The following is a 72089-nucleotide window of genomic DNA, read 5'->3' on the forward strand; positions in this document are numbered from 1 at the left end:
TAACATTTTCTAAACTATTCCAATCTGTTACTTAGACTTATTCTACCCGATACTGAAATGGTCGTTCCAGTTTAGACGTTTAATTTAGTCTTCCCAACCCTGGCCGTCATTCTGAAGCAAGTTGCAGTTGAATAAAAATGTCAAATGTTGAATATCCCCAATCTAGATGGATTTCAAAAGGCATAATGTGATTTACAGGCCTGATGACATCTGTAAAACATGAGCTTCAGGTTACTGTATTAGGGTAAAACTAGGCCCTCAACAGAATATCTTGGGAAATTGTATTGTTTTATATAGTACCATTTTATCACAACATATTCACCCAAGGCCTCACTTGGTGAAAGCCACAGGACTGAAAATGAATGAACGCAACAAGAACATCTCTGTCACGAGCAAGCACAGTCATGGGTGATACTGGTAACTCTGGAATTCACTTGGAAGGCACTCTGGGAAATATGGAAATAAGGCTTAAACCCTACATAAGGGCTATTCATTTCCTATCTTGGAGGGCTGAAACATTTCTGGTTTTGATTTTGTTTTGATTTTTTAAAGAACCATCCCATCTATGATTCTTCAGAGGCCATAAAGTGGTTATTTTATGGCATTGCTCTAAAAAAAAATGCTTATTTGATTACAATTTGCTCTTTGATTTTTAAAAGAAGGGTAATTACCACCTTCCCACTTGGTTATGAATGCAGCATGAATACTTATGTCTCGATGATATTTAGTAACATTTACCAGTGTTGGAATTGCTTATGGCGAGGCTGGTCAGAGCCTGTATATTGGCAGGAATGCCTGATTAGTCTGAATCCTTTTTTTATTTTGAAATTCCGTGTTTTTTGATGGTATTGTCGGTCTTTTTGAAAATGTCTCTACATATTTCTGCCAACCTTAATTTATGAACATAGTTTGCATCATAACTAGATGTAATCAGTCTGCAGCTTTTCAATGAAGGATAGTAGAAGGGGCTAGAAATGCAGACACTGGTGTCGCCTACAGTAGGAATGTTCGTTGTATTGCTGTGCTTATTGCGGCTGTCGAGTACCCAAATCCTCTCTCCCCTTGGTCCCTTCCACTCTTCAGACTCTTGCAGCTCGGTCATAACAATAATCTGGAGAGACGAGATGCTTCATATGTTATTGCTTTCCGGGATCCTTGGGATGTCCATGCCCGAAAACCCTAACCTCAATTGTTACCTTAATTTAACCGTATTGAATTTGAATTGCAATGTAGTGACGTCAGAGTGTGGACACCCGAAGGATCCCGCAAAGATCCTTGCTTGATAGTCACTAAACGCCCGCGCTGTACAACCAGTGTTTGATAGAGTGCCATTCAAAATAACGCAGTTGTGAATTCATTATAATGTGCCTGTATAAACTCGTATACCTTACCTTATTGAGACAAAACTGAGTTAATTTTGTATTACTAGAATGGATGTGGAATGTTCATGAAGAGCGCGCAAAGAAGTCGCTTTCGGATCTTGAACGTGAGTAACAGCAATTTAATTTGGCCACTCGTTATTACCAGCATGTGTAGGCAACATTTGACCGTTGTTGCCCGATATGCAAACCAAACAAAGTTTGTGGTCTTACTTTGGCTTAGTAATGAGAGCATTCTCTCGTAGAGTACTGCTATTCCACCTAGAAATATTTACCCTATTCACAGGGCTTGTAGTATATTATAGCCTTCACTCCAACTTGTGATGACATTTATGAACAAAATAAATAATGGAACCGGCAATGTACTTCTTTCTGATAACCAACTTCAACATTTTGCAGAAAATTAAGTTTAGGAAATTAGCCTATCCTGAATAAATTTCAAGTCCCATGCCAATATTTTAGCGACAGTGACCATTTTTTTGTGAGTTTGTGAGTCAACATTTTAATGTTCTCATCTTGGAATCAAACTAGAGTTTCAACAAACAAAGAGTAGCCAATTAGTTTAATGCTTTGTGGCTATGTACTCCTACAATAGATTGCATTAGAAGACGTACAAACTGCTGCCCTCAGGTTGAACTAAAAGTGTACCCATTAATTGAAGATTACATCCACTAACACATTATATCTAACACATTATTGGGGCCAAATTGAATGTCAAATTGCATTTCCACATGCCACTGGGCATAAACTGGTGTAATCAACATTGTTTCCACTTCATTTCAACCGAAAAACTAAATGTGATCGAGGTGGAAAACTGGTTGGATTTGCAAAAAGTCATCAATGTAAGGGAACTTCGTCTTTTTTTTCACTCAACTTTGATCCTAAATCCAATGACATGGTGAAATGTTTTGTTGATTTCACATTGAATCCACAGTCGTTGACAACTCAACCGAATGTAAATCAAAACTAAACTTCTGTGTTGAGTGGAATATATTATAGAGGTGCTTGCTCAGATAGGAGCTGTGTCAGAATGCTCTTTTTCTGAGGCAGACTTATTTTTCCTCAGTGAACTGCTGTAGAATGTCTGTGTCATTCCTGGGGGTCGATTCCTCTTCTAGTCCACCAGAGACTAAACCAGAAAAGGCTTTTCCATGAGGTGGAATTAACAAATGAATTTCTCGGCATATCAGAAATGTAGTATCTTCTCTCACAATTTAATTGTTTCATTACTTTACATCTGACCACACACACACACACACACACACACACACACACACACACACACACACACACACACACACACGCAGGATGGCAATACCATATTGTATGAATCATCCACTGGCATCCAGAGGTGTTTGATGTCTGAATCAGTGGTACAATCTGTCGATCTGCCAGAGGTCAGAGTGCCCACTGTTTCCTTCTGACGTTTTCTCTCCCCCTCCTGTCTAGGCTATTGCTCAGTGCTCTGACATGAGGCCATGGTAGGTAGACAGATGACCTTTGCATAAACCTGTCTCTGTGGACTCATGTTGACTTACGCTTAAAGTGCCTTTGAGCAAGCGGTGGGTCGGGGTTAGGGAGAGGTGGGTGGTTGAGGTTGAAGGACCTTTTCTTAACTCGGTCTCCCCAGTTACTGTTTTTCCAAGTTTGTGCCCTATCCTGGAGGCTGACTCACTGGACTAGAGGTTTTGTGGTCACCAATAGGCTGAGCAAAAGTCTGGAGCTTTTGAGACACCAAGGCTGTGTTTCTCTTGGCACTATGTTGTACACTTTGGTCATGTTGAAAGCATGAAAAGAGAGATTGCTATGGGGAAGCTTACCGTGCCGCCAAGGCCAAATTGGGGGAAAAAATACTTTGTCATTTTAGGAATACATTTTGTGTGTGCGTGCGTGCATGCACAATCCAGGATCCACGCTCAGAACCACAACAGTGGTGATGACAGTCTGTGTGTCTAAGCAGTTTCACAGTAAGACCAGCCAACCACACTGCTGACACTAGTCCAGGGAGAAGGAGATGACAGGTGAAATGATAGATAGACTTCCTGATGGAAGCTTCAACATCACTGTTACTTTATATCTTCAGTGTGACTGACGCCTTGCCTCTAAACAGTGCCAGCTTCATAGAGTGCTGTAGTACAGTAGACCTCCTTGGAGAGCTTCTGCTCGTTTCTATCCATATACTGTAGCTACATCCTTGGATTGATGGGCTCAGTGGAGGAGTAGGCATATTAGCCTGACGCCTTGACTTGTTTTTGAGTCATGAAGATCGTTATCTGTTGTTTTATGGGTAATGCTAACGCAAGCCCCTCCCCTTCCTCCATGGCAGCTATTGATTGACTTGATCGATGCCCAGTTAGTGATCAGGCAGAGAGAGTCTATTCTCCAAGGGCTACTCACATTTAATAGGCTGTGCTGACATCATTTATCTTCTGTGGGCCATAACAAAGATTTAGTGTATTTGCTATCTGCTGTTTCAGGCCATTCATGGTACATCTAACCACAGGATTCCATGATATGCCCCCCCCCATAAAATACTTTACTTTGAATAGATAGAGAGACATATATCTACATTTATGGCTCTAGATACTTGTAATCTATTTTCCAGTGGTTTGTCTGTTGCCATGTTATGCTTTTCCCTCATTCAGTCATAGTTTCCCAGCTTCTGTATACCTCCTATCCCCTTTGGTCCCTGTCCTCTTTCCCCCTCACTGAAAATGCACCTGTTAAACAGTAGGAGGAACCTTTCATCATAACCTTGGTTGTTATGAAGTTTTAATACCATTAAAGCACTGTGCAATGGTCCCACACTTCAATAGAAGCCATACAGATCTTAGCTCAAAACCACAGCTTGGTGCCAGATGTCTCAGCACTGGACTGCAATGACCTGATCTTGTGAAAACAGTGTCTTCGGGGAATGACTCTTACAACACTAGGCTAGTTATCCTTATCTCTCAAGTGATAGGACATGGACATACAATATGGGTCTTATAGACTCCTTTCAAGGCCCCATTTTCCCAAACTAGCGGTCACGACCCCATGTGGGGTCACCTGATTTGAAAATGGGGTTGCGCTTGGTTCATAGAATCGGGGTTGTTACACCAGTTTGGGAACCCTTCTGCTAATGTAATAGTTGCTGCCGGTAAGAGTCTTTGGTTGCATAGATATTCAAACCGTGTCAATGGGGTTGCAAGTTCATTGACTTACAGACACAACCGTCCAATAAATGTCAGAAGTTAAAATATTGAGGAAAATATTTTTGTGATTACATGTTCATTACATTTTCAGAAATGAGAGAAAATAGCCTGATGTTGATATATTTCAGTAGTGAATCACTCTCTTTCTCTGTAACAAAAATAATGGTGGAAAAAGGAAACCTAATCTGACCCAATGAGGTAAATTAATCAGACTTACAGATCTCTGTGTTCTTCTAAGAACACATTTTGGTTTCCCAACATCTAACCAGACTTACTCTGGGCCAGGCCTAAGGCTATGTCCCTGCCAACATCTAACCGGACTTACTCTGGGCCAGGCCTAAGGCTATGTCCCTGCCAACATCTAAATGGACTTACTCTGGGCCAGGCCTAAGGCTATGTTCTCTACCTGGATGCACTTATTCTCAATAGAGGGTGATGAACGGTGTGCTGTTATTCCAAAGCATTCCAGTCCTTTTTACCACAAAGCCTAGTTTTTACTTATTATTTTGCACAATACATATCACAAATCTCCCCTACCAGAAGGGGATTCCTCTCTTATCGCACTCTTTTGCAATGGTTCAGTGTTTTTGTGCCATCTCTTTCCCAATCCCAGAGAAGAAGCTTCTCTGGTCTACTACCGGTCTCCCCTCACAGAGTGTTCTGAACAAGACATTCATCTGGAAGTGGTAAACATGAGGCAGGATTAGTTCACTTTCTTACTCTCCTCTTTAACTGCTTTGCCAAGTCTCTGGAACGACCGAGTATTAAGAGAGAGATGGACTGCACAACAAAGTCAGGCAAGAGTTGTCTATGTGAGAGTCAATGTGAGAGGAAGGAGAAATGTAGAAGGGGTAAAGGAGACGGAGTATGGGGAGAGGGAGGGAAGAGTACTTTTTAATGTCATATTTTATCTGAAATAATGGCATGATTTATAGAGAACACACTCTCTGTCGTATTTTATTTCCTTCTCCTTTCCTGTAGTCAATCCTGCCCAAAGCAGATCTCTGTGAAGGCTGTAAATACCAGGGGTGTAGTGCTGCCAAATTGCGGAGGAGTGACGCTCCCTCACTTTTTTTCAATTATAGAATACACAGTGCTGGTAAAACTATTTCTGGAAAATGTATTCGGATAAATTCTAAATAAATTATATTTAATTACCACAAAAATTCCATGAAAAATGATAGAATCACAAACTAAATAAATATGTATAGTAGCCTAGAGGTAAATGGTGGTTTCTTCCCTGTCTTCTCTCTGATGGTGGCGAGAATTATGAAGAACTATAGACTACATGTGAGCAATGCGGAGGCCCGTCGGAGTCTTGACCACTTTGGCCAATCAGAACATTACAAAAAAAATCCAAATTCACTGTGTGTCTGCCTTGACGTTCATCTTGCGCAGTGGAACCCAGAATGATATGTGACCACTTGGTTACACCGTTCTGCCAAGGACACCCCAACCAGAGTGGCCACTGCATAGCCCAAGGAGCCTGACTCTCTGGAAGTTGCTGTAGCCCTGCTTGTGATATTTAGCCTACATTGGCTATAGGTTGAGACGCAGGGTCGTTCTAGCTTGGTATGTCAGGGTGGGCAATTGGAAATGTGAATTGGGCCAAGTTGGAGGTAATAATGCATGTAGGTTATAGTTTATTGAGATGTGTGAATACACCACACCAAAAGCTTGATTTTATGGCTGTTTTAAAACAAATTTCCTGCAATTATTTATGTTCACTGCTTGTTCAATTGATTTGATAGAATGTTTAATCTATGCAAATAAATTATATGAATTGATAGTTCACCTCTCTGTTTTCTTTTGAACAGTACTGTATATTGTAACCATGTGTTCAAGCTAATGTAACATATGGGATATGAACCTAGGTCTCCCACAGGAGCAACCAATCTCTTAGACCGTTAGACCCATAGGAAATTCCCAATTGGGGCGAGGGCAGTTCGCAGGCAGGGTTGCCTGGTTGCGTGACCGCGACCGCCTCATGTCCACAAAACTAATCAAATCAAAGTTTATTTATAATACAGCATTTTAAGCTTCACAATACAATGAAATGCCTACTCACAATAAAGTTATCCTTGCAAACAGTGCAATGATAGTAAGCTGGAGATTGTCTGGTTGGATATTTGCCTTCCCAAAACCAAGCCGATTTTGTTTGATGTGTTACTGGCTGCCCAATCAGATTGCAGTCAATGAAGGTCTTGAAATTGTTGTCAAATTGTAATGAGTCCCTGGTGAAGGAAATCATTTTGTTTGTGGATTTCAATAATGATGTTTGCAAAAAGAATAGCACATCCCGCAATGTCTTTATGCACTTCTGTAGATCACTTACTCGGACCCAATTGATAATAGATCCCACCAGGGTATGTGAAACAGTGCAAAGTATGATTGACTTAATATTGGTGTCTGATAAATCCAAAATATACCAGAGTGGAGTAATAGTATATGGAATCAGTGATCAATTTATTACTTTTTGCACAAGGAGAGTTTTTAAAGATACATTTAAGTGTCACAAAACTGTTAGAATCAGAGGACTCAAAAAATACTGTGTTGAAATGTTTAAGTGGCTAAAATTGTCTGGTCACCTGTGCTGGATAGTGTAGGGGTAGACAGTGCCAGGGAAGCCTTTTGTCACGCCCTGGTTGAAGTATTTTGTGTTTGTCTTCATTTAGGCCAGGGTGTGGCATGGGTTTTTGTATGTGGTGTGTTTGTATTGGGATTGTAGCTTAGTGGGGTGTTCTAGTTAAGTCTATGGCTGTCTGAAGTGGTTCTCAATCAGAGGCAGGTGTTTATTGTTGTCTCTGATTGGCAACCATATTTAGGCAGCCATATTCTTTGAGTGTGTTGTGGGTGATTGTCCTTAGTGTCCTTATGTTCCTTTCTTGTGTACTAGTTTGCACCAGTATTAGGCTGTTTCGGTTTTCGTTACGTTTATTGTTTTGTAGTGTTTGTATTTAGATTCGTGTTGCTTCAGTTTAATAAACATGGATCGCAATCTACACGCCGCATTTTGGTCCGACTCTCCTTCACACATTGAAAGCCGTAACACCTTTAAATGTGGATTTCTTGGTGAGGTGAATGTGATTGCTCCTATTAGACGGGTCAGAATAAAGTGGAGATCTAGCCCTTGGTTTAATCATGAGATTCTAGAATCTATCCAAGCAAGGAATAAGTCCACATTTAAGAACTCTCAAGAGCAGCATGATTTTGTCCTCTATAAACGTCACAGAAATGAAGCACAGAGCAGGATGGATGAAGCACAGAGCAGGATGGAAGAAGCATAGAACAGGATGGATGAAGCACAGAGCAGGATGGATGAAGCATAGAGCAGGATGGAAGAAGCACAGAGCGGGATGGATGAAGCACAGAGCAGGATGGATGCAGCATAGAGCAGGATGGAAGAAGCACAGAGCGGGATGGATGAAGCACAGAGCAGGATGGATGCAGCATAGAGCAGGATGGAAGAAGCACAGAGCGGGATGGATGAAGCACAGAGCAGGATGGATGCAGCATAGAGCAGGATGGAAGAAGCACAGAGTGGGATGGATGCAGCATAGAGCAGGATGGAAGAAGCACAGAGCGGGATGGATGAAGTTAAAAGGGGTTACTTTGCTGATAAAATCATTGAAAAGAAAAGACCCTAAAATGTTTGGGAAATAATTTAACTAGGCTGTAGTACTACCAAAAATAAACAAAACAGTATTAGGCTCAACATCAGGGGGGAGATGGTATATGAAAAAGCAGAGGTTGCCAATGAATTTAACTTTTTTTTTAATTTCTTTTTTTTTTTTTACTTCTGTTGCCAGTAAGCTGGTTAGCAAGCTGCCCACCAGTTCTGGTTTGTATGGGAATGACCAAGTCAAGAAGTATTATGCCGAGTTAGGGGTTCAGCCAAACTCTTTTTCTTTTGCAAAGGTAGCAATAGCCAAAATAGCCTGTGGCTCCAAAGCCACAGGCCAGGATAACATTCCTGCAAGATTTCTTATAGATTGTGCTGAGCAAATTGTCCCTTGTATTACACATATCGTTAACCTCTCTTTTGAATTAGGCATCTTTCCCAGGGACATTAACACACTAAAGTTATACCTCTGTATAAGAAGGGGATAAGGTCTGAACCTGGGAATTATAAGCCTGTATCTATCCTCAGTATAACATCAAAGATCCTGGATAGAGTTTTACATGAGCAAGTGTATTAATACATGTCGTCAAACACAGCCTAATGAATGATTTACAGTCTGGTTTTAGAAAAACATACTCCACTGATTCATGTCTACTTTATTTGACTGACTTCATCAGGAAAGAGATTGATAAAGTAAATCTGTGTGGAATGGTACTGCTTGACGTACAGAAGGCCTTTGATACAGTTAACCACTGTCTCCTAATCTCCAAACTGGAGGCACTGGGGTTAAGCAGTATCCCTCTCGGTAAAGTCCTATTTATCAGGAAGGGAGCAAGTAGTAGAGGTTAATGGTCCACTGTCTCAGGCAAAACCAATGAGTTGTGACATTCCGCAGGGGAGCGTGCTTGGGCCTCTACTGTTTTTACTTGTCTATTAACGATATGAAAGATGCTTGTTCTTGCCATCTTTTCCTTTATGCGGATGACTTGACACTTCCTGTGTCTCACGAAAGTAAAACTACGTAGGAGAGCATATTTAGCACAGACTTACGAACATTAGCAAATGGCTTGGAGATAATGCACCATCTCTGCACTTAGGTAAAACTGAGGCAATTCTTTTTGGATCCAGACCTGAATTGAGTACAGTAGGTCCTCTGAAATTAAGGGGTGAGGTGCTGACTACTAAAACCTCTGTTAGCTACCTAGGATGCATCCTTGACGAAAGCTTGGGAGGTGTGAGCATGGTTACTAAAGTGCTAGGGAAGGTTAATGCTAGGACTGAGTTTTTGGATAGAAAGTCCAAGCTGCTTGATAAGGGCTCCATGAAAGTACTAGCCACTGCCCTTATTCAATACCATTTTGACTACGCTAGTACTTCCTGGTTTGGGGACTTCTCTAAGCTTATGAAGGGCAAGCTCCAGATAGCCCAGAACAAGCTGATCAGGGTAGTATTGAAGGTGAGTCCACATACTCACATAGGCAGGAGCTGCTTTCAGGAACTAAACTGGCTGCCTGTTGAGGCTAGAGTGTCCCAGATTAGACTAGGTTTGGTTTACAGGAGTATTTATGGTCCTGCGCCCAAATATTTAACAGACTATTTTCCCCATGTTAGGGACACACACAATCACTGCACCAGATCAGGTGTTGCTAATATGTGCTTATAGAGGTTCAGGAGTAATGCTGGGAAATGTACTTTATTGTATACTGGAGCCTCCGAGTAGAATGAGTTACCACGACGTCCTCTCTGGGCAGCTTTAAAAACAAGTTAAAAAACTGTTTGATGTCTTCTGTGACCAAATGAATGACCCCCAGTGGTGGAAAAATTACCTAGTTGTCATACTTGAGTTAAAGTAAAGATACCTTAATAGAAAAAGACTTAAGTAAAAGTCATCCAGTAAAATACTACTTGAGTAAAAGTATTTGGTTTTAAAAATACTTTAGTATCAAAAGTAAATGTAGTTGCTAAAATATACTTAAGTATCAACAGTAAAAGTACAAACAATTTAACATTCCTTAAATTCAGCAAACCAGAAGGTACAATAATTAAAAACTAAAATTTAAAAAAATTGTTTTTAAAGGTAGCCAGGGTCACACTCATAATTTACAAACAAGAATTTGTGTTTAGTGAGTCTGCCAGATCAGAGGGAGTAGGATCTGGTGCTGTCATACTGTGTTCAACCGTGTTCAATCTTGTCTTGCCATCTTGTTTCAAGAGGACCACAATGAAAATAAGTCCCAGATTGCATTGTGTGTTATCCTCCAAGATTTTACTCATGTGCATGCATGTATGGCTTTTTCAAGTTTTTCAAGGGTGCTTGTTCTTTCAAAATGTTGGAAGTAATAAACTAAACTATATGTATTAGTGTTTACATTAGACTATAGCCTACAAATAGCTATACCACGTAGTCGTAGGCCTATTAGGCAATAGGTTACTGCACATTAATGTGGTTTGTTTGTGAACTGGCCGAATGGCAGCGCTATCCTTCAGCATTACAAGTTGGTTCAACAAATGGAAGTTAGAGGTAGTTTTGTGGCAACCCAACGAAAGGGGTTAAATATGTGTAAAAAAAAAACATTAAAAAACTATAATATATATATAGACACCTCAAAACCTTTTTTCTTATGATTTAGCTATTGACTGTCCTTTTTGCCATTTCTGAATGTGTTATCCAATGTATTTCTATAGGCTTTAGTAGTGAAGGCCAAAATCAATATCTTATCTTTGTTTAAAATGTATTTTTTTCTTACACCTAAAATTCTCAATCAAATGGGTAAATGATGGGGCTCCTGGGTGGCACAGTGGTCTAGGGCACTGCATCGCAGTGCTAGCTGTGCCACCAAAGACTCTGGGTTAGCGTCCAGGCTCTGTCGCAGCCGGCTGCGACCGGGAGTTCCGTGGGGCGACGCACAATTGGCCTAGCGCCGTCCGGGTTAGGGAAGGTTTGGCCGGTAGGGATATCCTTGTCTCATCGCGCAGTAGCGACTCCTGTGGCGGGCTGGGCGCAGTGCACGGTAATACAAATAAAAAAATAGAAATATTTTTTTTGTTGCTAAATCTTAAATAAATTCCATTTGTAAGCTTAGCAATAAAACCTCTCCCTCAAAGTGATCAAAACAAACGAGATGACTGTGGACTACAGGAAAAGAAGGGCCGAGCACAGAGCAGGTTGAGTGCTTCCAAGTTCCTTGGTGTCCAAATCACCAACAAACTATCATGGTCCAAACACACCAAGATAGTCATGAAGAGAGCACGACAATGCCTATTCCCCTGCAGGACACTGAAAAGATTTGGCATGGGTCCTCATATCCTCAGAAAGTTATAAAGCTGCACCATCGAGAGCATCCTGAATGGTTGCATCACAATCTGTTATGGCAACTGTTCCATATCGGACTGCAAGGCGCAACAGAGGGCAGTGCGTATGTTCCAGTACATCACTGGAGCCAAGCTTCCTGCCATCCAGGACCTCTATACCAGGCGGTGCACATTGACTCGGTACTGGTACCCCCTGTATTTAGCATAGTTATTGTTATTTTATCGTTGGTCTTTTATTTTTTTAAACTTTTGTTTATTTAGTAAATATTTTTTTAACTCTTATTTTTCTTAACTGCTTTGTTGGTTAAGGGCCTGTAAGTAAGTATTTGATTTGATAAAATGTCACACTACATCACATAATGAAGGATTAATTAGCATTTTACATAAGATAACAAAATATGATAGCATAGTATGCCTATAGCGCTACTGTTACACCAAAAATACCTAATTTCTGATGCGATTTTTGGATGGTTAGCCGATATACAGTTAATTCGGAAAGTATTCAGACCCCTTGGCTTTTTCCACATTTTGTTACATTACAGCCTTATTCTAAAATGTATTAAATGATTCTTTACATTTTTTAATCGACACACAATATCACACAATGACAAAGCCAAAACAGGTTTTAGAAATGTGTGCAAAGTTATAAAAAAATGATATCATATTGACCCAATTATTCAGATCCTTTACTCAGTACTTCGTTCAAGCACCCTTTGCAGCGATGACAGCCTTGAGGCGTCTTGGGTATGACACTGCAAACTTGGCACACTTGTATTTTGGGAGTTTCTCCCATTCTTCTCTGCAGATCCTCTCAAGCTCTGTCAGGTGAGATGCGGAGCGTCGATGCACAGCTATTTTCAGGTCTCTCCAGTAGAGGTCGACCGATTAATTGGAATGGCCGATTAATTTGGTCCGATTTCAAGTTTTCATAACAATCGGAAATTTGTATTTTTGGGGGCCAATTTTTTAAATATTTTTTTATACCTTTATTTAACTAGGCAAGTCAGTTAAGAACACATTCTTATATTCAATGACGGCCTAGGAACGGTGTGTTAACTGCCTTGTTCAGGGGCAGAACGACCTTCACCTTGTCCACTCGTGGGATCGAATCTTGCAACCTTACAGTTAACTAGTCCAACGCAATAACGACCTGCCTCTCTCTCGTTGCACTCCACAAGGAGACTGCCTGTTACGCGAATGCAGTAAGCCAAGATAAGTTGCTAGCTAGCATTAAACTTATCTTATAAAAAACAATCAATCATAATCACTAGTTAACTACACATGGTTGATGATATTACTAGATATTATCTAGCGTGTCCTGCGTTGCATATAATGTGACTGAACATACAAGCATACAAGTATCTAAGTATCTGACTGAGCGGTGGTAGGCAAAAGCAGGCACGTAAACATTCATTCAAACAGCACTTTCAGGCGTTTTGCCAGCAGCTATTCGTTGTGCGTCAAGCATTGCGCTATTTATGACTTCAAAACTATCAACTCCCGACATGAGGCTGGTGTAACCGAAGTGAAATGGCTAGCTAGTTAGCGTGCGCTAATAGCGTTTCAAACGTCACTCGCTCTGAGCCTTCTAGTAGTTGTTCCCCTTGCTCTGCATGAGTAACACTGCTTCGATGGTGGCTGTTGTCATTGTGTTGCTGGTTCGAGCCCAGGGAGGAGCGAGGAGAGGGTCGGAAACTATACTGTTACACTGGCATTACTAAAGTGCCTATAAGAACATCCAATAGGCAAAGGTTTGTAGTAAAACGCCAAATGGATCTACCTCCTGGTCCTCTTCCCCTGTCTTACCCACCAAGGGTAGAGACAGAGATGACCTCGCCTACTGAAATACCAGATTGGGCAAAGCCACCAGAAGACGACTCAAGCCAACCAACTATTGAACCTGACTGGTGTCAGGAAGAATCACCCTCTGCCTCAAGTGACACCTCTGAATGGGAACAGCTGATAGACTCATTGCTGATAGAGTAAGGGCACTGTCATAAACAGAGGCCCATATGCACACTGTAAGAAAAGTGTTTCCTCATTGTTGCTAGAATAATAGGCTCTGTCATAACCAGAGGCCCATATATGCACTGTAAGAAAAGTATTTCCTGTTGTAAGATATGTCATCACCCTCTCTGCTCTGGGGGAATGGGAGGAGCAGCGGATCGGGTGCAGAGAATCAAAAGGTATATAAAGAGACATTTGCCATTACTTTGGCGCTGACTTCTTGAATTCGGAATTCAGAGACAACCATTTGAACCAGGTATTGGTGCCTGGCTCATCTCTAGATTCTAGATTCTCAGCACTAGATTCTTGTGCTGAGACTCCTCGTGTTCCTATCTATTCCAAACCATTACTACTGGCAGTGTGAGGTTCTTGAGGCTTTGTCCACTATATGACAGTCCCTGCTTTGTGATCGCCTGACCAAGGTCTAATCACCGGCATTACTGGAAATAGTTTGGCATCCCGAGACAGGACTTAAACACTGAACCCAGGGGGTTTTCGTTGGAGGATAGTGAAACATCAGTAGACGATCAGTTGACCAAGAACGACTCTAGTTTCCTCATTCAATATAACTTGAATCCAATTTAGTTAAAATAACGACTTCAATTCAACCTCTCGGCAGTTAGAGGGGAGTCGCTACACAAAACTAAATTTCTCAAATTCTGACCGATTGAAACTCGGCTCCTGATCTTGTGGGACTCCTCATCATCAGTATTGTTGTAATTGTCATTATTACAAATAAATACATTTGAAAAATCGGCCGATTAATCGGTATCGTTTTTTTTTTGGTCCTCCAATAATCGGTATCGGTCGACCTCTACTCTCCAGAGATGTTAGATCGGGTTCAAGTCAGGGCTCTGGCTGGGCCACTCAGGACCTTCAGTGACTTGTCCCGAAGCCACTCCTGTGTTGCCTTGGCTTTGTCCTTTTGGACAATGCCCCATTCTGAGGCCCTGAGCGCTCCGGAGCAGGTTTTCATCAAGGATCTCTCTATACTTTGCGCTGTTTGTCTTTCCCTTGATCCTGACTTGTCTCCCAGGCCCTCTGCTGAGAAACATTCCCACAGCATGATGCTGCCACCACCATGCTTCACAGTAGGGATGGTGCCAGGTTTCCTCCAAACATGATGCTTGGCATTCAGCCCAAAGAGTTCAATCTTGATTTCATCAGACCAGAGAATCTTGTTTCTCATGGTCTGAGAGTCTTTAGGTGCCTTTTGGCAAACTCCAACTGGGCTGCTTCTGCACCTGCATTGCTTGCTGTTTGGGGTTTTAGCCTGGGTTTCTGTACAGCACTTTGAGATATCAGCTGATGTACGAAGGGCTTTATAAATACATTTGATTTGATTTGGCTGGCATCTGCCTTCTACTGAGGAGTGGCTGAAACATCTCAATGATGGTCAATGGAAACAATATGCAGCTGCGCTCAATTTCGAGTATCATAGCAAAGGGTCTGAATACCTACGTAAATATGGTAATTCCGCTTTAAAAAAAATGAAATGCATATGTTTTTAATATTTTTGCTTTGTCATTGTTGGATATTGTGTGTAGATTGCTGAGGGAAAAAAATAATTTCATCCATTTTATAAGGCTGTAATGTCACAAAATATGGAAAAAGTGAAGGGGTCTGAATACTTTACAAATGCACTGTACGCTTTGATTGAAATTAGGTAGCCTCCTCTATGCTTGGTGTTTGAGGGTATTGAAAAACAACCTTTTCTTCAGACAATATGTGTGGGCATATGCAGACGTTGCAATTGGAGGATGCATTTTCTATAATGATATGCTATTCAATTGGCTACATCTGGTACAAACTTTGATTGAGGAAATGTTGACGTCTGAATATATTCAGTTTAAAAAAAATCTTCACACTCCCATTCCAGAATATGGATGAAAGCGAGTACTTTAAAGGATGGAGACATCCCCTATGATAGCACTTTGTGTCTTTGAAAGCCTACCTAGGAATCCCACTGGGCTGCTGCCTGTCACATTCTACCACAGCACAGAGAGGGGTGAAGAGGGGGCTGGTGTGTGTGTGTGGAGGGTGTGATGGAGGCTGTGAAATACAGGTGACTGCATAACCTACTCCCAATTAAATGCCACAAGGCCTGATATTCATGAATTACACAAGAACATGTAAATCTGCCATTTTATATGAATTACAATCTACCTTTTAATATCGGACTGTCACAGCATTGTGTCTTCCTGGCGGTAGTGACGCTCTCTCTTCTTGATATCTGAGGATTGGACATGGAGAGAGACCAGGGGTGATGGTCAGAGGGACATATGGAATGGAGTAGGGAAGGGTCAATGCAGATAATCTGGATAGCTTGCCTTGCGGTAGCATAGAGGATAGTCTATGACTTGGGTGGCTGGAGTCTTTGACCATTTTTAGGGCTTTCCTCTGACACTGCCTGGTATAGAGATCCTGGATGGACCCCCATTTCCTGTAGTCCACAAACAGCTTCTTTGTTTTGCTGATGTTTAGGGAGAGGTTGTTGTCCTGGCACCACTGCCAGGTCACTGACCTCCTCTCTATAGGCGGTTTCGTCGTAGTCAGTGATCAGGCCTACCACCGTCGTGTCATCAGCAAACTTAAAGATGGTGTTGGAGTCGTGCGCTGCCACACAGTCTTACAGGAGGGGACTAAGCGTGCACCCCTGAGGGGCCCCTGTGTTGAGGGTCCTCGTGGCGGATATGTTGTTGCTACCCTCAACGACTGGGGCCGGCTCGTCAGGACGTCCAGGATCCAATTGCAGAAGGAGGTGTTTAGTCCCAGGGTCCTTAGCTTAGTGATGAGCTTGGGAGGCACTATGGTGTTGAATGCTGAACTGTAGTCAATAAACAACATTCTCACATAGGTGTTCCTCTTGTCCAGGTGGTAGAGGGCACTGTGGAGTGCAATAGAGAGAGCATCATCTGTGGATCTGTTGTGGCGGTATATGAATTGTAGTGGGTCCGGGGTGTCTGGGATGATGGGGTTGATGTGATCCATGACCAGCCTTTCAAAGCATTTCATGGCTACAGATGTGAGTGCTGTGGAGAAACTTGTCTAAATGACTAACGTGGCGTTCTTGGGCACAGGGACTATGGGGGTGGTCTGCTTGAAACATGTAGTTATTACAGAATAGGTCAGGGAGAGGTTGAAAATATCAGTAAAGCCACCCGCCAGCTGGTCAGTGTATGCTCTGAGTATGTGTCCTAGTGATCCGTCTGGTCGCAGGGTCTTGTGAATGTTAACCTGTTTAAAGTTCTTACTCACATCTGCTATGGAGAGTGAGATCACACAGTTGTCTGGAACTGCTGGTGCTCTCATGCATGGTTCAGTGTTGCTTGCCTCGAAGTGAACATAGAAGGCATTTAGCTTGTCTGGTAGGCTTGTGTCACTGGGCAGCTCGCGGCTGTGTGTCTCTTTGTAATCCGTGATAGTTTGCAAGCCCTGTTACATCCGACCAGCATCAGAGCCGGGGTATTAGGATTCAATCTTAATCTTGTATTGACGCTTTGCCTGTTTGATGGCTCGTAGGAGGTCATAGCGGGATTTCCTATAAGAGTCCGGATTGGTGTCCCGCTCCTTGAAAGTGGCAGCTCATCTTTTAACTCACTGCGGATGTTGCCTGTAATCCTTGGCTTCTGGTTTGGGATATTGTGACGACCCTCCCACTCTGTCTGCCGTATTCTTTCTCTTTGCTCTTGCTTTCCTTATTAGGATGTTGGTGGGCGGAGCTGCAAGGGTCGTCAGTGAAATGGGACACATCTGGGCTTGGGTGTGTCCCAGGGTAAATACACCTCTTCCCCATTCATTGAGGAGACTCTCTCCATGCGGACACACTGATAGATTTTGGTTATGGCATTTTTGTGGATGTTTTGTTTGTTTGCGTTGGCACCTTTCAACACCCCTCATTATCACATTTATGCACGCAACCACTCACTTACACTACTGATTACTGACTACACACACCATTGCCAATTGTATTTAGTTTACTTTAGTTAATAAATCTATTTTGTTATTCCTTATCTCCATGTTGTCTCCCTTTTTGTTACGAACTTCGAGCCGGTTCGTGACAATATGTGCGTACGGTCACTGTTGGGGGTTTGTGTGTGTACCTTGGTGGACAAGAGTGTGTGTGGGAAAGGGAGAGACCTGCTGTAATGGGCTCCTGGAGGCATCCCTTCTCTGTTTACAGAGAAAGTAAAACATGAGATTTGGGGCTGCTGGGTTTCCATGTCCTTGAGTCTGTAGGCATCTGGCTTGTAACTGCACATCATTACAAGGAGACCTGCTATTTTTAAAGTTTTCATTTGTGTATTCGGGTGTTTCCGTGCCCTCCTGAGTGTGGGGGGTCGGGTGGGTTTTACGTTAGCTCATTTCTCAGTGGTAGAGCAGACCCCCCCACCCCCTCCAACAACAAAAATAACACACAGAAGAGAGGGCAGAAGCCTGCTTTCAGCTTTATATGTCCCCTCCTCCACCAGTACCAGTACAGGTGTAGGGTCTTAATTTGATCACCTTGTTGCATAGGGCCGGGATGATACCAGTATCGCAATACTCATTATTATTATTACTACAATGCAGGAAATGTAAAACTTGTAGTGTATTTGAGGTTTAAAAAGACTTCTGAAGTTTGTAATTTCCACTTTGAAATTTCAGACTTGGTTTTCCCTTTCTTAAAATGTTATCAACCCCTTTAAAATGTTCATAAATTATAATCCACATAATAATTCATTTTTCCTGTTGCTGCAGGATTATTTTCCTGCTTTAGCAAATTAGCTTAAATTAAGATCCTACATTTGTACTAGTACCACCACTGATCTCTCATCCCGGAGACACAGTTTATATATGCTCTGCTTGCATGCAAACTACATACTGGACCTACACCTTGTTTGCCTGACGACTCATACTGAATTTAATTCCTCTGTTCTATCGATCCCTACTTACAGTGAGCTCAAAATTTTTTGGGACAGTGACAAATGTTTTGTTGTTTTGGCCCTGTACTTGAAATGATACAATGACTACTAGTCTGTCAGCTTTAATTTGAGGGTATTTTCATCCATATCAGGTGAACTGTTTAGAAAGTCCAACACTTTTTGTATATAGTCCCCCCATTTTAAGTGGACCAAAGGTATTGGGACAAATTCACTTATACACTACATTACCAAAAGTATGTGGACACCTGCTCGTCTAACATCTCATTCCAAAATCATGGGCATTAATACGGAGTTGGCCCCCCTTTCTACTATAACAGCCTCCACTCTTTTGGGAAGGCTTTCTAGCCACGAGCAATAGTGAGGTTGGGTACTGATGTTAGGCATGGCTCGCAGTCGACGTTCCAATTCATCCCAAAGGTGTTCGATTAGGTTGAGGTCAGGGCTCTATGCAGGCCAGTCAAGTTCTCCCACACCGATCTCGACAAACCATTTCTGTATGGACCTCGCTTTGTGCATGGAGGCATTGTTATGCTGAAACAGGAAAAGGCCTTCCAAACTGTTGCCACAAGGTTGGAACCAGAGTATCGACTTAAATTTCATTGTATGCTGTAGCGTTACGATTTCCCTTCACTGGAACTAAGGGGCCTAGCCCGAACCATAAAAAACAGCACCTCCTTCACCAAACTTTACAGTTGTCACTATGCAATTGGGCAGGTAGCTTTCTCCTGGCATCCGCCAAACCCAGATTCGTCCGTTGGACTGCCAGATGTTGAAGCGTGATTCATCACTCCAGAGAACGTGTTTCCACTGCTCCAGAGTCCAATGGCTGTGAGCTTTACACCACTCCAGCCGACGCTTGGCTTTGCACATAGTGATCTTAGGCTTGTGAGCGACTGCTCGGTCAATGAAACCCACATTTCCCGGCGAACAGTTCTTGTGCTGACATTGCTTCTAGAGGCAGTTTGGAACTCGGTAGTGAGTGTTTATGACAAATTATTTTTATGTGCAACACGCTTTAGCACTCTGCGATCCCATTCTGTGAGCTTGTGTGGCCTCCCACTTCGCTGCTGAGAAGTTGTTATCCTAGATGTTTCCACTGCCCCGGTACCGGGGAAGCTCTAGCAGGGCAGAAATTTGACGAACTGACTTCTTGGAAAGGTGGCATCCTATGAGGGTGACACATTGAAAGTCACGGAGCTCTTCAGTAAGGCCATTATACTACAAATGTTTGTCAATGGAGATTGCATGGCTGTGTGCTCGATTTTATAAACCTGTCAGCTACGGGCTAAAATAGCCAAATCCACTCATTTAAAGGGGTCAAATTACAACGCTTTTTTTACATAGTCCCCCCATTTTAGGGGACCAAACATATTGTGACAAATTCACTTATATATGTATTAAGGTAGTCAAAAGTGTAGTATTTGGTCCTCCCTACCACCCTACCTGACACCCTAGACCCACTCCAATTTGCTTACCGCCCAAATAGGTCCACAGACGACGCAATTTTAACCACACTGCACTCTGCCCTAACCCATCTGGACAAGAGGAATACCTATCTGAGAATGCTGTTCATCGACTACAGCTCGGCATTTAACACCATAGTACCCTCCAAGCTCGTCATCAAGCTCGAGACCCTGGGTCTCGACCCCGCCCTGTGCAACTGGGTACTGGACTTCCTGACGGGCCGCTCCCAGGTGGTGAGGGTAGGCAACAACATCTCCACCCCGCTGATCCTCAACACTGGGGCCCCACAAGGGTGCGTTCTGAGCCCTCTCCTGTACTCCCTGTTCACCCACGACTGCGCGGCAACGCACGCCTCCAACTCAATCATCAAGTTTGCGGACGACACAACAGTGGTAGGCTTGATTACCAACAACGATGAGACGGCCTACAGGGAGGAGGTGAGGGCCCTCGGAGTGTGGTGTCAGGACAATAACCTCACACTCAACGTCAACAAAACTAAGGAGATGATTGTGGACTTCAGGAAACAGCAGAGGGAACACCCCCTATCCACATCGATGGAACAGTAGTGGAGAGGGTAGTAAGTTTTAAGTTCCTCGGCATACACATCATAGACAATCTGAATTGGTCCACTCACACAGACAGCATCGTGAAGAAGGCGCAGCAGCGCCTCTTCAACCTCAGGAGGCTGAAGAAATTCGGCTTGTCACCAAAAGCACTCACAAACTTCTACAGATGCACAATCGAGAGCATCCTGGCGGGCTGTATCACCGTCTGGTACGGCAACTGCTCCGCCCACAACCGTAAGGCTCTCCAGAGGGTAGTGAGGTCTGCACAACGTATCACCGGGGGCAAACTACCTGCCCTCCAGGACACCTACACCACCCGATGTTACAGGAAGGCCATAAAGATCATCAAGGACAACACCCACCCGAGCCACTGCCTGTTCACCCCGCTATCATCCAGAAGGCGAGGTCAGTACAGGTGCATCAAAGCAGGGACCGAGAGACTGAAAAACAGCTTCTATCTCAAGGCCATCAGACTGTTAAACAGCAACCACTAACATTGAGTTAACACTTACACTTACACCACTAACACTTTAAACAATGCTACCTAATATAATGTTTACATACCCTACATTATTCATCTCATATGTATACGTATATACTGTACTCTATATCATCTACTGCATCTTTATGTAATACATGTATCACTAGCCACTTTAACTATGCCACTTTGTTTACATACTCATCTCATATGTATATAATGTACTTGATACCATCTACTGTATCTTGACTATGCTGCTCTGCACCATCACTCATTCATATCTTTATGTACATAATCTTTATCCCCTTACACTGTGTATAAGAAATTAGTTTTGGAATTGTTAGTTAGATTACTTGTTGGTTATTACTGCATTGTCAGAACTGGAAGCACAAGCATTTCGTTACACTCTCATTAACATCTGCTAACCATGTGTATGGGACAAATAAAATGTGATTTGATTTAATGGTGAGCGGTTTGCATGTCTTGGGGGTATGATATTTGTGCGTCTAACTTTCCCACTCATCACTTTAACCTCATAGTCATTGTATAATTTCAAATCCAAAGTGCTGGAGTACAGAGCCAATGTAACGATCAATGAGTGAATAGGTGTGGAATCAGGCGCAGAGAGCAAAGGATGTGGGAAAAACACGCTTTAATGTCCAAAATAATCACAGGAACAAAATAGTATACCCAAACCTGGTATAACTACAAAAACAAAAATGTACCCTAACGTGAAATATAAGGACAGCGAGAAACCCATTGAAAACACTAACCACTCTAACACATACAGAATGAACAAGCCCGCACAAACAGAAGCGGGCTAAACTAACTTAAATAACCCCACCCTAACAACCAAACAAGGAACAGGTGAAACCAATTAGACAAAACCAAACGAACACAGAACAAAGGATCGGTGGCAGCTAGTAGACCGGCGACGACGACCGCCGAGCGCCACCTGAACCAGAAGGGGATCCATCGTCGGTAATATTTGTGACAGCCAAAACAAAAAAATATTTGTCACTGTCCCAATACTAATTTATTCATCTGCCATCCTAGAAGTTGTTTGTTTGAGGGGCGTTGTACAAAAAAGAAATCAGTGATTGGAACGTCTCTAACAAATGTAACCAATTAAAGTTGATAACGTAATTGTTGAGGCCGGCTCTGGCCCAATCAATCGGTTTCTGGGACCAATCAGAACAGCCGGAATGTGTTTGCATTCATAAGCTTAATGCTGAACTTACACACGCTTCCTAATGTTTATCTGGCTGGCCTCACTCAGCTCAAGTCAATAGATTACAATTTATCTCCTTGGCAGGGAATGAAAGCCACGTATAAATCTTGATATTTGTTCCTGCAGGCCCTAATACTCCAATTTAATTCAGAACACAGAGAAAGAGACAGTGAGACAGATTGGCCAGAGCGATGTGGTAGCCAGGCAACCACCTTGTGGAGAGGACCTCAAGCACATTGCATTTTTTGGGGGTAATTGTATTTCTAACTCCGCTCAAGAGCATGTAGACATTGTGGGTAATCCAAGTGGAAATTGGACTCGCATCAACCTTTGTAACATTGAGCACTCATGGTGTCTGCAAACATCTGCTCGGATATCCACAAGGATTCTAGATTATGGTAGAAATGACTGTGGGTGTGTGTTACTGTATCAATTATTCCCTTCCATACGGTAAAAAATATATCAAATGTGTTTTAAATATATTTGCATATTTCCTCAAATGTATGTAATGCCTGATAAAATTTATTAAATGAATGGTAATGACATCTAGTCTACAGGGTGGCCAAAGTGGTTCCTAATTCGGCTTCTTAAATTCCTCTCTATGTATTCTAGGGCCCTATAACACGTATTGTAAGGTCCTATAAAGCGTTTTGTAGGGCCCTATAAAATCTGCGTTGTGGAGAACACGGGCGGGATCACAGAATCCAGACATTAAAACTGATTTCAACAATATGTGGCGCAGGGGTCTAAGGCACTGCATCTCAGTGGTAGAGGCATCACTACAGACCGTGGTTCAATTCTATGCCATATCTAATCCGGCCGTGATTGGGAGTCCAATAGGGTGGCGCACAATTGACCCAGCATCATCCGGGTTAGGGTTTGACCAGGCTAGGAGCTGTAAATAAAAATTTGACTTGTCCATGAGTTTGAAGGAATGGTCCGTAGAGCTCTGAGACAGGATTGTGTTGAGGCACAATCTGGGGAAGGGTACCAGAACATTTCTTCAGCATTGAAGGTCCCCTAGAATGCATTGGCCTCCATCATTCTTAAATGGAAGAACTTTGGGACCACCGTCCGGCCAAACTGAGCAATCAGCGGAGAATGTCCTTGGTCAGGGAGATGACCAAGAACCCGATGGTCACTCTGACAGAGCACTAGAGTTCCTTTGTGGAGATGGGAGAACCTTCCAGAAGGACAACTGTCTCTGCAGTACACCAATGAGGCCTTTATGGTAGAGTGACCAGACTGAAGCCACTCCTCAGTAATAGGCTCATGACAACCCACTTGAAGTTTGCCAAAATGCTCCTAAAGACTCTCAGACCATGAGAAACAAGATTCTCTGGTCTGATGAAACCAAGATTGAACTATTTTGTCTGAATTCCAAGCATCACATCTGGAGGAAACCTGGAACCATCCCTACGCTGATGCATGGTGGTGGCAGCATCATGCTGTGGGGATGTTTTCAGTGGCAGGGACTGGGAGACTAGTCAGGATCGAGGGAAAGATGAATGGAACAAAGTACAGAGAGATCCTTGATGAAAACCTGCTCCATAGCGCTCAGGATCACCTTCCAACAGGACAACGACACTAAGTGCACAGCCAAGACAACACAAGAGTGGCTTCGGGACAAGTCTCTGTATGTTCTTGAGTGGCCCAGCCGGAGCCCGGACTTGAACCCAATCGAACATCTCTGGAGAGACCTGAAAATAGCTGTGCAGCGACACTCCCCATCCAACCAGACAGATCTTGAGAAGATCTGCAGAGAAGAATGGGAGAAACTCTCCAAATACAGATGTGCCAAGCTTCTTTTTTTTAACCTTTATTTTCCGAGCCAAGTCTGTTAAGAACAAATTCTTATTTTCAATGACGGCCTAGGAACAGTGGGTTAACTGCCTTGTTCAGGGGTAGAACGAAAGAGTTTTACCTTTCCGTTTAGGGATTCGATCATGTTACATTTTGGTTACTACTACAATGCTCTAACCACTAGGCTACCTGCCGCCCCGCTTGTAGCGTCGTACCCAAGAAGACTCAATGCTGTAATCGCTGCCAAAGGTGCTTCAACAAAGTACTGAGTAAGAGGTCGGAATACTTATGTAAATGTGATATTTCAAATATGTATCTTTTTTTAATTATCAAACAATTTGACAAACTTGTTTTTGCTTTGTCATTATGGGGTATTATGTGTTGACAAGGGGGGAAAAACAATTGAATCAATTCTAGAATAAGGCTGTAATGTAACAAAATGAGGAAAATGTCAAGGGGTATGAATACTTTCCGAAGGCGATGTATGTGTGGCGCGAGCGTATGTCTACACTTTGTGTAGCTGTTAGCGATGATGCTAATGATAACCTTCTTCTGGGAGTCAAAAAACGGGGAGCTGGAGCCGTCTGAGCAGTTGGCTGTATCAGAAGTGATCTTGTGTGTATGTTCAACTGTGTGGTGGTGAACTACAGAATAAAGCTCTTGATATGGACACGTCAATACCGCCTCCTCTTTCATGACCGTCACTTCTGTAGGCCAGGGTTTCTCAAACTCGGTCCTGGCCCCCACTCTTGGCAGCACGTTTAGATTTTTTCCCCTAGCATTACAACAGCTGATTCAAATAATCAAAGCGTGATGATGAGTTGGTTATTTGAATCAGCTGTGTAGTGCTAGGGCAAAACCCAAAATGTGCACCTGGGGGGGCAAGACCGAGTTTAAGAAATCGTGTTCTAGGCCCCCCTGGCTAGAGCCTACATCGCGCCGCACCGCCCCCCGTGGTGGTCTAGCCGCTTTCCCTCTCGTCATCCCTCTAGTTGGCAGGCTAGCCTAGTGGTTAGAGCATTGGACTAGTAACCAAAAGGTTGCAAGTTCGAATCCCCGAGCTGACAAGGTACAAATCTGTCATTCTGCCCCTGAACAGGCAGTTAACCCACTGTTCCTAAGCCGTCATTGAAAATAAGAATTTGTTCTTAACTGACTTGCCTAGTAAAATAAAGGTAAAATAAAAAATAAAATAAAAAGTCACCTCTGGCCAGAGGCAAGGGAGCATCAGGTTTGCTTCTGCTCCCCGGAGCGGCCTTAGCTCCCCAGCAGGTGAAGACAACTGCAGAGTGCACAGTCTACCACACCAAGGTCTGCACCCACCTCAGCCAGAGCCTTGACTAGCTGTGAATGCCCTCACCCGCAAGTACTTAATGCTGATTTGTTAAGGTTCTGACTCACTACAAGGCAGATGTGTTCAGTTTTATTTATCTTCATTACCACCACATGTAGTATTAACACATAAACACACTCTTCGGTGATTTAGAAATCGACTTGTGGTTCTGAAAGGCAATAACAAACAATGGTGTAAGCTATGCAACGGGAATATGTACTCAGGAAAGAATGGCGTAGCATCTATACAGGGATATTCACATAACAGCATACACATTTACAGCAGTATATTTATAAACATATCTCAGAGAGAGGAGAACTAATTACTTAGACAAGGCTAGATTTATGGTCCTCTCTGCTGACTGGTGGAGATCTTATCTGAGTCTGGTGCCGGAGTCATGAATCTTACTGTGCATGCTGGAGCATGGAGGATGGTCTCTGAAACTCCTAGAACCTCTCGCCAGCTAGAGAGCTTATCAGATAAATCAAATGTGCATGCGGAAGCGCTCCAGAGGTCTAGAATCTTCTACTAACTTACTAACTTTAGGTGGCATATAACACACTCTCTTCCAGTAATAGTAACATGCACCATATACTCCTTTGTTTTTACATTGCTGCTACTCGCTGTTTATTATCTATGCATAGTCACTTAACCCCTACCTACATATACAATTTACCTCAACTAACCTGTACCCCCGCGCATTGACTTGGTACCGGTACCCTGTATATAGCCTCATTATTGTTATTTTATTGTGTAACTTAAAACAAACTTTAGTTTATTTAGTCAATATTTTCTTAACTGCATTGTTGGTTAAGGTCTACACCTGTTGTATTCGGTGCATTGATTTAATTTGATACTCATAATAGTAAATATAACGATGCAATAGGTTCATTAAAGCGGCAATATGTAATTTTATAGAAATATGTGTTATAGAGCTGTCATTCTCATTGAAAGCATGTCTAAGACGCGGTAGATCTGTTTTATGTGACATGTGTCTGCTTCCTGTTCTTTAGTTTTGTTTTTGCGTCTTTTCCTTTTGGTTTTGTACATCAGCTTCAAACAGCTAAAAATACTATATTTTTGGTTATGGAAACAATATTTCACATCGGTTTAGATGGTATAATGATTCTCTACACTATACTAGCTCACTTTGTCTCATAAACTGAAATTAGGCAAACTATTAGAATTTTAGTAACCAGGAAATGGCAGAGCACTGGCAAGATGCACAGACTCCTCTTTGGGGCACCTCAACATCTCAAATATAGCAGGTCAGAATCCGGCGATGCGAAGGACCATGTAAATACGTCTAGCTGGAGCTCGTCTGAGTGGTTGGCTGGATATGCACTCACCCACTTAATACTGATTGCTTTTATCCACTGTTGTGCTGTTCGGTTAGAACGTGACAGTGAGGCCCATCACACACACACACACACACACACACACACACACACACACACACACACACACACACACACACACACAGCTGTTTCCATTTGAATGTGGTTTATGTGATTGTGGTTCTAACAAAGGCAGAGTAAACAATCATCAGGAGCCATGCAGAGCAATGCAGAGTAATATACTCCATAGTAATAATATACAAACATAAGACATGATATTATACCTACAAATGATTGCTATGATATAGTATGAAACACAGGGATATTTACATGCCATAAGAAATAACCATGTGAAAGAAAGAGAGACATGTAAGTCCTAAGGGGATTAAGGCATAGCTCTCTCTAGTCCCTGGCTCCATATCTTATCTAATGGCATAGCTACTGTGCATGCGCTAGAGCAGAGAGCAGACTGGAAAGGTAAAGAAACTCTACAGTCACTACGGTAGCATGTGATAAACACTTCTCATATAAAGGTCATTAGCAACACTCAATATGTAGAATTACAAATTGGCTACTGATAATATGGCAATAAAAATACCTGCATGAATGTTTTTTTTAAAATATTTTTTATATTGTTGTATTTTTGTTTTTATGGATTTAAACAAAACTATACATCATACAATGCTCCAAGAGTGTGCAAAGCTGTCATCAAGGCAAAGGGTGGCTATTTGAAGAATGTCAAATCTAAAATATATTTTGATTTGTTTAGCACTTTTGTGGTTACTACATGATGCCATACGTGTTATTTCATAATTTTGATGTCTTCACTATTGTTCTACAATGTAGAAAATAGTAAAAAAAAAAATAAAGAAAAACTCTTGAATGAGTAGGTGTGTCCAAACGTTTGACTGATACTGTATATATTTTTTAAAATACTTTAAATACATTTTCCGATGCATTTAACATATATTTTGTCATACATTTTTACATTTTTTTAAATAGAATTTAACTACATTCTGTAATATATGTTGGAATGTATTTAAAATGTCTTAAAGCTGCAAAATTTTAAAAATAATCTAAAATAGATATTTTTCGATATATTTTTTTTCCACTTCTGGCTCCCACACTCCCACCTCCCCTCACAACCTCCTCAGCCCCGTCCTCCTCCTCAGCCCCTGTCAGTTTCCCACGCAAGTTCCGTCACAGAAGCTTCTATATGGGCTTTAATGGTTATCTTGCCCTCTCTCCTTCGTACCTTGTCTTTACTCTCTCCTTCATATTGTCTATCCTCATCTCTCTGTCCTGCACATCTCCACCCTCTTCTTCTCTCTCTACAGAAATCAAGCCTACAATCCGGATGTTTGATGCTGGCTCTGGCAGACAATAACTTTCCATGGGTTTTACAGAGAGAGGACAGGAGACCCTCTCCGTCAGCAACACCAAGATCACGACCAGGAGAAGAACATGTTCAGCTGAGACCTTGTAAGTAGGATACAAACCTTTATACTACATAATGATGCATAGCTCAGTTGGTAGAGCATGGCACTTGCAGTGCCAGGATAGTGGGTTTGATTCCTGTGACCACTCGTATGTAAAAAATGTATGCGTGCATGGCTGTAAGTCGCTTTGGATAAAAGCACATTCTAAATGGCATATACTGTATCATATTATACATTGAATGTGTCTTTCAACTAAATGTGTTTTTAATTGCTGTACACTAAAGGTTGTATGGCTCAAGTAAAGTGTAACCCACAGTTTTTGACAGCCAGTGATATAAATATAATATGTGATTATTTAAATTCACTGAAGTGTTTAGTGGTCTCTGTTTAATAAGGCCCAAGAGTGAATAGAACAACATTTATGCAATGAGAAATAACACTAAATTCATTGAATGTACCAAGTGTAATTCACTGTATCTGGGCGGGGGTTTCATTTCAACATCCAGAGTAATTGTTAACGTGTGTAAACTCTGGAAGAAAAGAAAGCAGGATGAATTATGGCTCCAGGAAGTGTGATGGAAGAGTTTGTGAAACATTTGGTCGGTCCTGTGTCTGGAATTCTTCAACACACAGGTCCAGAAATAATATTCGCTTTCTCTCTCTCTAACTTGAGGGAAAGACCTTTGCCGCACTGCTCGTCCACCTGTATCAATACAGTACACTTTTGGTGTCACGAGAGAACCTTTCATCTCCAAAAACATAACATTTTCATGGATCAACCTCGTATTTTCTTGTAGGATAGAGATCTGACGTGTTCTAAAATGTTGATGTTTATTTTAGCCTATAGTGATGAAATGTCTTCTAAGGACTTTGATAAGTCCTAAACGCAGAGGATGAAGGTGCAGACTTACCATTATGCTCTCACATTATAAGCTTTTGTACCCACTGTATTATCCTTCTCCCTAAAGCAGGGGAGCGTTATCCGACAAGAACTCACACTCTCTCTGCTATGAGCTGCCTGTGAGGTTGTCATGAGTAATTGGGCTGAAGTCACCCTTGCTAGTGGAGAAAGAAGAATTCATCTGAGATGTCTCATGTTCGATCGCCCCTAACTGAACCCTCATCCTGGAATAATACTTAGCACCTGGTCAGGAAACAGCTGTGAGCTGTCTATAACAAAGTCCAGGGCCCCTTAAAACACTACACCGTTGAAGGGGAAAAACGAATCACAGATGAATTGAGAATTGTCGTGTCCAAAAGTTTCCTCTGTTTTAAGCACTGTATGTGGTGTTACAGTACCTGGTGTGCCTACAGCAACATTTGGAGCAGTCATGATGGATGAACCCTCCACTGCTCCTCCACAGACCTCCATCCCATTATAGATGTGCCTTGATGGCAGATGTGCCTCGAAGTCCCACCCCTCTGAAATCACCCATCCCCCTCCACACAGCTCTGTTCCATCAGGTCTACAGCATGTCTCGTACAGACTACAAACATGGTTCCATTCCTCAAATGGACTACACATTTGGCCCACGCTGCCCTATGTAAGTTGAGAACTACAGGAAGAGACACACAATGCCCTGTTTGGACGATGGGGATAACAGCCGCAGAGGCCTGCCCAGTGTCCTAGAGTTGAGGCAGGTTCCTCTATGGTCATTGGGGCCCCTGAGGAGTGTCAGAAAGGTCAAGGTTATCAGCTTCCTGCTAGGATTGACATTGACCTTCCTCATCATGGCTTCTTACATCTTAACCTGGGATAAAAAGGGTCTGATGCAGACCCTGTCACCGTTCCACCTCAGGACTATAGCCAACCCAAGCAGCACCCTCCCCCATAACCTGTCTTCTACCAAGGACTACGCCAACATTAAGCTCCTGGTGAAGTGCATTACATCTAAGCTTGAGTTCAGCCCAAGGAAGCTGCCTCTTCTGAAGGACGTTGTCAATACGGACTCTCATGTGAGTATGAGCAGAGTATGTGTGCCGTTTTGTCTCAGGACAAAAATCCTTTCAAGCATTTATAATGGCAAATAAGATAATAGCATCATTACAACTGTCTAGAAGTGTTTGAAAAGTATTTTGACAATTTCTCTGTTTTGTCCTTCCCAGTTGTTTTCCGTTATTCCTCGTCAGTTCCTCCCCAATATCAAGAGTCCATGCTGGTATGAGGAGCTCTCTGGGAAAACCAAAGTGGATCCTTACAGTAAAAACTTGTATGCAGTTCGCTCTAAGAGTTTCCGGACTGTCTGTGACTACCTACGGAAACATTTCCAGGAACACTTGTACCACAGTGATGACAACAAGCAATACCGCCTGCGCTGTCTTCCATATTTCTACATCATTGGCCAGCCCAAATGTGGCACAACGGACCTGTTTCACCGACTGCTGCTACACCCGGAGGTCAAGTTCACCACCATGAAAGAGCCCCACTGGTGGACGAGGAAAAGGTTTGGTAAGCACTAGTCCCCGTCTTTACTTCGGTAGAGCTGCCCAGAGAACTTGGCTTCCATTGATTTGGATGGAACACTTTTACATTGGCTTCAACAGCCTTTTCACCTTGCCAAAATAGATTTCTAGAGGGAACCACCAGTGGTGTGGAATAACGTCTTCCCATTTATATTCATATTATATCTATTTTGAGGTAATACTGTGTGCTTCTTTTCCTAATTGTTGTACCTACATTCTACACTTTGCACACTAGTAACAATATAACTGAATGGAAACCCAAAGTGTTGTGTCTTTTATGATAATCATCTGCTTATAATTTTCCTTACAGTTATTTTTCAAAGATTTGTACAGAGTGAGTACGTGTTGCTCTGAACCTCTACTGTAGTGTGTGGGGTATGGATGAGACCAGGTCCAGCCATCCTAACTAGTGTCTGTTGTCATTCATCTAATTGAAAAGATGTTTAAGAGTCTGAGAGGCAGTGTAGGTGTCAGATCACACTCCAAGGAGAGCTATACTGTTGATCATGCAGAGCGCATTGATTTCAGGCTCCATCGCCAAGTGGGTTTGTGGGCGTTCAAAGCAGCAGGGGGAAATGGTTTGGGATGTTGATCTTTGTGCTGACAATTGAATGAGAAGGACATCTACATCAGGTCTCCTGGGGCCGTCTAGTAAGAAGTCTTGATCTTCTTTGAGCTCTGACAAGTGTGAAAATATGGACAGAACTTCCTCTCAGACTTTGATCACCTTTTGCTTTTGAGAAGGTCTATGTTAGATCATAGATGGAAGTAGACGATAGTGACATTTGATTGAATGATGACGTCATTGACCATGGTGTTGCTCTCCCTTGCAGGTATCATCCATCTGAAAGATGGCCTCCTAGAACGCTTCCCTGTGGAGGATTACCTGGACCTGTTTGAACTGGCTGCCTACCACATCCAGGAGGGAATACTGGGGAATAACTCTGGAGACCACAGCCAGCGACACATTATTACAGGTAACCTACAGGTCATCGTAGGTCATTTATATCTACTGGATACATATTGAATTATAATAAAATGAGGTCAAGTTTTAAAATCTTTATAAACTCTTGGGATGTATTGCTTTCAACAAAGTGTGTGTGTGTGTGAGAGAGAAAGAGATGTTGTGTGATTACAAACCTCATTCAGTATTCACAGCCAGTCTAGGACCTTCGACACTTATTAACACCCGAAGACTGTGTTTCTCCTTCCTCCATTATCAGTTCTCTCACTCCATTATTCCCTCATAATTGGCTCTGCACTAACCAGCATGATAATGCCAACACTCAAAACTGACATTTAAGGGCAAGGTTTTGAAGTAGAATGTTGTTACGAAAGCCACCATAAGGTCCATTGTTATTTAGGAATTATGAGAGGTTACCACTGTTGTGTTATATGCAGTGTCAAGTGTAATCACATAATGGGTATCACAAATATGTTTGATTGACAGGTGAAGCAAGCGCATCCACAATGTGGGACAACCAAGCCTGGAGCTATCTCTATAACTACCGGGCAGATGGGGAGCCTCCTTTCCTGGCCCAGGACTTCATCCACGCAGTTCAGCCCAACGCTAAAATCATTGTCATGCTCAGAGACCCAGTAGAGAGGTAAATATGTGGGAATTTTAATTTAGCCGTTTCTCACAGCAGGAAAATAATCATGCAGCGGCAGGAATTGTAAATGATTATGTGGATTATAATGAATGGACATTTTTGTAGGGGGTTGATAAATGTTTTGTTAGGGCAAATAAAGTCTGATGTTTTCAAGTGGAAATGGCAAACTTTAGAAGCCATTTTAAACCTTGAGTACACCCTTCTCACACAACAGCGTGATCAAATTAAGTCCTATACCTGTAAGACTCAGTAATGGTTTTGGCATGCTGTCACATAGTTTTCACTATAGGAATATATGTGCATTTGGTCAATATAGCTGAAGAAAGTATGTTTTCTGGTTGGTGTGTGTGTGTGTGTGTGTGTGTGTCTCCCTCTGGTTTAGGTTATATTCAGACTACCTGTACTTCAACATGGCTAACAAGTCTGTGGAGGACTTTGACCTGAGGGTCTCAGAATCCCTACAGCTGTTTGAGGCTTGTTTAGCAGAAAAGTCTGTGCGTTCCTGTGTCTACAACACAAGCCTCTCCAATGCCATGACGGTGAGCGGGACTCTTATGAATAAATAATAAATATGCCATTTAGCAGACATACTTTACTCTTATTGCTGACATTGAAAATGTACAACACTCTCAACTGTATGTTCGTGCTGAACGATTAGTGATGAGTGCTTTTTGAGGTCGGTTCGATTTCAGTTAGGTTATTAAAAAATAATCACAGTTTTTGATATAGATCATTTTTTTAAACATTAAATGTATTATGAAATAATGACGTAAAAATATTTGAGAGCTTTTTAATGAATATCCCAAAGCCAAAAATAGTGAACATTGAATTTCCAAAACATTGAAAACATTCCATTGTTTCTGTCAGGTCCACATTGGGGAGCTGTCTGACAAAATCATTTGACCAGTTCTTCAAGTACAGTGAGCTCCAAAAGTATTGGGACAGTGACAATTGTTTTGTTGCTTTGGCTCTGTACTCCAGCACTTTGGATGAAATTACACAAAGACTATGAAGTTAAAGTGCAGACTGACAGTTTTAATTTGAGGGTATTTTCCATTTAGAAATTACAGTGCTTTTTGTACACCAAAAGTATTGGTACAAAATCACTTACATGTGTATTAAAGTAGTAAAAAGTTAAGTATTTGGTCCCATATTCATAGCACGCAATGACTACATCAAGAACAGAATGTTTCTAAACCCTTTTACATTTATGTGGATGCTGCCTTGATTATGAATAATCCTGAAAGAATTGTGAATTGTGAATAATCCTCCCCTGTTATTGTAATGGTGAGATATTAGCATGTCTTGGGGTATGATGTTTGTGTGTAACTTTCTCACTCATTATTCACAATTCATTCATGATTATACATAATCCTGGTACTGCAGCATCCACATTAATGTACAAGTGTTTAGAAACGTATTCTTATGCTTATTTACAATAAAAGGGACTCAAAAATGACTCTGTACATTATCTACCATTCATTTCTATTGGGCACAATTAATCTGAAACACAACCAAAACAAACAGCAAATGTATCACATTTTAGGGAAGACCCAGATGCAGACAGTGTCGAAGTAACAAAAGTTTATTACTAGAACATGGACAGAAAAAAAAGACAGGTCAAGGTCAGGCAGAGGTCAGTAATCCAGATCAGAGTCAAAAGGTACCGAACGGCAGGCAGTCTCAGGGTCAGGGCAAGCAGAGGTCAATAATCCAGGGCGGTGTGACAAGGTACTGAACGGCAGGCAGGCTCAGGGCAGGCAGAATGGTCAAAACTAGAAAACAGGATGGTTTATTTATTTCACCTTTATTTAACCAGGTAGGCTAGTTGAGAACAAGTTCTCATTTGCAACTGCGACCTGGCCAAGATAAAGCAAAGCAGTGTGACACAGACAACACAGAGTTACACATGGAGTAAACAATAAACAAGCCAATAATACAAACAAGTCAATGACACAGTAGAAAAAAGAATGTCTATATACAGTGTGTGCAAAAGGTAGGCAATAAATAGGCCATAGGAGCGAATAATTACAATTTAGCAGATTAACACTGGAGTGATAAATAAGCAGATGATAATGTGCAAGTAGGGATACTGGTGTGCAAAAGAGCAGAAAAGTAAATAAAATAAAAACAGTATGGGGATGAGGTAGGTAGATTGGGTGGGCTATTTACAGAGGGACTATGTACAGCTGCTCAGATAGTTGATGTTTAAAGAGGGAAATAAGTCTCCAACTTCAGTGATTTTTGCAATTCGCTGCAATGCAGCAGGGAACTGGAAGGAAAGGCAGCCAAATTAGGTGTTGGCTTTGGGGATGATCAGTGAGATATACCTGCTGGAATGTGTACTACGTGTGGGTGTTGTTATCGTGACCAGTGAACTGAGATAAGGCGGAGCTTTACCTAGCATAGACTTATAGATGATCTGGAGCCAGTGGGTCTGGCGACGAATATGTAGCGAGGAACAGCCGACTAGATCATACAGGTCGCAGTGGAGGGTGGTATCAGGTGATTTGGTAACAAAACGGATGGCACTGTGATAGACTGCATCCAGTTTGCTGAGTAGAGTGTTGGAAGCTATTTTGTAGATGACATCACCGAAGTCGAGGATCAGTAGGATAGTCAGTTTTACTAGGGCAAGTTTGACGGCGTGAGTGAAAGAGGCTTTGTTGCGAAATAGAAAGCCGATTCTAGATTTGATTTTGGATTGGAGATGTTTAATATGAGTCTGGAAGGAGAGTCTACAGTCTAGCCAGACAACTAGGTATTTATAGTTGTCCACATATTCTAGGTCGGAACCGTCTAGGGTGGTGATGCTAGTCGGGCAGGCGGTTGCGGCCAGCGAATGGTTGAAGAGCATGCATTTAGTTTTACGAGCGTTTAAGAGCAGTTGGAGGCCACGGAAGGAGTGTTGTATGGCATTGAAGCTCGTTTGGAGGTTAGTTAGCACAGAGTCCAAGGAAGGGCCAGAAGTACACAGAATGGTTTCGTCTGCGTAGAGGTGGATCAGGGAATCGCCCGCAGCAAGAGCGACATCATTGATATATACAGAGAAAAGAGTCAGAATTTAACCCTGTGGTACCCCCATAGAGACTGCCAAAGGTCCAGACAACATGCCCTCCGATTTGACACACTGAACTCTGTCTGCAAAGTAGTTGGTGAACCAGGTGAGGCAGTCATCAGAAAAACCAAGTCTATCGCGTCTGCCAATAAGAATACGGTGATTGACAGAGTCGAAAGCCTTGGCCAGGTCGATGAAGACGGCTGCACAGTACTGTCTTTTATCAATGCCGATTATGATATTGTTTAGTACCTTGAGCGTGGCTGAGGTGCACCCTTGACCGGCTCGGAAGCCGGATTGCACAACGGAGATGGTACGGTGGGAATCGAAATGGTCAGTGATCTGTTTATTAACTTGGCTTTCAAAGACTTTAGATAGGCAGGGCAGGATGGATATAGGTCTGTAACAGTTTGGGTCTAGGGTGTCACCCCCTTTGAATAGGGGGATGACCGCGGCAGCTTTCCAATCTTTAGGGATCACGGACGATACGAAACAGAGGTTAAACAGGCTGGTAATAGGGGTTGCAACAATGGCGGCGGATAGTTTTAGAAAGAGAGGGTCCAAATTGTCAAGCCCAGCTGATTTGTACTGGTCCAGGTTTTGCAGCACTTTCAGAATATCTGCTGTCTGGATATGGTTGAAGGAGAAGCTGGGGAGGCTTGGGCGAGTAGCTGCGGGGTGGGGTGGGGGTGGGGGGGGGGGGTTGGAGTAGCCATGAGGAAGGCATGGCCAGCCGTTGAGAAATGCTTATTGAAATGTTCGATTATCATGGATTCATCAGTGGTTACCGTGTTACCTAGCCTCAGTGTTACCTTGCTCTTGTTCTCCATGGACTTTACAGTGTCCCAAAACTTTTTGGAGTTAGAGTTACAGGTTTTGAATTTCTGCTTGAAAAAGCTAGCCTTTAGTTTCCTGACTGACTGCGTGTATTGGTTCCTGACTTCCCGGAACAGTTGCATATCGTGGGGACTATTCGATGCTATGGCAGTCCGCCACAGGATGTTTTTGTGCTGGTCAAGGGCAGTCAGGTCTGGAGTGAACCAAGGGCTATATCTGTTCTTAGTTCTACATTTTTTCTATGATGGTGATTACTTTTAAAGAATGACCAGGCATCCTCGACTAACGGGATGAGGTCAATATCCTTCCAGGATACCCGGGCCAGGTCGATTAGAAAGGCCTGCTCGCAGAAGTGTTTTAGGGAGTGTTTGACAGTGATGAGGGGTGGTCGTTTGATCGCGGACCCATAGCAGATACAGGCAATGAGGCAGTGATCGCTGAGATCCTGATTGAAAACAGCGGAGGTGTATTTGGAGGGTAAGTTGGTCAGGATAATGTCTATGAGGGTGCCCATGTTTATGGATTTAGGGTTGTACTTGATGGGTTCCTTGATGATTTGTGTGAGATTGAGGGCATCTAGCTTGGTGGGCGGAGACAAGCACAAAAACAGGTGTAACAGATCAGGGTGTGGCAAAATGCAGTCAGCAAATGTGTAGAGTCACAAGCTTGATGTTGTCATTGTGTGCTATGAATATGGTAACAAATACCTAACTTAACTAATTGAATACATATAAGTGAATTTGTTCCAATACGTTTGGTCCCCTAAAATGGGGCGACTATGTACAAAAAGTGTTGTAATTTCTAAGCTGTTCACCTGATATGGATGAAAATACCCTCAAATTGAAACTGACAGTCTGCCCATAGTCATTGCATTATATCAGTATATCAGTACTGGAGTACAGAGCCAAAACAACAAAAATGGTCACTGTCCCAATACTTTCAAGACTGCTTATTACCAACTACTACAACTATCAATGCAGTAGAGCTACCTCACAAACTTCCTCTATCCCTCTCATCATTGTGTTGTGTACATTCCTCTCTCATGCGTTCTGTGTGTAGGCTATCCGTCTCTGTCAGAGCCGGGAAGAACAGGCACAATGGATAATGGTAATTGTAGTTAATTACCATGTTTCTCTTCTGAACTAGGTTGAATATTTGCCTAATGAAAACTACAACTAAAATGTGCCTGTAATCAAGCGTCCCACATAGTTCTTGACTTAATTTCTCTCTTGAATGATTTGATTTCTCTCTAGAGAAACAGAGCGTTGAGCTCACAAAAAAAAAAAAACTAAATGGAATTCAAGTAATTGAACCGACGTTGGTCAATCGGTTGTTTAATAACAGAACCCCACCCCCCCCCCCCCCTCAGCACTACCGTAGGTGTTCAAGGTAAATGCATTGGAATGCATATCCTGTTGTATCACTGTTCTTGGTGGATAGTGTGTTGATGGAAACATAAGAAAATTGTGCAAAAGCAAGAAGAAACACTTAGTTTGACTGCATTTATTAAGAGATCTGATTATGTAAACAAAGTGCATACAAAGTTAAGCAGAGATGGCTTTGTCTATGCCAAAATGTATTTCTTAACTAAATTGATTCCATGCCAAATTGCGATCCATAACTCAGGAATTTTTTTCCATGTCTAATAGGATTTGTTATTCAAATCACGGCCACTTCCTGGAAGGTGGTGAAAATGTGCTGTGACATATGCCTCAGTAGATCTACTGACTTGATAACTGATTAACTAATCAAGAACCGTGAAGTTTCCTTTCAGAACAGATTCGACTGAGATGCAGTTACTGTAAGTCATTTAGGAAGTAGTTGTCTCTGGAAATATTAGCATTTATTTCCAAAAATTCTTATTACTGTTTTAACTATTTTACTACCCTGAAATGGATATTGGCTCAGTATTATACAGGCACAGTATGTATGCTTTGTTTAGTTTAGTTGGATCCTCATTAGCTGTTACACTTTCAGCAGCTACTCTTCCTGGGGTCCACAAGTTTTAATGCTGTAAACATTTCCTTACTTGGGTGCAGCTGTCATAGCCTGGGGCACAGCTAGTTTACATAGGAAAAGCACAAATCTAGATACCTACTGCCAGAGATGTACACTACTGTTCACACTGTTCTACATACATCTCAGCCTGATTTGTGGTAGTCATGTCATTGTATTGGTGCCAACATGGGGCTCAGAGTTCCGTGTGTACCTATTAAGGCACATATTTTCTAAGTAAAATGCATTTGACGTTCAGCAACGTGAATGTCATTGTCAACCGACATGAATGAACCACTTCTCTTTTTGCTGCATCTGCAGACATAATTACTTTTGTCGGTTGGTCTCTAGCACTCCCTGCAGGTTAGCTTGTGTACTGTTAACAGGAGTCATGCTGTGGTCTCTAGCACTCCCTGCAGGTTAAGTTGTGTACTGGTAACAGGAGTCATAGCATGTAGCTTGTTCTCCACCTTCACAATGAAGCCTTGGTAGAAGAGTTATGGAAATCATATAGAAGTCTTACCTGCAGTGTTGTGATCCTCTCCAGGTCAGACTGAACCTAGGACTGTATAGTGTCTTCCTGCTGGACTGGTTGACTGTCTTCCATAGAGATCAGATCCTAGTTCTGCAGTTAGAAGATTACGCTGCCAATCTGAGACTCACCATACGTAAAGTCTTTGACTTCCTAAATGTGGGTACGTACCGGGATAAAAACAGTTATTCCACTGATACTACATCACCATCCTAGGTGTGTCCAGAGCTAGGACACAATGTTGGTGATTCATGTCTGCTTCTTCCTCTGTGTGAATTTCAACATCTATTGATCCTGTATGTGTCTGTCTGTACTGCATGTCCCTCAGGGCCTTTATCTGAGCAGACGGAGGCAGCTCTCACCAAGAGGCCCATGTCCAACACACGGAGAGCAGCAGACAGGAGCCTGGGCCCCATGCTGCCCAGCACCAGGGACCTCCTCAGGGAGTTCCACCAGCCATTCAACCACAAACTGGCCACAATCCTGGACAACAAGGTCTTCCACTGGACAGAGACATAAGGAATGGCTCCAACTCAGATGGATACAGACCTGAGAAATAAGTACTGTACTAAATCCCTCATGGTCATTTAAGTCCTATGAGATGAACTGTCAAGTGCGATAAGCCATGGGACATGAATTAAGTCACAATGGGAGAACATATAGTCAGTCAAATGTATGAGGTGCTCCGAAGACCTGAGCAATGCATCTGTCTAGTGCTTGAAGTAGTTTTTCCTTTTGTTTGCCTTTCATGATGATGCATTGACGGCAGTGCCCTTATACTGTATATTGTAGAATCGTTTGCTTTTTGTAGGAAAGACTCTTGGAAAATGACTGGGGTAGGTAGAGCCTGGTGGACTACTCCCTCTAGTGGGAAAGCTTTGACACAACAAATATTGAGAGTAAAAAGAGAGCCTTCACATGCTAATGATTTATCATTTTAAAATACTGTTTGCCACTGGGTATTTCTCTCTCAATCATTGTGAAACCATTATGTAAAAAACAATATGGGAGCAAACAGCACAATGGATTTTATCATGATGTTGCCTACAATTTTCTTTAAAAACAAACATGAAATACCCTGTCTTCAACACCATATGCTGTTCTTTTTAACTACATTCAATTAAGCAAAGGGCAAAGAAGTGACCACGTGGTTGTAACCTGCTTTTTTAATGTGAAATATGATGATGCCATTCTACACTGGCCTAGACTCACAATGGACACATCCTCACACCAGAGGGCAACAGAACCACAGAGACACACTATGGAATCTCATTTCCTGCCAATGCAAGTCTATCTTTTCACCAAAGATTGGCACATTTGTTTCTAACTTATATTTTCCAGTAGTTTTCTTGTTTGTACACACTCTGCACATGGACACATTTTACGTAAACTCAAGCATCAAGCCTAACTTGCCTGACGAGCCGCCCCGAGGTGATGAGGGTAGGCGACAACACATTCGCCACGCTGACACTCAACATGGGGGACCCTTAGAAGTGCATGCTTAGTCCCCTCCTGTACTCCCTGTTCACCCATGACTGTGTGGCTGCACACGACTCCAACACCATCGTTACGTTTGCCGATGACACGACCATGGTAGGCCTGATCACTGACGATGATGAGACGGCCTATAGGGAGGAGGTCAGAGACCTGGCAGTGTGGTGCCAGAACAACAACCTCTCATCTTGGAGCACCAAGTCTGGGAGCTAAAGGCTCCTGAACAGCTTCTACCCACAAGCCATAAGACTCCTGAACAGTTAGTCAAATGGCTAGCAGGACTATTTGCGTTGACCCCCTTTTTCTTGCACTGACTCTCTTGCACTGGCTCTATGCACACTCACAGGACTCACACATACTACACTGACACTCCCTCCAACACACACGCTTACACTCACACACACACACACACACACACACACAAAACACATGCATGTTGATGCCACACACACACAAGCTAACACATAGAAACACTTTCACACTCTTCACATACGCTGCTGCTACTCTGTTTATTATCTATCCTGATTGCCGAGTCACTTTTACCCCAACCTACATATACGTATTACCTCACCTCAAATATCTTGTACCCCTGCACATTCGGTACTGGTACTTGTATATAGCATTGTTATTGTGTTACTATTTACTTTTTATTTTGCAAATTGTTCCTACTTTTTAACTCTGTATTGTTGGGAAAGGACTTAAGTAAGTAAAGTAAACATTTCACGGTGAAGTCTACACCTGTTGTATTCGAGCGCATGTGACAAATAAAATGCATTTGGTTTGATAACTTACCAGCCACCCACTTGAATCTCTAGTCAATTTTTGATGTGTCTCAGCACAGGTTGACATGTTTTTCAAGTGTTTTACTGTCATAATAGAGTCCTAGACTCAAATCACACACACACGACACTGAGTATACAAAACATTAAGAACACCTGCTCTTTCTATGACATAAACTGACCAGGTGAATCAAGGTGAAAGCTATGATCCCTTATTGATGTCACCTGTTAAATCCACTTCAATCAATGTAGATGAAGGGGAGGAGACAAGTTAAAGAAGGATTTTTAAGCCTTGAGATAATTGAGACGTATTGTGTAGGTGTTTAACTCAGAGAATGAATGGGCAAAGACAAAAGGTGCCTTTGAATGGTGGATGGTAGTAGGTGCAAGGCGCACCGGTTTGAGTGTATCAAGAACTGCAACGTTGCTGGGTTTTTCACGCTCAACAGTTTCACGTGTGTGTCAGGAATTGTCCACCACCCAAAGGACATCCAGCTAACTTGACACAACTGTGGAAAGCATTGTCAACATGGGCCAGCTTTCCTGTGGAAGGCTTTTGACACCTCGTGGAGTCCATACCCCGGCGAATTGAGCCTGCTCTGATGGAAAAAGGGTTGCAGCTAAATATTAGGAAGGTGTTCCTAATGTTTTGTACACTCAGTGTATATACTGTACCTTATAGTGCACTACTGTTAGCTTGGTGACTACAAATTGCACTAATGGGCTATATTGTATTATTTGAGACGAATCCAGAGGAACTGTTCACACGAGCATTATTAACTTCCTTAATGAATTGGTAAAAAAGCAACAAGCTCATATTTTCACAAATTAGTTTTGTGGAAAACTGTTGTGGTGACTTGTGAACTTCTGGCAAACAATTCTGGGAAACTTGTGGCGAACATTCTACTGTTTGCTGCAAACTCATTATGAATATGTAAATGAAATTATATCTTTGGTTACTTTGTATATTAACCAAAATAAAATGGCTTATCTACATAAACCAAATAAAATATAACTTTAAATGAGCTTCCTTCTTGCAGAGAAAACCTACTTAATATAAAAAAACTAAACAATATGTATTCAATGTATTAAACAGATACAAATAAATCCAATACATCTTTCTTATCTCACATTGAAAACATTATGCCAAGTGCTACAATATTAACTTTGAAATCATCAGCATGCCAATGAAGAAAAGAGCAAAGATGGAATATTTCTCCAATAAATTGTTTCATATTTTTATGTATAGTAGCTATAACATTTACATGTGAGAAATGTGAACACTATTGGGATGTTGACCTTAGGATGTTTAAAGGGGCAACTACAGAAATGATGTGAGGCAAGTGATAACTGAGCAATGAGCTTTCAAACCCAATTCAGAGCTATTGACTTACTGAGTGAACATTGGAGATTGCGGACCTGTGGAAGTCCTTCTTCCAAAGCTTGTTGAATACATGCACTTAAACAATCAGAAAACACAAAACAAATTAAGATACTGAGAACATTTGATATGTTGCCACCTTAAAAGGTATACTCACTAGCTAATGGACAGGCTTGGCAAGCTGTCTTTTTGCTTGGTTGCTGCTAGAAAGAAACAAAGAAGGAACAACCGACATAACAAATATTAGAGTTTACTATAGAATAGTATTGTCCTTACTGTATCATTCTATAGTATTCTGTAGTAAACTGTAGTGCTTACTATTTAATTTCATAGTAATCTGTAGAATACTATACTACACACTGTATTGATATGCTAATGTAGCCATTTGTATATGCCATGCCCATTCCCCTCCTCCATATCCCAATTTGTGCCACCTATGATGGAAAAACCTACATGCCAAGTATATACCACCTATTGTGTTCTCTACAGGTTATAGAAAAGAGCAGAAGCGCTGAACCTAACTGGTCAGACCACCGTCCTACCCATCTACCTACAGGTTATGGACAATTTGCTTGTTTAGTCTTTGTCCAGTAAGTTTCCTCAAGGAGAAAGCCCCCAAAAATATATATAAAATGTATTTAATTAAAAAGTTAACAAACAAAAGGTAATTTAGAAAACATCACAGTAAATACTACACTATACTACTATACTACAGTCCTCAAAAAACACTACAGTGAATACCGGCGCCTGTCCGGCGCTGCTGCCGGAGTCACCCGCCTGTCCGGCGCTGCTGCCAGAGTCTCCCGCCTGTCCGGCGCTGCTGCCGGAGCCTCCCGCCTGTCCGGCGCTGCTGCCGGAGCCTCCCGCCTGTCCGGCGCTGCTGCCGGAGCCTCCCGCCTGTCCGGCGCTGCTGCCGGAGCCTCCCGCCTGTCCGGCGCTGCTGCCGGAGTCTGAGGCGCCTCAGCCCAGAGGCGCCAGAGCATCCGCCCCTCTGTCCCGAGCTGCCCCTCTGTCCCGAGCTGCCCCTCTGTCCAGTGGGGTCATTGAGAAGGGTGGCCATGGTTAGAAAGCCAATGAGGCGGACTATAAGGCGGACGAAGACGATGGTGAAGTGGGGTCCGCATCCCGCGCCAGAGCCGCCACCGCGGACAGGTGCCCACCCAGACCCTCCCCTATAGGTCAAGGTTTTGCGGCCGGAGTCCGCACCTTTGGGGGGGGGGGGGTACTGTCATGTTCTGACCTTTATTTCCTTCGTTTTGTCTTTATTTAGCATGGTCAGGGCGTGAGTTGGGGTGGGCAGTCTATGTTTGTTTTTCTATGATTTGGGTATTTCTATGTTTCGAGAATCATACTTAGCCTGGGTTTCACTGTGTGTTCGGAAGAAGAGGAGGAAATCCCTTACAATAATGTAGTATATACAGTGCATTTGGAAAATATTCAGACCCCTTGACTTTTTCCACATTTTGTTACCTTACAGCCTTATTCTAGAATTGATTAAATAGTTTTTCCCCCTCATTAATCAACACACAAAACCCCATAATGACAAAGCAAAAACAGTTTTTTGTATTTTTTTATTATGAATGTACTAATAAAAAAAACAGAAACATCACATTTACATAAGTATTCAAACTCTTTACTCAGTACGTTGTTGAAGCACCTTTGGCATCAATTACAGTCTCGTCTTCTTGGATATGACGCTACAAGCTTGGCACACCTGTATTTGAGCAGTTTCTCCCATTCTTCTCTGCAGATCCTCTCAAGCTCTGTCAGAATGGATGGGGAGCATAGCTGCACAGCTATTTTCAGGTCTCTCCAGAGAGGTTAGATCGGGTTCAAGTCTGGGTTCTGGCTGGGCCACTCAAGGACATTCAGAGACTTGTCCCGAAGCCACTCCTGCGTTGGATTGTCTGTGTGCTTAGGATCGTTGTCCTTTTGGAAGGTGAACCTTTGCACCAGTCTGACGTCCTGAGTGCTCTGGAGCAGGTTTTCATCAAGGAACTCTCTGTACTTGGCTCAGTTCATCTTTCCCTCAATCCTGACAAGTCTCCCAGTCCCTGCCGCTGAAAAACATCCCCACAGCATGATGCTGCCACCACAATGCTTCACCATAGGGATGGTGCCAGGTTTCCTCCCGCCGTGACGCTTAGCTTTCAGGCCAAAGAGTTCAATCTTGGTTTCATCAGACCAGAGAATCTTGTTTCTCATGGTCTGAAAGTCCTTTAGGTACCTCCCTGACCAAGACCCTTGTCCCCGATTGCTCAGTTTGGCCGGGCGGCCATCTCCAGGAAGAGTCTTGGTAGTTCAGGACTTCTTCCATTTAAGAAAGATGGAGGCCACTGTGTTCTTGGGGACCTTCAATGCTGCAGAAGTGTTTGGTACCCTTCCCCAGATAAAGTATGAATAAGGTAAGTAAGGTATTTTTGTTTTTTATTTTTAATTAATTTGAAAAAAAAGCTGATTTCACTTTGTCATTATGAGGTTATTGGGTGTAGATTAATGAGGATTGTTATTTCCATTTAATCCATTTTAGAATAAGGCTATAACATGTGGAAAGTGGGAAGAGGTCTGAATACTCTTCGTATGCACTGTCAATAAAATAATACAATGCTTTAATATTTTTTCATATGGGAACACATGATCAAGATGAGCTAGCTACTAGTTTAAAGCAATTAAACATCTATTGAAATAATTAATGTATTGGCTACTTTTATGAGAATAATACATGCATTTGCTTTCCATAGCAAGCTTGAAGTTGATACACTAGTTTATCACTCACAAAAGTGTTATGTGTGAATGCACCACAAACATATCTCCGTGGTGTTGGTGCATCCTCTTCTCAATACAGCTTCTTCCAACACCATGGGTAGGGGAAGGATATCCATCTGCAAAATGAAGTTTTGCCTTAATATCAAGTCAGCTCATGTTGTTGCTAGCTGTTGTGCTAGCTAACATGCTCCTGAACAGTGACAATAGCATATTGACATGGATATTGGTATTAAAAGACAGCAACTTCTTCACCTAAAAATAGATGTTTTAAAATATATAAAAATCATTTGTTTGCTAGCTAGCTAGTAGCTATCACACTCATTGCGCAACAATATCATAGTTAGCTAAGCGTTAGCCCTAGATAGCTAGCTAGCCAGCCAGTAGCGCTGACAGGTTGAAACTGATATACCAACAAAATGTGTCATTCTATCCCATAAAACATGACATTGCTAACCAGGCTTAGACAATTTGAAAGTTTATTAGGTAGTTTAATTAATAAGTTGTTAGACACTCAGCAGACAACTTTGGTAGGTAGATCGCTTGGTTTCCATTTCAAACGGATTTCTCTTTCTCTTGACTGGTCGTCAACAGTTACTGGTCTTCAAACTCCTGTGTTCACCAGAAATTACTTCTGGTAAACTGTTTGCCACTAGCGGCAATAGATATTGTTAACATTAAAATAGAATCTCGAGAGAATTGTTTGACAGAAAACAACTCCGGCTTCCAGTAAAGGGAGAGTGTTCACTGAGCCAGAGTTAAATCACTGGCCCTGGAATCACTCTTTTTGTCTCCTGGGACTGTTTGCTTGGTCGTAGATATGGAAAAAAAATATCACATAGGTAAGCGTATGCCATAGACCCAAACAGAGACAAACACAGAGGCATACTCTGGAACAGTGTTATACCGTTAAGGAAAAATTGTCCCTGTTGCATGCTGTAGTATTTTTGAGCAATGGATCAGCTTGACTCTCAACGTAAAGTGGTTGTGGTTAAGTGCTCTGTTTTGTAAGATCAGTCACTACTATTTCAAAATTAGCAGTGCTTGAAAAATCATCTTTGACAAGAGCATTGTTTACCTTGATTGCAATTATAACCACAGGTGTTAGATTAAATTATTTTTTTGCAACCAATTCTCTCTTTTGATGAAAAGTGATTAGTGCAGAGGATGAATAGCAACATCTTTGCTTTCTGATTAGGGAGTTGTAGGGTGGTTACGGTCGGATAGTGTGATTGGGTAGAACTGGTAATGTAGACTGTCTTCCTACAGTGGCGAGTGAGTGCGTGGTGAGTGAAGCAGCAGCAGTGAAGCGTGGTTGATTGCCCCCTCCTTGTGCTATCAACATGAATCCTCCCCTGGATTTTGACAGGCGGAAGGAAACTGATAAGGTCTCATTTGACATTCTCTCATTTTGTCAAGGACTTAGACGACATGCCCGATGTGTGATGGGCTCGGACAGCTTTCTCCTGCTTTAACCATGCACATGTTTCATATCACATGATCAGTGCAAAATGTTTGCTACATATATATACTGTAATGCAAGAGTGATCCACCTCCTACTGGTTGTCAAACATTAGGTTGTCATTAGGTCATCAAACAAGACAGTCTCTTATCAAGGGTGAGTAGTCACAATTACTGCTCATCAACAAACTGGTCATTCCAAAAGAATGAGCTGAAGCTCAATAGTGTTCCATTCCTCCCCAGAAGTCTTTTAAATTACCAAAACAACAGATGCCTTTAAAAAATAATCTGCTGTGATCAGGAAAATACAGTGCCTTCGGAAAGTATTCAGACCCCTAGACTTTTTCCACATTTTGTTAGTTTTCTTTTGTTCTCAATAATCTACACACATTACCTCATTGTGACAAAGCAAAAACAGGTTTTTAGAAATGTTTGCTAATTTATATAATTAAAAAAATGAAATATCACATTTACATAAGTATTCAGACCCTTTCCTCAGTACTTTGTTGAAGCACCGTTGGCAGCGATTACAGCCTTGAGTCATCTTGGGTATGACGCTACAAGCTTGGCACACCTGTGTTTGGGGAATTTCTCCTATTACTCTCTGCAGATCCTCTCAAGCTCTGTCAGGTTGGATGGGGAGTGTCGCTGCACAGCTATTTTCAAGTCTCTCCAGAGATGTTCGATTGGGTTCAAATCCGGGCTCTGGCTGGGCCACTTAAGGTTCGTTGTCCTGTTGGAAGGTGAACGTTCGCCCAAGTCTGAAGTCCTGATGGCTAAGGATCAGGTTTTCCATCAAGGATCTCTCTATACTTTGCTCCGTTCATCGTTGCATCAATCCTGGCTCAGTTCATCTTTCCCTCGCTCCTGACAAGTCTCCCAGTCCCTGCCGCTGAAAACATCCCCACAGCACGATGCTACCACCACCATACTTCACCGTAGCAATGGTGACAGGTTTCCACCAGATGTGACTCTTGGCATTCAGGCAAAAGAGATCAATCTTGGTTTCATCAGACCAGAGAATCCTGTTTCTCATGGTCTGAGAGTCTTTAGGTGCTTTTTGGCAAACTCAAATCGGGCTGTCATGCCTTTTACTGAGGTGTGGCTTCAGTCTGCCCACTCTATCATAAAAGCCTCATTGGTGAAGTGCTGCAGAGATGGTTGTCCTTCTGGAAGGTTCTCTCATCTCCACAGAGGAACTCTAGAGCTCTGTCAGAGTGACCATCAGGTTCTTGGTCACCTCCCTGACCAAGAAAGACTCTCACCTCCCCTAAAGACTCTCACCTCCCCAATCAAGTTGTAGAAACATCTCAAGGATGATCAACGGAAACAGGATGCACCTGAGCTCAAATTCGAGTCTCATTCAAAGGGTCTCAATACATATGTAAATAAGGTATTTCTGTTTTTTATTTTTAATACATTTTTAATACAAAATTTCTAAAAACCTGTTTTCGCTTTGTCATTATGGGGTATTGTGTGTATTTGGGGCTATTTAAAAAAAACACATTTTAGAATAAGGCTGTAATATAACGAAATGTGGGAAAAGTCAAAGGGGGTCAACACTTTCCGAAGGCACTGTAACCTAAGTGAGATACGTGAGTGGCTGTCTGTCACTGTTTATTCTTTATTTAGGTATTTTTTTACTTACATTTTTTTCCTTTTCGTATTTTAACCCCTTTTTCTCCCCAATTTCGTGGAATCCAATTGGTACTTACGGTCTTGTATCATCACTGCAACTCCCGTACGGACTCAGGAGAGGCGAAGGTCAAGAGCCGTGCATCCTCCAAAACATAACCCAACCAAGCCACACTGCACTTGACACAATGCCTACTAAGCCAGCCGCAAATTGTTGGAGAAAACACCGTACACCTGGCAACCGTGTCAGCGTGCACTGCGCTCGGCCTGCCACAGGAGTCGCTAGTGCGCGATGGGGCTGCGACAGAGCCTGGACTCAAACCCAGAATCTCTAGTGGCTATCACATTGATGCAGTGCCTTAGACCACTCCGCCACTAGGGAGGCCCAATGTTCATTATTAAACATTATCATAAGAAATTGAAGTTCTGGAGCATCTTTCTCTCAATTGAATGCCGAATCAATTCAGATTGTAACGAATAACAATCACAGTCCCTGAAGTTCATTCGAATTAGAGGGTTGTTATAGAGGCATGCTGAACCAGAATGAGCAATGGCATCACTGTATGTAGAGGGGAGAGATACATTACGGTATGTACTGCTTTTTAAGGCATTAATGTCTTTCTAATGCATAGGGACAATAGTTTTTCCACACCAGTTGACCAGATAATGTAGACTGTCCACCTACAGGGGTGAGTGAGGACTTGGTGGGGGAAGTAGCAACAGTGAAGCTGGATCTATGGCATCAGCTTGCCCATGTGATTCATTTCTTTCCTAACATTCCCTAGAGACAACAAGAGTGATTCCAGAGTACAGTGAATTAACTCTGGCTCAGTGTGTCCATTCTCCCTTTAATGGAGGCCAGGGTAACTGCCATCGGGAGCTGAACAGAGGAAGCCTGGAGACTAGCCCCTTCCTCTTTAATCTAAGGTTATGCCTGTCAGACAACAAACTCACACTGGAAACGGTGTACATGATTAAAACAGAGGCAATTATCTCAGCAGGCCTTGTAGAAAGTAACCAATAATGTGGCTGGCTGGAGACACTGGTGGTGAATCTGCAGCAAACCTTTGGCAGCAATAATATTTATTGCCACTAGTGGCAAAGAGTTGGCCAGAGATTTCTTTATGGCAAACAATTACCTCAAGAATCTACTCGAATCTGCAGCAAACCTATGTTAAAAAATATTTTTTTGCCACTAATGGGAAACATGAGTTTCAAGACCAGTAACCGTTGACAACCAGTCAGGGGGAGAAAAAAAATCAGTTGGAAATGGAAACCATTTGGAAATGGAAACCACGTCTGCTGAGTCACTAACTTATTCAGTAAACTACCTGAAAACTTTAAAATTACAATATGTTAGCCTGTTTAGCAATGTCATGTTTTATGGGATAGAATTGAACATATTTTGTTGGTATATCAGTTTCAACCTGTCAGTGCCACTGACTGGCTAACTAGCTAGCTAACTAACTTGCAAAATTAATGTGATAGCTAGAAAGTATTAGTATTAGTGAGTTAGTATTAGTATTTACTACAGTGTTTTTGCTGACATGAGTGTAGTGTAGTATCTACTGTGGTGTTCTTGTAGACATTACTGTAATATACTGGAGTATTTACTTCAGTGTTTCAGTGGACATTACTCTAGTATACTGTAGTATTTACTATAGTGTTTTAGTGTTATCTTTTTCATTTTCTTTTTTAGAATATATACAGTAGGGCAAAAAAGTATTTAGTCAGCCAGCAATTGTGCAAGTTCTCCCACTGGTATACTGATAACAAGTTCAAACAGGTGCCATCAATACAGGTGTGCATCATGTTCAAATCATCTAGAAGTGACTTTGTTGAGCTTCATAATCCATTTGAGATACATTTGGATGATTAGCACATGATGCGAAAAAAATAAAAAATAATTGAGCATGTCACCCAAAAGATCGGTGCAAGGCTCTGGTCTGGGCTTCATGTTAAATTAGTGCATTCATTCAGCTCATCCATGTCCAAGCAGCAGCTTAGCATGTCTTCTTCAGCTGTTATCATGTGGATGTTCCACTTGTTATCAATGTACTCTACCAGCAATGTGGTGTAGCACAGAGCAGGCTTGAGGTGTTGCCATGGGGATAGTGACCCACACAATGAAGGGGAAAAGCCAGTATAGTTACTCCAGCTAATCACACATCAGGCTTTCTTTTGTTTTACAGTTGTTTCCACCTCAACAAATCAAATCAAAGTGTATTTGTCATGTGCAATGAATACAACAACTCTAGACCTTACAGGGAAATGCTTACTTACAGGCTCTAACCAATAGTGCAAAAAAGGTATTAGGTGAACCATAGGTAGGTAAAGAAATAAAACAATAGTAAAAAGACAGGCTATATACAGTAGCGAGGCTATTAAAGTAGCGAGGCTACATATAGACATCAGTTAGTCAGGCTGATTGAGGTAGTATGTACATGTAGATATGGTTAAAGTAACTATGCATATATGATGAACAGAGAGTAGCAGTAGCGTAAAAGAGGGTTGGCGGGTGGCGGGACACAATGCAGATAGCCCAGTTAGTCAATGTCTTGGAGCACTGGTTGGTCGGCCCAATTGAGGTAGTATGTACATGAATGTATAGTTAAAGTGACTATGCATATATGATAAACAGAGAGTAGCAGCAGTGTAAAAAGAGGGGTTGGGGGGGCACACAATGCACATAGTCCAGGTAGCCATTTGATTACCTGTTCAGGAGTCTTATGGCTTGGGGGTAAAAAATGTTGAGAAGCCTTTTTGTCCTTTTTGTCCGCTTGCCATGCGGTAGTAGAGAGAACAGTCTATGACTGGGGTGGCTGGGGTCTTTGACAATTTTTAGGGCCTTCCTCTGACACTGCCTGGTGTAGAGGTCTAGATGGCAGGCAGCATAGCCCCAGTAATGTACTGGGCCGTACGCACTTCCCTCTGTAGTGCCTTGCAGTCAGAGGCCGAGCAATTGCTGTACCAAGCAGTGATTCAACCAGTCAGGATGCTCTTGATGTTGCAGCTGTAGAACCTTTTGAGGATCTCAGGACCCTTGACAAATCTTTTTAGTTTCCTGAAGGGGAATAGGCTTTGTCGTGCCCTCTTCACGACTGTCTTGGTGTGTTTGGACCATTCTAGTTTGTTGTTGATGTGGACACCAAGGAGCTTGAAGCGCTCAACCCGCTCCACTACAGCCCCGTCGATGAGAATGGGGGCGTGCTCGGTGCTCCTTTTCCTGTAGTCCACCATAATCTCCTTAGTCTTGGCTATGTTGAGGGATAGGTTGTTATTCTGGCACCACCCAGCCAGGTCTCTGACTTCCTCCGTATAGGCTGTCTCGTCGTTGTCTGTAATCAGGCCTACCACTGTGGTGTCATCTGCAAACTTAATGATGGTGTTGGAGTAATGCCTGGCCATGCAATCATGTGTGAACAGGGAGTACAGGAGGGGACTGAGCACGCACCCCTGGGGAGCTCCAGTGTTGAGGATCAGCGTGGCAGATGTGTTGCTACCTACCCTCACCACATGGGGGCGGCCCATCAGGAAGTCCAGGATCCAGTTGCAGAGGGAGGTGTTTAGTCCCAGGATCCTTAGCTTCGTGATGAGCTTTGAGGGTACTATGCTGTTGAACGCTGAGCTGTAGTCAATGAATAGCATTCTCACATAAGTGTTCCTTTTGTCCAGGTGGGAAAGGGCAGTGTGGAGTACAATAGAGATTGCATCATCTGTGGATCTGTTTGGGCGGTATGCAAATTGGAGTGGGTCTAGGGTTTCTGGGATAAGGATGTTGATGTGAGCCATTATCAACCTTTCAAAGCAATTCATGGCTACGGACGTGAGTGCTATGGGTCTGTAGTCATTTAGGAAGGTTGCCTTTGTGTTCTTGGGCACAGGGACTATGGTGGTCTGCTTGAAACATGTTGGTATTACAGACTTAATCAGGGACACGTTGAAAATGTCAGTGAAGACACCTGCCAGTTGGTCAGCACATGCCCGGAGCACACGTCCTGGTAATCCGTCTGGCCCTGCAGCCTTGTGTTTGTTGACCTGTTTAAAGGTCTTACTCACGTCGGCTACGGAGAGTGTGATCACACAGTCGTCCGGAACAGCTGATGCTCTCATGCATGCCTCAGTGTTGCTTGCCTCAAAGCGAGCATAGAAGTGATTTAGCTCATCTGCTGTGCTTCCCTTTGTAGTATGTAATAGTTTGCAAGCGGCAGCTCTACCCTTTAGTTCAGTGTGAATGTTGCCTGTAATCCATGGCTTCTGGTTGGGGTATGTACTGTCACTGTGGGGACGACGTCCTCGTTGCACTTGTTAATAAAGCCAGTGACTGATGTGGTGTACTCCTCAATGCCATCGGAAGAATCCCGGAACATGTTCCAGTCTGTGATAGCAAAACAGTCCTGTAGTTTAGCATCTGCTTCATCTGACCACTTTTTTATAGACCGAGTTACTGGTGCTTCCTGCTTTAATTTCTGCTTGTAAGCAGGAATCAGGAGGATACAAACACAACAGTAGTGATTTAACTTCATTGCACATGAAAAAGTGCATGAAAGTGACTTTCTATCTTGTTAAGTTTAGGATGACAAAGGCACCTAACACATATAATGATGATGATGGTGACGGGGATGATGATTATGGCGACGATGATGACAACAATGCTGCTACTAACATAATGACAATGATAATTATCAGCAACAAATGGACAATTTTCAAATTAAAACAGAGAATATGACTACAGTGTGCCAAAAAGGCTTTTTATAAGGTTAGGAGGCATACTATGTTATTCATCAACCAAAATCTAATTTAATTTGAGACAATTCTTTGTTAACATCAACATTTTGAGGTCATGCATGCTGTGAACAACCCAATGTTTCTATCTTCTTTAGTGATTCAGATAGCAGTCAGCCATATTAATTACATTTCATGGCCCATCCCCAGACAGCTGAGGCTGTGTTGAGACAGCCACCCTAAGAACCCAAATTGAATTTTCTTTCTATATCAATCCTTTTTTTCCTGACTGTCCACACCAGTGGAGGCTGGTGACTTCAACAATGTAGGAGGATGGGAGACACACGGTATAGGCGTGGAACACATGGAGATGTCTACTGTAAGTGTGTTTCAAAAATCATCAAAGAGTAATTATTTTTACCTAAAGCATTTATTAAAGACATTTATAGTACAATATTATGGGAAATGTTAGAGAGAGGGCTACTTAAACCATTTTGGGAAGGGACCACAGCAGTGATTGAATGAGGGTATGAGGCATGAGTTGAGGTGCTCAGATGCTTGACTTCAGTGCAGGACAGGATTTAACTGAGAAGACAAAATAATAATAACACAACACACTACACAGTTAGACAAAAGAACCTAGAATGAGTTTGTCCAAGCAAGGAGGAAAATCATTGATGTGTAATAATGTGATTGTGTTTGTGTATATGATTGACTCTACATACAGTAATGAGAGAACATTGATAGGGCTACTCACAGTGCTAGAGAGGAAACATTCCATGTGCAAGTGGATGAGTGGGCACATGAGACGTGGCTTCAGTTCATGTCAGTTCATGAACAGGAGCGGACTTAGCTGGAAATACAAATAGCAGATCCATACCATTACAGCTGCGCCATCGTAGGTTTGAACAACAAGTTTATGGAAGGGGGTGAGGCCTACGATCCTCCTAGGTTATGCATTGTACCAGAGGAGGACAGAAGCTAGCTGTCCTCCGGCAACACCATGGTGCTACCCCAGAGAGTGCTGTTGAAGTTACTATAGACCTTCATTGCAAACAGTATTTTATTCAATTATTTGGTGACATATGAATATATTTAGTGTAGTTTTATCTAAAAAAGATAACATTTTTAGTGTTTCACTATTTTATTTTTATGAAATTTCCCTGAGGGGGATGGTCCTCCCCTTCATCCTCTGAGGAGCCTCCACTGTTCCAAACACAGTTTTACAAATTTGCAAATTCACACTGATGTAGCACACAGATGCCATACTCTTTTCCTGTCACTGTTCCTTTACATTTTGGGGTGGTTGTCAACATCAGGTCATGTACAAAAAAACACTTCTGATCTGAACGTCCAAACAGAGGTCGCGTATGGAGGATCGGGTTTGTATCAGGATTCTGATCCATATATGGAGATGGTTTAAATCGGTGTCACATTCTGACCATAGTTCTTTTGTGTTTTCTTTGTTTTAGTGTTGGTCAGGACGTGAGCTGAGTGGGGATACTATGTTGTGTGTCTAGTTTTCCCATTTATATGTTTGGCCTGATATGGTTCTCAATCAGAGGCAGGTGTTAGTCATCGTCTCTGATTGGGAACCATATTTAGGTAGCCTGTTTTGTGTTGGGTTTTGGGTTGAGTGGTTGTCTTCTGTCTTTGTGTCTATGCACCAGATAGGACTGTTTCGGTTTTTCACATTTGTTGTTTTGGTATTTTGTAGTGTTCACTTTTATGGTCTTTATTAAACATGTTGAACACTAACCACGCTGCGCTTTGGTCCCATCCTTCATCCACAGAAGAAAGCTGCGCCTAAAAATAACTGATGATTTAAAGCATATGTGACTGACCAGCTTGATTCGGTCTTATGTAACAACATTTTGCATTGGATAAAAGTAAAGACTCAGAGCTAGAAAATGGTATATCATACACTACAGTTGAGGAACAATGGGAAAGTATATCTACTTTTAAAGTTAATAAACTTGTCAACCCACTTTTGAGAAAATGACCCTTGAATGTTTTGGTAAACCTACTGGAGAGTTTAACTATTACTTGAAGTAACAATAACTTCACCTGAATGCAGCACGTCTCATTTTCAAGGACAAACAGAAAGAGATACATCTTTGTATTCCACTGGGCCAAAGCAGAAGCAATCTATCATGGTTCAACTGTGTGCATGCCTTCAATTTCAGCCCATCGTCCTGTTTGGCTGCACAGTGTTGGGTCTGTGTTCATTCTGCGCTCACAGAATGGAAAAATTCAGTTAGTGCTCCCTATATTAGATGCATTTACAGTGCTGTATCAATGCATACAATGTATCTATTGTAACTTGTGTTTGAGGGGAATCTGTCATAGTTGCTTAGGTAGCATCACTTCAAGGTTTGTTCAAATGACTCAAAATCCAGACTGAGATTTACATAAAGGTTATAGGAGTTAAGAAGAAGAAGGCATGTCTTTGCATGAAAAACAATATTAACACTGATAAGCAAAATGATGAGTGCTATGAATTAAAAGCTGCATTTTATTATCTTCTTGTAATTTAAATGTTTCCTAAGCCTCATGATCAGTTCATAGTGTAATGCAATATAACTAAGATGATAGGACACTCGGCTGTCCAGTATATGCACTACTGCGAAGAAACCAATCTTCTTTGACACAGATAACTTTCAAGGTCATGTTGCCATAGAGACCACCCAATTCACTGGTAAAGCCATGTGTAAAGTAATTACGCATCAATCCGGTTACACACTACGCATATTTTCTTAGATGAGAAATAATTTGACGGGATGATATGACCCTGAACTACTTGGGTTATAATAAACGATGTAATGAAAAAAACAAATGGTCTGTGCATAGTACTCAGTGTTAGTCACTTGGCCTAGGGGGTGTACACCCACTCACTCCCACCCCAGCACACACACCTTCATGTGACAGATGGTGGCCTTTAGCTGTGCTGATCACATCTCAAATATTAACTCAACACATACATTATCACACACCCATTATTCAACATATACATGAATACACACCCATTATTCAACATATAAATTAACATACACCCATTATTCAACATATACATTATCATACACCCAGTATGCAACATATACATTATCATACACCCATTATTCAACATACACATGAACATACACCCATTATTCAACATGTACATTAACCTACACCCATTATTCAACATATACATTAACATACACCGATTATTCAACATATACATTATCATACACCCATTATTCAACATATACATGATCATACACCCATTATTCAACATATGCATTATCATACACCCATTATTTAACATATACATTAACATACACACATTATTCAACATACACATGAACACACACCCATTATTCAACATGCACATTATTCCATGTATAGACACATTTCTAGAAATGTGGGCATAATCAGAATGTAGACAAGATCAGGACAAAGCACTCATGTTAGCACAAGGTATAAACAGGGCGTAAGTGTGTCTGTTGTCATACACTAATCTATTATGGTAATCTGGTAAAAATGGATGTTCCATAATGTGGGTTGGTGATTAAATAAGCACACAGTGTTTGTGTGTGGAAAGTAGCACATATCACACCTTTTTACAGTAGTTATTGAAATGTAAACATACTGTATCCAATTTGTAAGTCGCTCTGGATAAGAGCGTCTGCTAAATGATTTAAATGTAAATGTAATGTAAATGTATGTCAACGCTTTCTCTGTAAAGGGGAGCACGTCGAAGTCAAAATGACCATTCTTGGAACAGATTCTGATTGTATTTTGTCAATCAATTGAGACAATCAATTTTGTTTTGTCAATCAACACAGACCATCCCCATGGCAAGTCTACACCTAAACTCACAGTTCAATAAGCCCATCACTGAGAGTGGCTTCACGACCAAATAACAGTCAGTACAGGCAAGGATAAATTCTGGGCTATCTGTTGACACCTGTGACAGTAAATAGAGCTCTCTATGTGTGTGCCTGATCTGATCCTGGAGCAGCAGAGGTGCTACAATATGTTTGATGGCTTTGCCAACTCTCCTCCTCCACATAGTCTTCAAATATGCACCACGCATTTTCAACAGTTTCAAAACTTTAGAGAGCCAGGAAACCATGGCAACTAGGGGTGTGTTTATCCCCTATCAGATTCATAGGGAGGTTGTTAATTCAGTGTCTATTAACGTCATAGCCTACTCACATCTGCTGTTGTATGATGTTTCGTGTATGTCGGTGTTTGCATATGTGTGTGTGTGTGTGTGTGTGTGTGTGTGTGTGTGTGTGTGTGTGTGTGTGTGTGTGTGTGTGTGTGTGTGTGTGTGTGTGTGTGTGTATTGTGGAGGGGGGTTGCTGCAGGCTCAATGTGTATCTGTGAGTCAAACTCATCATTGTCCCAAAACATCAACAATTCAATGCAAATGACAGCAAACCAAAATGTAATTTGTGACAGGATGACTTAGTCATGGTAAATATTATGAATCCAGTGTCTCTGTGACATACTATATGCTCCCTTTTAACACAAGGGAACAGATGTATGCTTCGGTTGGTCACATGTGAGTAATATAAATCACTATCCAGTAAATGTTCTTCTGAGTTCGTGCTGAGCTGCAGTTGCAAGAAACAGTTCAAGTTGTGGAGACCCCAAGACTGATAAACAGTACATTTGGATATTGTTCAGTCATGTACAGGTCATGGGAATGATTGAAACAAAAAAAGGTGCATTCAGTGGGTGTCCTTTTCGATTCCAGTTGAGACGTCCAATTGAGATGATAATTCAGTTACACAAGTCAATGACAAGAATCCGTATCTGAAAGTGTTACTTCCTCCATCTGTACAGCGTATCTTCATTATTTTCATTCCAGATTAGGAGAGAAGATGTGGCCAGTAGACCAGTGGAACTGGGTGAGGAGCCTTTGTACTGTAGTTCACAAGAAGAGATGATGTCTCCTGTTTGTCAGATGCAATGTCACGCTCCCCCCGTTTCCCATCCCCACACATACACACACACACACAACATGTGTCCAATTCTCACTCCATGCCTCCCCTCTTCCAGTTTCTGCCACCCCCAGCTCCATACTCCCTCACAGCTGGGTGATAGCGTGAGAGGGAGAAGGCTTGTCAGGAACAGGGTCTCTCCCACTAATTATCCCAGAGCGTATCTAGCTGAGTGCAGACTTCATGCACAGACTGGATCACTGAAGTCGTCAATTCATAGGTTAGTAACAGCTCTGCTATTGAGCTCTATCTCAATGGAAAGGAAAGGGGGATACCTGGTCATTTGTACAACTGAATACATTCCAATGGAATGTGTATTCTGTATTTAACCCAACCCCACGTAGTATTATACTGTTTTCTTACCCTATGCCTTCCCATCGGGCAAAAACTGGTTAAAATTAAATCATAAAGTCTTAATTCCAAACATTTTTGCCTGCTGGGTTGGTTGTTTATAATGGAAAATAGAGATTGAATCCGTCTTTGTGGTGGCTCTTTCTTTCTTTCTTTCTTTCTTTCTTTCTTTCTTTTTCTGCAGACCCATCCTCTATCTTTGAATCCAATTTTGAAATAAATGAAATTAAATGAAATTTTATTAGACACATGCGCCGAATACAACAGCTGAACAGGTGTGCAGTTAAATGCTTACTTACGAGCCCCTAACCAACAGTGCAGTTTAAATCAAATATGGATAAGAATAAGAGATAAAAGTAACAAGTAATTAAAGAGCAGCAGTAAAAAATAAAAATAAATACAGGGGGGTGCCGGATAGTTGAGGCAGTCTGTACATGTAGGTAGAGTTATGGTGTATCTGTATGTAAAACAGCTTCTATCTCAAGGCCATCAGATTGTTAAACAGTCACCACTAGCACAGAGAGACAGCTGCCTACCTACAAACTTGATATCATTGGCCACTTTAATAAATGGAACACTAGTCACTTTAATAACTGTCACATTCTGACCTTTATTTCCTTTGTTTTGTATTTATGTAGTATGGTCAGGGCGTGAGTTGGGTGGGCAGTCTATGTTTGATTTTCTATGATTTGGGATTTCTATGTTTCGGCCTAGTATGGTTCTCAATCAGAGGCAGGTGTCATTAGTTGTCTCTGATTGAGAATCATACTTAGGTAGCCTGGGTTGCACTGTTTGTTTGTGGGTGATTGTCTATGTTGATGGCTTGTTTCAGCGCAGCTCGCATTAGCTTCACCGTTGTTATTTTTTTACTGTTTTTTTGTATAGTGTTTCTGTGTTCAGTTCTTTCTTTAATTAAAACATTCAACATGAACACATGCCACGTCGCATTTTGGTCCTCCGATCCTTCTCGCCTCTCCTCTTCAGATGAAGAGGAGGACGACCGTGACAATAACGCCACTTTAAGACTGTTTACATATCTCACATTACTTATCTCATATGTATATAATGTATACTGTATCCTTCACTATCTATTCTTTACGATCTATTGCATCTTAGTTGTTCTGTCACTGCTCATGCATATATTTTATATTTATATATTCTCATCCCATTCTTTTACTAAAGTAGATTGTGTGTATTAGGTTTTGTTGTGGACTTGGTTAGATATTAGGTTTTGTTGTGGAATTGTTAGATATTACATGTTAGATATTGCTGCACTGTCGTATCTAGAAGCATAAGCATTTCACTACACTCACAATAACATCTGCTAACCATGTGTATGTGACCAATACAATTTGATTTGATTTATTTCAAGTTTTTCTTCCCCATTGTAACGATTCCTCATTCAACAACACAGATAAAACCTTAATCTTACAGTAAAACATTTGACATCTATCTTTCCAAATATATTTTTGTATATGCAGTATGACTATAGTAGTAGAGCCTTACAAAAAATGTACTTTGCTTTATCTGAAGAAGAATGTAAAAGGCCCTCTGCATGGTAAACTGATTGATAGATTATCCCAGGTCTTGACAATGTCCCTAGTGTAAAGTATATTCATTCTGGGATGGTTCTCCTGTTTGCAATGCAGCGGGTGAGTTTCCTTTCCATGTTGACCTTAAGTGGGGCAAACACAGGTATATTGATAGCTTGGGCTCCTCAGAATGTCTCCATTCTTGGCCAGTCTTTTCACAGCTGAAGTATATCCTAATGAAATGAGTTAACTGATTCTCCTAAACCAGGGGTTTTCGTTAGTCGAAACAATGATTGTATGGTCCTAAGCCAGTGGTTTTTGTTAGTCCAAACAATTATTGTATGGATCAGCTTTACTGAGGTACTGCTTTGTCCTACTGATTGGAGAGGAATCCCTCTTACTGGGTGCTCTCTGTCATATATCTGACTGACTGTGGACCCTTAAAATGGACTTTTTCCTCCTAAGATTTCTTTAGCAGGGCTGTTGACTTGGACGAAGGATTGTAGATGACTTGGACCACAGTCAGTCAGATATATGACAGAGAGCTATATTCATCCTATATGACAACATCCTGTTCATGTCAACCTTTCATTAAGAGATGCTCCAATATTCCACATAATCCCATCCAATATTCCACATAATCCCATCAAATTGTGATCTGTAAAAGATATTACAACAGTGAAAGGTTCCATCCCCCTGTTTCCATATTTGTTCTTGTTCAAGCACTATCTCAGGCAGATGAAAAAGGTGATAGACCACACTGTTTCAGTTTGAATCTCAAAGCACATAAAAAGCTAAACTAATAAAAAACACATGTAAATTGAGAGGGTAGAGACAGAGATTGAATGTCTCGATTTGGTTTAGGATGAAAGGCAGGGAGTTGAGGCAGTTTGGATATTTATATTACACAGCTACAACTGCTACAATATGTAATGAGAGGGGTGAAAATACCTTTCTGAACCTCTGGTTTAACATAGTGGTGGTGGGGACGTGTTACATCTGGTGGTGGTGGGGATGTGTTACATCTGGTGTTGGTGGGGATGTGTTACATCTGGTGTTGGTGGGGATGTGTTACATCTGGTGGTGGTGGGGATGTGTTACATCTGGTGGTGGTGGGGATGTGTTACATCTGGTGGTGGTGGGGATGTGTTACATCTGGTGGTGGTGGGGACGTGTTACATCTGGTGTTGGTGGGGATGTGTTACATCTGGTGTTGGTGGGGATGTGTTACATCTGGTGGTGGTGGGGACGTGTTACATCTGGTGGTGGTGGGGACGTGTTACATCTGGTGGTGGTGGGGACGTGTTACACCTGGTGGTGGTGGGGATGTGTTACATCTGGTGGTGGAGGGGACGTGTTACATCTGGTGGTGGTGGGGATGTGATACATCTGGTGGTGGTGGGGACGTGTTACATCTGGTGGTGGTGGGGATGTGTTACATCTGGTGGTGGTGGGGACGTGTTACATCTGGTGGTGGTGGGGGCGTGTTACATCTGGTGGAGGTGGGGATGTGTTACATCTGGTGGTGGTGGGGACGTGTTACATCTGGTGGTGGTGGGGGCGTGTTACATCTGGTGGTGGTGGGGACGTGTTACATCTGGTGGTGGTGGGGGCGTGTTACATCTGGTGGTGGTGGGGACGTGTTACATCTGGTGGTGGTGGGGACGTGTTACATCTGGTGGTGGTGGGGATGTGTTACATCTGGTGGTGGAGGGGATGTGTTACATCTGGTGGTGGTGGGGACGTGTTACATCTGGTGGTGGTGGGGATGTGTTACATCTTGTGGTGGTGGGGACGTGTTACATCTGGTGGTGGTGGGGGCGTGTTACATCTGGTGGTGGTGGGGATGTGTTACATCTGGTGGTGGTGGGGATGTGTTACATCTGGTGGTGGTGGGGACGTGTTACATCTGGTGGTGGTGGGGACGTGTTACATCTGGTGGTGGTGGGGACGTGTTACATCTGGTGGTGGTGGGGATGTGTTACATCTGGTGGTGGTGGAGACGTGTTACATCTGGTGGTGGTGGGGACGTGTTACATCTGGTGGTGGTGGGGATGTGTTACATCTGGTGGTGGTGGGGATGTGTTACATCTGGTGGTGGTGGGGACGTGTTACATCTGGTGGTGGTGGGGATGTGTTACATCTTGTGGTGGTGGGGACGTGTTACATCTGGTGGTGGTGGGGGCGTGTTACATCTGGTGGTGGTGGGGATGTGTTACATCTGGTGGTGGTGGGGATGTGTTACATCTGGTGGTGGTGGGGACGTGTTACATCTGGTGGTGGTGGGGACGTGTTACATCTGGTGGTGGTGGGGACGTGTTACATCTGGTGGTGGTGGGGGCGTGTTACATCTGGTGGTGGTGGGGGTGTGTTACATCTGGTGGTGGTGGGGACGTGTTACACCTGGTGGTGGTGGGGACGTGTTACATCTGGTGGTGGTGGGGGCGTGTTACATCTGGTGGTGGTGGGGGTGTGTTACATCTGGTGGTGGTGGGGGTGTGTTACATCTGGTGGTGGTGGGGGTGTGTTACATCTGGTGGTGGTGGGGACGTGTTACATCTGGTGGTGGTGGGGATGTGTTACATCTGGTGGTGGTGGGGGTGTGTTACATCTGGTGGTGGTGGGGGTGTGTTACATCTGGTGGTGGTGGGGGCGTGTTACATTTTTCCCACTGGGAAAAAACTGTTTGAATCAACTTTGCTTCCACGTCATTTTAACAACAACAAAAACGAATGTGACGACGTTGAATCAATGTGGAAAACTGACTGTATTTGCAAAAAGTAATCAACATAAATTAATTTAGTATCCCCCCCAAAAATGTTAACCTAAATCCAATGACACAGTGACATTTTTTTGTTGATTTCACAATGAAGTCACATTAGTTGAAAACTCCACCAGACGTAAATCAAAACTAGACATCGAAATGAAGTCTGTGCCCAGTGGGCTGTCAGAGATAGAATGACCTGAACTGATGTGATGAGTGACATATGTATTTTGCTTGTATAATTTATATTCCCTATTCTTTCATCTAGAACATTATGAGTATGAAGAGAAAGAACTATAGGCTTAAGAAACACACCAATATGATATGGTCTTTTATTTACAGGTTGCACTTTTTATCCCTTTCGTAATCTTTACTTGCTAATGTTCTATTCCATCTTAAATGTAGCAGAGTGCACGTACCTCTGCCATGTTTACTCTGTTTTCATCTTTTACTCTGTGTATTTGGATCAACAGACTTGTTGGCATGGATGGTACTATACAGAAGAGTTGAAGGTAATCAGATTTTGTCTTGACAGAAAAAAAGCAAACACCCCTTAAAAGTTGTTGCTTGCTGAAAATGGATTTAATTGCTGTTGATGAATTATTCAATGCGTTTCTATGGGCTATAGTAGGAAAGGTACCTACAGGGCTCCTAAAATTCCAAATCAAATAGCAAAATGATCCATGGTATGACCATCTTAAAACAATTCCATATTAGCTATGTAGAACACTCCAGGTTAATGGATCTCAGTACAGTACGAGTGTGTGTTTTCATGCAGGTCTACATCGAGTCATTGATGAATGGAAGAAGCAGCCTGGATATGCCCCTGGTAAACTAGCCGATGGTGATAAACATGGTCAACATGCTAAATGGAGAGTGAAGGTCATACATTATCAGAGATAGTACTTTATCTGAGAGACAGACACCCTTATATCAGACTAAATGGACCTTATTCGAGTTAAATGTACGTGTTAATCATTTAGCAGATGCTGTTACCCAGAGTGACTTACATGAGTAATTGGGGTTAAGTGTCTTGCTCAAGGGCACATGTCAATAACATTGCATTAAACTACATCCACTACTGATTGCATGTTTGTTTATTCCATTCCAATCTCTGTGTTGTTGTTTTTGTCGCACTGCTTTGCTTTATCTTGGCCAGGTCACAGTTGTAAATGAGAACTTGTTCTCAACTGGCCTACCTGGTTAATTTAATAAAGGTGAAATATAAAAAATGAAATAAGAACAAGGCACAGTCATAACCGATGGTATTAATTTGAATTTCATTAAAGAAGATCCTCAAAATATCAGGTACAACTTTCCTTAGAGTAGCAGTGGTGATTCAGTGAACTGTGCTCATCTAATGAGAAACCTGCGACCTGAAAACGCCTGTTACCTCAGTGGGCAGTCTTCAGTTATACAAACCTTATTGATCACATGAGAACACCAAACAGTCGGCAACACATACTTCTAACATCCCTTCTCTCAATATAATCATAATTCCTTCCTGACAATGTCAGAGTCCAGACAACAAACAGACCACTATTATGGGCAAAAATAAAACTATCAGAAGATAATTTATATGCATGCATATCCAGATTATAAATGGCTTTCCTTCCTCTGTTATTCTAGTTCATGATTAATGAATAAACAGATGGTTGAAAATTCAAACTGCATAAATCACATACTCATTAACAGCTAGGGGAGCATCTTCAGCTGCTGGTGCAGTTAGTCAACACAATATGGCCACTTACAAACTGTCATTAAGAACACCTAAGTCTTCATTAAAAATACACAAGTGTTTTTATCACTACGTGGTGCTCTGAAATAAACGTTTAGATCAAAATCAATTAATTCCGCATTGCTATGGAAATGACAGGTTTCTGGCTACTCCTTGACATGTTTGTCTACTCTGTATCATAATTACAAAGAAAGGACAAAGAAAGGGGGCGGCAGGGTAGCCCAGTGGCTACAGCGTTGGACTAGCAGCCAAAAGGTTGCAAGTTCAGATCCCCAAGCTGAAATCTGTTGTTCTGCCCCTAACTGAACAGGCAGTTAACACACTGTTCCTAGGCTGTCATTGAAAATAAGAATTTGTTCTTAACTGACTTGCCTAGGTAAAAAATATATAAATATTTCTCAGGTCTATTTTTAAATGCAGAATATGATTGGATTCCCTCCTCCAGAATTTCTTGTTGGTTGTTTAATTCGGGGGGGATTACTCAGCATTGGCTCTGACTCACCCATGTAAAGCAGTAATACTATGTTTTGCTTCTTGGTGCAGCAAATGTCACTACAAGTTACTGTGAAAAGTAACATTTCCCATCTGTCAGTATGTTTGTGTGGGTGATAGAGTTTTGAATAATGTGTGTCTCAAGGCAAAAAGATATCAGAACAACTTTTCTGCAATGTTTATTTTATGTTGCTTGCTTTTGTGCATCTTTGCATGCATTCTTGTGTTCATGCGTGTGTGTGTGTGTGTGTGTGTGCGTGCGTGCGTGCGCGCCCCCAAAACCCAGACTCAGGCACACACATCCCCACAGATTCTCACTGAAAAGTTGAAGGTCCCTCAGTTTTTATTCAATCGGTGAACGAAGAAAGAGAACAAAGCAACAACAAAACTATTTCCGGGGTGCACTGTAAAATACTGAGTAAACAGACTGAATCTTATCTCTCACTATATTCCCCCGTTGTTATATTATTATGCTTTGTCTATCTGGTGGTGTCCCAAAATAATTCTATTGAAAGGTGAATACAGGTTGGACCACTTCACTCCTTAATTGTTTTTAAAGGGCAACTTGAGTTAAGTTCTCCCATCTTTTATTGCTTTGAAACCTGAACAATGTGCAGCTCAGGGAAGGCATTGTGATAGTGAAAGGTTATGGCAGCCTTACTGAGAGGAGTTGAAATGATGATGACTCACAGAGAGCAGCCACTAGGTTATCGACAACAGCTGAAGAAGACCAAACCACCCCAGGCAGAATACCTGAAAACACACACACTAATGTCAGCATTGTTGTTTTAAAGGAGTGTCTGCATACTGGGAAAGTTGCTATCTAGGTGATTTATCTAACAAATCTTAAATGGATTGGCTCTTGTGTCATTTTCATTGGGAGTCTGAAGAAATGTTGAGGGATTGAAACAATGTGGCTGAGAATTACCAATAAGATCTGTGATTGTCCTGATGGGTTGTGTTGAGGTCTTTCAATTATTATATATATTTTTTATGTCCCACAGGTAGAATACAGTATTTATTTTCTGAGTTCAGGAATAACATAAAAAATGGACAAATCTATCTAGACCATATGGGTGTAACGTACTGGGTGTAGTGGGAGAGAAGTCAGGCGCAGGAAGCAGAGAGTTCAGGGTGGTGCTATATTTAATGCACAAAACAGCGAACATAAGCCGACCCCATGAAAACACAGGGCGCACAACAAAACAAATATCCCAAACACGGGGACTTAAACTGTCCAGCAAAACCCACAAAATGGGAAACACGGAACCCACAGACGTGCACACAAAACAATCCCGCACAAAGAGCAGGCGGGCCTACTGGTAAATAAAGCCTGACTAATCAGCCTAAAACACAAACAGGTGAAACCAATAAACAGAAAGGGGAAAAAGGATCAGTGGCAGCTAGTAGGCCGGTGACGACGACCGCGGAGCGCCACCCGAACAGGAAGGGGAGCCACCTTCGGTAGGAGTCGTGACAATGGGACATAACTCAATTTAGTTGATACTGTAGCTGCATTGGTCTAATATCATACCAGTGATGCTGGCCAACATGTCAGGATTTGGCCAGGGTTGTTCCGGTTGTTGGTCACTAGATGCCCCCATTGTGCTTTTTGTCCTTATGTTTTTCCCTTGTTCCCCATTATTATTTGCACCTGTGTCTCGTTTTTCCCCTGAGTGTATTTAAACCCTTAGTTTCCCTCTGTTCTGTGCTCTGTGTTTGTATGTTAGCACCCTGCCCTAGTGTTCTGTGTGCTCTTGTCGATTCCGGGTGACGTTCTTGTGGTATTCTGTTTTTTTGTTTTTGTTTATTTTTGGTGAGTTTCTTTTGAGGTCTTTTTGTGTTTTACCTACCACCTTTTGGATTTGCCATTTTTTGTATTTTAGGATTTTTTCTTTATTAAATACACCGTCTTAAGTACTGCTGTGTCTGCCTCATCTTCTGGGTTCTGCTGTCTATTCGTGGCTCAGTTGGTTAAGTGACTGTTTCTCACTCCAGAGACCCAGGTTCGAAACCGGGTCCTGACAGAAACACAGAGCCAAAAAATGAACCCAGAGGCAGCCAGTTCCCAGGACCTTTTTTCCACGCTGTTCCACCACCAGGAGACTGTCCAACGCCACGAAGCCGCCCTGGTTCAGCAAGAGGCCTTAATGGCTAGACATTCTCATCTTCTGTCGGAGATGCTGACTTCCATTAAGCAAATATCTGATCGACTTACCCCGGCAACAGTTCCCGTTCCAGTACCTCAGGTTCACGTACCCATGGCAGTTTACCCCCTGGCTGAACCTCGTCTTCCACCTCCCCAACGGTTCTCAGGTGATCCAAGTGCTTGTAAAGGGTTTCTCACTCAATGTTCTCTCTCCTTCGAGCTGCAACCCTCGTCGTTTCCCACCGACCGGTCTAAGATCGCATATATCATCACCCTGCTGTCGGAAAAAGCCCTGGCCTGGGCTACTGCTGTGTGGGATGCCCATAGTTCCTGCTGTGCCAGCTACTCTGCCTTTGCTGAGGAATTCAAACGAGTGTTTCAAGGCCCAAGCAGTGGTTCTGACTCAGCCAAACAGCTCCTGACTCTCCATCAAGGTTGGCGCAGCGTGACGGACTATGCCATCCAGTTCCGCACGGTGGCAGCAGCGAGTGGCTGGAACAACGAGGCGCTCACGGTGTGCTTTCTGAAAGGCCTTTCCGACACTATCCAAGATGAACTGGCCACTCGGGAACCACCGGACAATCTCGAGTCCCTGATCAAGTTGGCCTCACGCATTGACCAGCGTCTGAGAGAGAGAGAACTCAACCGTAGACCTCTAGCCCCTATCAGTCCCAGCTCTGAGTCCCCACCTTTATCATCGCTGGCACAACCGGAACCCATGCAGATTGGACGCATCTCCCAGGCTGAGAGAGACCGCCGGATGAGGAGCGACGCTGTCTATATTGCGGCAAACCGGGCCATTTCCGTTCCACGTGTCCCGGGCTCCAGGGAAACGCTCTGTCCCGTACAGACCGGGGGAACTGTAACGGGAAACATAACCTCCTCCCATCCATCCAACTCCCGTCTGCTCATTCCAGTCACCCTCTCCTGGGACAACCACAAGCTTCACCTTCAAGCCTTGGTAGACTCTGGAGCCGCAGGTAACTTCATGGATGGTGTCTGGGCGAAGGAGAATGGCGTTCCCTCTGAACCTCTAAGTGACCCCATGAGGGTTACTACATTGGATGGAAGCCCTTTGGGATCTGGACTTGTCACTCATGTCACTACCTCCTTGCGACTTTCAGTTTCACAACACCAGGAATTGATGAACTTTCATTTGATCTCCTGTTCCGAGTTCCCTCTCGTCCTTGGATACCCCTGGCTTCACAGCCATAACCCTCACATCGACTGGTCTGTGGGCACTATCAAGCAGTGGGGTCCTACGTGCCAAGCTACTTGTATTTACCAGAATTCCCCGAGTTCTACTCCCGAGTCTTTAGAATCCATCGACCTGACCCGAGTTCCCGAGTGTTACCATGACCTCAAACTGGTGTTTAGCAAACAGAGGGCCACCATGCTACCACCCCATAGACCTTACGATTGCCCTATCGACCTGTTTCCGGGCACTTGCCCCCAGGGGTCGGATCTTTTCCCTATCTCCACCCGAACGAGCTGCTATGGATACCTACATCAAGGACGCTCTGGAAGCAGGCCTCATGCGTCCATCCACCTCCCCGGCGGGAGCAGGGTTTTTCTTTGTGGCCAAGAAAGACGGTGGATTACGTCCTTGCATCGACTACCGGGGACTCAATGCCATAACCGTCCGTAACCGTTACCCATTACCCCTTATGGCCACAGCCTTCGAGCTGCTCCAGGAAGCAGTTGTTTTCACTAAGCTTGACCTGCGGAACGCATACCATCTTGTGCGGATCAGACCTGGTGACGAGTGGAAGACCGCTTTCAACACGCCTACTGGTCACTATGAATACTTGGTGATGCCCTTCGGCCTGACCAACGCCCCAGCGGTGTTCCAAGCGCTCATAAACGATGTGCTTAGGGATATGCTTAACATATTTGTGTTCGTTTACTTGGATGACATCCTCATCTTTTCGAGCTCCCTTCAAGAACACACTAAGCATGTCAGACAAGTACTCAAACGCCTCCTAGACAGCCATCTGTACGTTAAGCCGGAAAATGTGAATTCCATTCATCCCGAGTACAATTCCTGGGATTTGTAGTGGAACCCGGTCGAGTCCAAATGGACCCCAGGAAGGTAGGGGCGGTAGCGGATTGGCCCACCCCCAAATCCGTTAAGGATGTTCAGCGTTTCCTGGGCTTCACAAACTTTTACCGCAAGTTCATCAAGAACTTCAGCTTGGTGGCAGCTCCTCTCTCAGCTTTAACCAAAGGTGGCAATGCAAGGTTTTTGTGGGGAAGAGAAGCTGAGACGGCCTTCCAAGGACTCAAGCAGCGCGTTCTCTCTGCTCCCATCCTGATACTACCGACTACGGATGAACCATTTGTGGTGGAGGTAGACGCATCAGAGGTTGGTGTTGGAGCTGTCCTGTCTCAGAGGGGTGAAGACAAGAAGCTTCATCCGTGCGCTTTCTTCTCACACCGGCTTACCCCGACTGAGGAACTACGATGTGGGGATCGTGAACTCCTAGCGGTTAAGATGGCATTGAAGGAATGGAGACACTGGCTCGAGGGGGCTTCTCACCCGTTTCAAGTGCTTACGGACCACAAAAATCTGGAGTATATCCAGCAGGCGAAGCGGTTGAACTCTAGACAAGCTAGATGGTCTCTTTTCTTCAATCGATTCCAGTTTATCCTCACCTATCGGCCCGGGTCGAAGAATCTCAAACCGGATGCCCTGTCCCGAGTCTACGCTCCTGCCATTCGAGATGACACGGACATGCCTGTCCTTCCTGCGGCTAAGATTGTGGCTCCGATCTCGTGGCAAGTTGAGGATACCGTGAGACGTGCTCAAGCTAGCGAACCGGACCCGAAAGGAGGTCCTGCCAATCGGTTGTTTGTCCCCAAGGCAGTGAGGACTCAGGTCCTTCTGTGGGGGCACTCCTCTCGCCTCACCTGTCATCCGGGCGTAGGTCGCACCTTGGAGTTCATCCAGCGTAAGTTCTGGTGGCCTACCATAAGAGAAGACGTTGCCACTTTCGTCAATGCCTGCCCCGTGTGCTGCCAGGGCAAATCTTCTCACCTCCGCCCTCAAGGACTCCTTCACCCTTTACCTGTTCCCCACAGACCCTGGTCCCATATCTCATTGGACTTTATTACTGGACTTCCTCCATCCCATGGCAATACTACTATCCTAGTCATAATCGACAGGTTTTCAAAGGCGGCCAGGTTCGTCCCTCTGACTAAGTTACCTTCTGCCAAGGAAACGGCTGAGTTGGTAATTAATCATGTGTTCCGAGTCTTCGGCATTCCTCAAGATGTGGTTTCTGACAGAGGTCCCCAGTTCGCCTCAAGGTTTTGGAAGGCCTTCTGCCAACTCATGGGGGCTTCTGCCAGTCTATCTTCAGGGTACCATCCGGAGTCCAACGGCCAAACAGAGAGGATGAATCAAGAGCTGGAAACCACCCTCCGATGTATGACTCGTGACAACCCGTCCACATGGTCATCCTTTATTGTTTGGGCCGAATACGCGCACAACACCTTGCGCTCCTCCTCCACTGGTATGTCCCCGCACGAGTGTCAGTTTGGCTATGCTCCTCCATTGTTCCCGGACCAGGAGGCAGAAGTCAGAGTGCCTTCAGCCTTGAAGTTCGTCAGACGCTGTCGGCTTATGTGGAGGAAGACCCGTCTTAATCTTATGCGTTCCTCACAGAGGTACCAACAACAAGCCAACAGACGTCGCCATCCCGGGCCTACCCTGCGCCCCGGCCAGAGAGTCTGGCTCTCCACAAGAGACTTACCACTACGGGTGGAGTCTCCAAGCTGTCCCAAAAATACATCGGTCCCTTTAAGGTTGCCAGGAGAGTTAACCCAGTTTCTTATCGCCTACACTTACCCAGATCCCTTAAGATTAATCCCACATTTCACATTTCCTTGTTAAAACCTGTTGTTTTTTCTCCCCTTGTCCCGGCAGACAGACCTCCCCCTCCGCCTCGTGTCATTGGAGGCCAGCCGGCTTATACCGTCCATCGGATACTGGACTCCCGCCGGGTGCAGCGGTCCTGGCAGTATCTGGTGGACTGGGAAGGCTACGGTCCTGAGGAGCGCTCCTGGGTTCCTGCCAGAGACATACTGGACCCTGACCTCATTCGTCAGTTCAGGGCCCTCCACCCTGAGAGAGCTGGTAGGAACGTCAGGAGCCGTTCCTAGGGGGGGGATTCTGTCAGGATTTGGCCAGGGTTGTTCCGGTTGTTGGTCACTAGATGCCCCCATTGTGCTTTTTGTCCTTATGTTTTCCCTTGTTCCCCATTATTATTTGCACCTGTGTCTCGTTTCCCCTGAGTGTATTTAAACCCTTAGTTTCCCTCTGTTCTGTGCTCTGTGTTTGTATGTTAGCACCCTGCCCTAGTGTTCTGTGTGCTCTTGTCGATTCCGGGTGACGTTCTTGTGGTATTCTGTTTTTTTGTTTTTGTTTATTTTTGGTGAGTTTCTTTTGAGGTCTTTTTGTGTTTTACCTACCACCTTTTGGATTTGCCATTTTTTGTATTTTAGGATTTTTTCTTTATTAAATACACCGTCTTAAGTACTGCTGTGTCTGCCTCATCTTCTGGGTTCTGCTGTCTATTCGTGGCTCAGTTGGTTAAGTGACTGTTTCTCACTCCAGAGACCCAGGTTCGAAACCGGGTCCTGACACAACATGCGTGTTTTAATGAGCCTCACACAGATCTTTTTTATATGCTAACCTGTGATGAGCTTTAGCCTCATTGTACTGTCTGCTGACATTATATGACTGGTGAACTGTTGCCTGGCTAGCAAAACTCCTTGCTCTGGTCAAACGCTAAGCCACACCCACGGACGTACATTTTTCTCCGCAATGAGTCTGGACCTGAGTATTGGGCCAGAGCCAGGATTGGGCCAGAGCCAGAACACGCATGGGTAAAGCGTCATTTAGAAAATTATTGTTTAGAGATGATCCAATCACTGATTACCTTGTTTTTTACGACACCCCTAATTTTGACGTCACCACAAACGACTTCAACGATGGCAGTCTCAGACTGAAGAATGTACTGTAGCGAACATAGAGCAGTGGAATAATTCAGTTTGAGTGTCAGGCAAGGTGGACTGTGCCACAATGTTATCATTGTCCACAGTTCATTGTCCACGATAAGCAACCCTGACTCTATAAACAGAAGACTAACGCTTGTGGGGAACATTTACAAGATAGAACCAAAAGATCTCCTGAGCAGTCTTATGTACTTGCCATACGTGATGCCTGTTCTTATCCTGTC

General features: G+C 42.8%; 1 protein-coding gene across 8 annotated transcripts; it reads left to right on the plus strand.

Moving 5' to 3' along the window:
- Positions 1-491: 491 nt before the first annotated feature.
- Positions 492-40880, plus strand: LOC135511062 (carbohydrate sulfotransferase 15-like). Of its 8 annotated transcripts, XM_064932551.1 has the most exons (10): positions 492-663; positions 1430-1486; positions 27989-28133; positions 29059-30046; positions 30197-30539; positions 31387-31530; positions 32004-32160; positions 32549-32705; positions 38604-38747; positions 38917-40880. In XM_064932551.1, exons 4-10 carry the CDS (start codon positions 29666-29668, stop codon positions 39139-39141), a joined length of 1551 nt encoding a protein of 516 aa, XP_064788623.1. In that variant the 5' UTR covers positions 492-663; positions 1430-1486; positions 27989-28133; positions 29059-29665; the 3' UTR covers positions 39142-40880. The 8 variants fall into 8 exon arrangements, with proteins under 8 accessions (XP_064788623.1, XP_064788626.1, XP_064788630.1 ...); XM_064932554.1 differs by lacking the exon at positions 1430-1486; XM_064932550.1 differs by lacking the exon at positions 492-663 and having other exon boundaries at positions 952-1486.
- Positions 40881-72089: the final 31209 nt, after the last annotated feature.

This window comes from Oncorhynchus masou, chromosome 23 (assembly GCF_036934945.1).
Source record: "Oncorhynchus masou masou isolate Uvic2021 chromosome 23, UVic_Omas_1.1, whole genome shotgun sequence".
NCBI lineage: Eukaryota > Metazoa > Chordata > Actinopteri > Salmoniformes > Salmonidae > Oncorhynchus > Oncorhynchus masou.

What these genes read in the sequence shown, in the direction of transcription:
- LOC135511062 (XM_064932551.1), top strand. Translation starts at nt 29,666, where the DNA reads ATGCCCTGTTTGGACGATGGGGATAACAGCCGCAGAGGCCTGCCCAGT. An exon ending in GTGGACGAGGAAAAGGTTTG is followed by an intron (nt 30,540 to 31,386) that starts GTAAGCACTAGT and finishes TCTCCCTTGCAG; the next exon opens with GTATCATCCATCTGAAAGAT. An exon ending in GCCTCTCCAATGCCATGACG is followed by an intron (nt 32,706 to 38,603) that starts GTGAGCGGGACT and finishes GATCCTCTCCAG; the next exon opens with GTCAGACTGAACCTAGGACT.